The sequence below is a fragment of the Elgaria multicarinata genome, chromosome 8 (genome assembly GCF_023053635.1).
Source record: "Elgaria multicarinata webbii isolate HBS135686 ecotype San Diego chromosome 8, rElgMul1.1.pri, whole genome shotgun sequence".
NCBI lineage: Eukaryota > Metazoa > Chordata > Lepidosauria > Squamata > Anguidae > Elgaria > Elgaria multicarinata.
In genome coordinates this window covers 69,447,875-69,519,963 of record NC_086178.1, presented here as the reverse complement: position 1 = coordinate 69,519,963, position 72,089 = coordinate 69,447,875, and the positions used below count along the sequence as shown (strand labels likewise).

The window sequence follows — 72,089 nt, the reverse complement described above, 5'->3', positions numbered from 1 at the left end:
TATAAGAAAGCATAACTGCATACAGCTTGAGAAATTTAATATAATATGTCATTTATGCTGTGTATTTACATTCCTCTTGGAAAATGAAACTAGATTAGGCTATTTCATTTCCCTGTCTCTCAGGATCTTGAGCAATACTGTTTTGCTCAGCTAGGCAGGGGAAAATGTTACAATGGAGATCAACAACAACAACAACACATTCTCATTGAATTGTTATTATTATTACTGTAAAGTTCAAAAGAACAAAGCAAAGCAAAACAATAAAAAAAGAAAAAAATGTTGACCAGATTGAATTTCAGTTTCAGTTAATACAGGTGAAATATATTTGCATACACATGAAAATACAGCTTTCTAAAAAAAAAGCGGAAAAAAGCTAAATACATAAACTTCAACAAAGGCAGACCAAATATCCATATATGTATCCATTTGCGAGTGATGCCAATATAACACCTGTTCAAATGTTGAAAATGTTATTAAGTCCTTCATCCATAGTGTTTTAGGAAGTGAGGATTTATCCTTCCAACGTTGTAATATCAATTTTGAAATATTTTGAATTGCTGCATATAACAAAACAAACAAACAAACAAACAAAATTCTCTGTTGCTGTTTGAAATATCTCCCCCCCTTAAAAACAAACAAACTTATATCCCACCTTTGTTCCACTGAAGAACTCAAAGTAGCTACCTGTTGTTCCAGAACACCTCCAAACACTGACCAAACCCAGACCTCCTTAGCTTCAGCAAGGTGGCTACATCATGTGCCTTCAGGACATACCCTGGGACTAAATGCTATGTGAAGAAGTATTTCCTTTTATCTCTCCTGAATCTCCCACCAATCAGCTTTATAGGATGACCTCAAGTTCTAGTATTATGAGACAGTGAGAAAAAGGTCTCCCCATCCACTTCCTTCACAGGATACATAAGTTTATACAATTCTATGATATCTCCCCTTACTCGCTTTTTTTCCTAGCTAAACAATCCCAGCTGTTTTAACCTTCCCTCACAGGGGAATTGCTCCAGCTCCTTGATAATTTTTGTTGTCCCTTTCTGCACTTTTTCCAGCTCTACGATAACTTTTCTTAGGTGTGGTGACCAGAACTGCACAAAGTTTTTGGGCCCAGAGGTATTCTGGGATGGTGCTGGAGGCCAGCACTTAATTTTGCAACATGACATCCTCCCAGTTAAAACAACAACAACAACAACAATAACAACAACATTTATTTTTCATTAAATTAAAAATAATAATCAAGAGGGGCACAGAGTCTGGTGCGTGCCAAGAGAGATCTCCATGGGCAACAGGTTGGAGAGTCCAGATCTCAAGGCTGTTGTCTTTTTCAGGAGAAATGACCATTGCATCAAAACCACTAGTTTTGATTCAGCTTGCAACCCCCCCAAGGCCCCACCCCCCAAAGGAAAAAAAGCATAGGTATCGAGTGCAGTCCTGGTTTCTATGTCAGTACACAACTGACCTGCTGGTCTAGTGAAGAATATTTGTCTAATATAATGCCATAACTAAAAGCCATTTGGGATTTTTGAATTAGCATCTTTAGTAGAAACATATTACCATAGTGAACCTGCCATGCTCTCATGAACTTGTGATGCAAAGGGCTGAAATGACATAAAGATGTAGGTAAGCCTCAATGAAAACAAATGGGTGCCAGTCCATTCCTCCGGAACACAGGTGGTGTGCATTATGCAGGGAAAGTGAGCCAACTCATTTTGTTCAGGCAGGAGTGTGTCTAAGCCAAGCTTCTGACAGGCAGATAGCTAGCCTGGTAGAGTGGAAATCTAAATGAGAAACTTCCAGCAGGCTCGGGTTTAGACCTGCCGGTTCCAGTGGAGCATCAATGCAAATAGCATAATACAACAGCTTTAATGTTTGAGAGATAAAGGCCTAGTGCAAGAAAGAAAGAAAAAAGAAAAGAAAAAGAAAAAAGGGTGTGTTGGGGAAGGCACCATAGAATATATACCATGGTTTTTCTTTCTGTCTTGAAATCAATCAATGGATCTGTGTTTGGAATTTTCAGCACATTCAGATATACTGAAACAGACACTTCACAATATCCATCTGAAAAAGGCCCATTGTGTGGTGTGTACTTACATTGTGTACTTACAAGGCAAGGAAAGGGGGCATTAGCAGAAGCTGGGTCTCTTTCAAAAGAGTTTGTTTTACAGCTTTGATCGCTTTTTGGTGGAGGTGGGGAACTCCTCCAGGACTCTCAGGCCTTAGCTAGACATAAGGTTTATCCTGGGATCATCCTGGGGTCATTCCTGTTCATGTAAATGACACACAGGATATCCCAGGAGCAGGCAGGGACGACCCCGGGACAACCCCAAGATAAACCTTAGGTCTAGCTAAGGCCTCAGTCTGGTCTTCGAGACTGTTTCCAGGCCATGCCCCTCACTGGCCTCACTCTGGGTTATTGATATTATTTACTCCATCTTGCTTAGTAGCCCCAGTGCATATATGCTGCAGGGAACCTTCCACAAGTTGGGAAAGGAAAATGCCCTGGATGCAAATATCTCTTTATCCCTGCCCATTGCATATTAAACAAAGGCAAGAGCCACAACCAGAATTCCATGTATTTTTGGCCCAGGCTATGTCCGTTGCTGGTATATGGAGCCTGATAGTTTTCAACTGAGCTAATGCTGACAGGAAAAAGATTCCCCATCTCTGCTTTATGGCTACACAGTTTTGTGAACCATCCAGACAGCTTTGGCTATTGGCCAGTATAGAAATGTAATAAAAATAAAACACAGTGTCCCTTGTAGTATCCTCTTGTGGGTACCCTTTATATCAGGGATGCGAAACCTCCGGCCCACAGGCCTAATCTGGCCCATGGAGATTCCACATCTGGCCTGTAGAGCCTCCTTGGTTTCCTCCAGGGGGCGGGGCTTGGTCTCCACTGTTATCTCTGCTCTCTGATTTGGCTCATGGAGGGCTTACTAGATGACAGTTTAAACTAATTCTACACACACACCCTTTATGAGTTATAGTAGCAACGTGAGGGCTGCTTTTCTGGGGGTTCTTCTCTTGATGCTAATGTCATATTTTATGGCCCTCAGACACATGTGCAGGGCTGATTGCTAAGTTCCTTCTCCACCAGGGTCAGGAGTGAAGGTTTTGAGGTAAAGACTTGTGCAGTTGTCCCTAGCTATGTACCTGCAGGCCTTTAAATATTACAGCTGCACCACCGGGATGAACCCATGGAAAGGCAGCTTCCATGCCACTGCTATAATGTGTAAAGGGTACTTTTCTTTAATATTGATGGGTATGCAGTTATGATAGTCCTATTTTTTTAAAAAGCATAAATTGCGCATGCCTACAGAGAGTTGTTAGACACTCCATTCTACTGCTTTTCATTGGCTCAGAGATTAAGAAACATTGACAGTTACTAATTTGTCACTGCTAGTAGAGTTTATAGCCTGTGGCTTTTAGATTTTCTTGACAAAATGGCAGAAGATCAACAGATAGAGTAAGGCATGTGGTGAGTGAAGAAACAAAGTGGCAAACAATGGGGCAGAACCAAAGATGAAGCAATAAGTGGAATCAAACAGCTGCTAGGAATCAAACAGATACGTGCATGGAGAACTCCTACACTTAATGAGAGACCCTGATGATAACTATATTGACATTTACTTATATCAAATATCAATGTTATATTTTCAGGGCATGACACTCTGACACAGTTAAATCAACCTTTAAGAGCAAGACACTTCTATGTGAATCCTTTAGAAACAGGCTCATGGCAGTCTCTTTTTTAAAGTGAAATTGAAATTTTATATCTAAATAAGTCATCTGTGAGGCTTGTGTGTGACTGATTATCCATTAAATTGAATCGTATCACAACCACCTTGTTTTTATGCTATGAAATCATTGCAAGATGGCCTCTTGTACAGTTAATCCTCATTTGGGCGTTCCCTAGTTGTTTCCAAGGTGGCAAGAGCTGTCCAGGGTCCTGATGACTTTAGTAATGGTAACCAAACTCCCCTACAATCTGCCAAGATGTAATTGTTTTTCCGTGTTACAATGTACATCATAATAATTCAAGAGGCACTATAGGTTGGAATGAAAGGCCCTTAATTGATCAGTGGCAGCAAACCACACTACTTCTGATCAAGCCCTTAATTCTCCTGTCACCTTTCTGCTCTCTATCTAAATTGCATTATGAGCTATTTTGAGCATGACTTCTCTGTTCAGTACATCATGCAACTCAGTAATACTCCTATATAATTAGTAATGACAGCAATATATAACGAGTAATAGTAGAAACAGTAATTATTCAGCTTAAAAATGTTCAGCATCTAAAATATTTTTCTTAATTACAGCTCCAGCTAGCAGTAATGTAATATGCTCAGGGTTTCATGAAAATGGGAACAGTTCTAATAGGTTGTGGATACCTATATGGTATGTTGGATTGTGTGTAGTGGTGTAGTGGAGCCACGGTTCACACTGATGCAGCACAGGCACTTTTTGATTAGCAGGGATGCTGACATCACCTGCCACCCCCTCTGTTCGAATCCCTTGTTCCTTTGAGCTTAGCTGAACTCCCCACAGCAGTTGGTAGAAGGGGGATGAATTTTCCCAGCAACAATATATTGTTACTTGTTTGATGGAAGTATTTTGGGGTGTCTTGGTCTTAAATGGGCAATTAAGACCCATTAGCTTTACAAAAGGCCTGTTTCTAGCAGATGCAAACTCTTAGAACTCGTTCGTTAATATGGAACAATACAGCTGCCTGCATTTTTTGGACTTTCCTTGGGGGTGGGGCTATGGGGGCTGTTACAAAGAACATTTGCATTTCAATATTTACCACTAAATCACTGACTTTTTTTGTACAGGTTCATAATGTTCCACCAGCGAGACAAAGTAGCAACCACATTTAAGTTCCATTATGAACATCCAAATCAAGTATTAAATGACTACTGCCTCTTCATGCCATCTTTCATCCTTGTTACAGCTTCTGGAGAGACACTTTTGCTGATAGCAATTCTTGAGGCAGCATCAACACTCCAGGGCTGTTCTGCTAATTCTTATTTGTTACATTTCTTTCCCTGACTATTCCTTATCTCCTTCTCTCTCTGCTGAATAGAAAGCTGACATTCTGATCAGGGAAAGAAGCACTGAGCGGAAACGCACATGAAAAAGAATATCAAATTGAAAGTACTCCCCCGAGTGGATGCATGTATAAATTGTAAGGGAAAATAATCTCTAAATGCAGCCCCTGGGACTTGAATTATTTACACTCTTTTAATCCTCTTAACTTCAAATCAAGATCACTCATATTGCTTTACAGCCAGACTTTCAATTGTATTATGTGTTCAGAAACAATTTCCTTGTCAATCATTGTATTTAACAAATTCATAAACTGCTTGCATTTTCTACACGTATTTTGTGGTCTTAGACTATCTCATCGTCATCCCTGCTTGCTTTTTATCAAAATGATATTTTCAGGTTCTCCACACAGTAGGCAAAATAACAGGAATACTACTGTCAGCAGAGAAGAGAAAATAGAATACATTTCCCCATTTATAAGACTCTTTGGATGTGAAGAAGCCCACAAGGTTATGAAGCAACCTTGAGAGAGTCTGTGCATTTAAACTTGTTACTTTGTCTTTAATCAGGTAAAAAAAGAAAAGAAAAGAAGAAGCTGTTGACAAATGGTTAGAAAAATGCCCTGAACAATTCCTACTATCTGAAAAAATGCCAGAAATTATCCAGCACCGCTTTCCAGGTGCCTCCATGGGTGCTGAATTACATCTTACATTATCCCCAGCCAAGATGGCCAATGGTGTGAGATGTGTCCAAGACATCTGGGCAGCACCATATTGAGGAAGGAGGATCTAAATATTTTCTATATTTAGGGTGCAATCCTATGCATGTTTAGACAGAAAAGAAGTCCTAAACTCCCAGCATGCCCCAGTCACTCATGGCTGGGGCATACTGAGAGTCGAAGGCCTTTTCTTTCTCTCCAATCATGCATAGGATTGTGGCCTTAAACAATTATAAATTCTTCTTATTTGGAGGGGTGCAACTGTTATTCCCTCACATCAAAATACAAAACAACTTTTGAGCAACGTTTACTGCAGAGATTAGCTAGACTGAGTACATATATGAAAAACATATAGTGGGTTCAACAATTATTTTGATGCCGATGATGATGATGATGATGAGTATTCTGACTGGCTTAATTACATGAGTTTTCCACTAGACATCAAGTCATTTCCTAATCACATATAGGGATGGAAGCCTTGCAGGCATTAAGAACATAAGAGCCCTGCTGGATCAGACCAAGGGTGCATCTAGTCTAGCATTCTTTTCATACAGCAGCCAACCAGATACCTGTAGGAAAGCCCACACAACTAGGATGTGAGCATAGCATTATCCTGCTCAGCATCTCATACACAGAGGCATACCGTCCTTGAACTTTCCATGTAGCATTGTGACAATGGTTTTAGTCCCCCATGTCCAACCTTTGAGGTGAACACCAACCAGTCACACATATGGGAGAAAGTAAATGTATGCATTCAGAGCCACCATTAGTTGAGACCAATCTTTCCCCTCCTCTGGAGAATGCAGGATTGAAAATAAAGCCAGGGCCTGAGAGCACAGTCCTACCACTACACCTGTGTAGCCTTGTTCTAACCCTCAATTAACCTGAACATTGGTAAAGAGCTTAGGTGCTGCTGCTTGCTCTTCTTCACAGGTACCGACTGCGTATCCAGGTTCGGGATCTATGTCAGAGGTGGGGAACTACAGGCCTCTGGTTCAAGCTGGCCCTCCTGGAGTTCCAATCTGTCCTTCCCCAGATGGTCAGGCCACCTTCCTTGGGCACCAACCTCTTTCCCCAAACCATGGATCATTGGGTGGCTTCCCAGTTTTTGCAGCCCCCCACCCATTGTAAAAGGTTGAAATGCCTCTCCTAAGGCTTAGTTACTGGGCTTAAGAGCTTTGAGCTAAAACATGCTGATATTTTGGGGTGTTTGGGCCCTGCTCTGTTTGCCCTTGGACTTGCCCACCATCAGAATGTAGTCTCCAGAGCTTCTTCAACATTTAATGTGGCCCTCAGCCTGAAAAAGGTTCCTCACCCTGATATATGTGCTCCAGCTGAATTAGTGCAATGTTTCGTTTCTGGGAGGAAAAAATGGCAATAGTTGTGGCTTCGGGTGCTCCTGATGGGTTCAGGTAAGGAGCAGAACAGAGATCTCTTGCAGCTTTGACCAGCTGGTCTGGGGCAGGGGGGATTCAGATGTCTGAATCTCACTTTGGATCCAGAGTCCGAAGTGGTTAGGACTCATTCTGAATCAGGCCGAGGCAGGTTGGGACTGATTCAGAAGCTCTGAATTGGCCTCCAAAGCGGGTCGGAGTTCCCGTGCACAAACCTAGCTTTTAGGTACTATTTTTACACCACTTTTCTTGCTTCGTGTGCTGCTGATGTGCCAAAGCTGATTTCATGAAAATCTGGGTTATACAACAATGTGACTCTCATTCTGTTCTCATCATCTTCTATGCACAAGCATAGATAAGCTTCTGGAATACAAAAATTAACCAAAAACCACTCTGATTCCAATGCTTAGACTGGGAGACTGGATGGACTGGTCTGCCTGATTTCCTCCAGTTTCACTGTGATTGATTCAGGACACAACTCTTCATTATGAATTGGGGCAGCTCTGAAGGATTCCCTCAGCCAATCTCATTTTTGCATTATTTTAACCTGCTATCCTGGGGTGTGTGAGAGTGATTGTGGGAGTGTTCAGGGGAGAGCAGCCCCTACTCCTTTCTCATTTGTTTCCTTCCCCCTCCCTTTTTCATTATTTGTAATTTTTTTCATTCCCCTCCCATCTTTTAAAACCTGTTGTACTGGGGATGCAGAAGCAATTGTGGTGATGACTTGGGGAAAGGGCCTTTTCTGTGGCAGTGCTCCATCTCCAGAACACCATTCCCAGAGCTGTGCACTTGGAACCTACTTTTTATCCCTTAGGTGCCAGGTAAAGGCTAATGGATCTTCCCAGACCTTGGTCTGAAGGACATTGTCGTCTGTTGCTAATTTCACTCTTAATCTGGTTTTGATGCTGATCCATGAATGTATTTGATTTTTATTATTTTAATCGCCCTTTTTAAATGTTTCGGTTGTATGCTGCCATGAGGTTTGGCGAAAATGAAAGTTCTTTTAAAAAAGAAGAAAGTGTGTGTGTGTGTGTGTGTGTGTGTGTGTGTGAGAGAGAGAGAGAGAGAGAGAGAGAGAGAGAAAGAGAGACCTGGTGTGTGTGTGTGTGTGTGAATAAAGCCCATTGAGCTGTCTGCAGCTTCCCTGAGATACTGGGGTGTCCGATTTTCAAAAATCCCCCCAAAATCAGGGGAGGCTTGGATTTGCTTGAGGCTTGGAATGCATGTGTATACATGGATCAGGTGTCATGGTGTCTAATTTGACGTTTCTAACGTGAAAATTGATGTAGTTCTAGCATGGGACTTGATTTGGGGTGAGTTAAAAGGTTAAAGCCCCACCAAAAATCAGGGGATGATGGGATTTGCTTGAAACTTGCCATGAATGTGCATCTAGATGGTCCATCTAGATCCACATTCTAGATGGATCTAGAATGACCCCCACCCACGACTCTCTAAGCACACAAAGTTTCAAATAGTTAGCTTGAAAAACAAAAAAGTTATCCACTAATCTTTTTCGCAATGCAATCCTATGGGTGAAAAAATCCAAAATGGCGAGCGGATCGCTCCGCGAAAGAGGAGCGCTCCGCTTATGGTCGCCTCTCTTCGCCATGCTTCTCCAGCCCCCCCCCCGACTCGCTTCTCCTCCGCCTCAGGCCAAGGCGGATCTGCCCAATTCGCTGTTGCTTCTCCGATCCTAAGTGAAGCGGATCACACCCCTAGTGTCTATACTCTCTATTAACCTCTCAAAGGCTGCACAGTGGCACTGCATATTTTAAATGACACAGCTGCCTACTCGCAGCCACATCGAGATTCCCTCCCCGAAACTGTGTATTTCCAAGTGCCAATTTACAGTGATTTTAACCTTTGCTCCAGGTTAACCAGTGGGCATTGTGAAAAAGCTACTGGAGATGGCAGAGAGGCTGAGTCTTTTGTTGTTGTTGATGAGAAAGTGTGAGAACGCAGGACAGGGTGATCTTATTTGTTTACTGAAAAATATTTCTATACTGCCTGTCATGTCCAGGCAGTTTACAACAATAAAGCCATACAAATATGCAATATAAATATACAAATATAATGAAAACATTCTAAAATATAGCCAATGGAAATAAGCTAAAAATTAAAAAGATAGGCATCACCAATCATCAAATGCCGAGGTGAATAGGATTCTTCAATATGCACCTAAATGCATCAGGGTTGGCACATTTTACTTTTTGGGGGTGGTGGTGGCAGGTTTTCAAAAACATGGGCACCACCAAAGAAAAGGCCCTTTCCCTCATTGTCACATCAAGGATAAAATCCTCATCTGGAATTGTAGGTAAAAGCCTTGTCTGGAAGTGCCCATAAAGGGACAACAGGGCTGTTTACATGTAATGGTGGCCTAATCTACAATTAATAGTTAACTATGGGTTGTTTAACCCATGATTAACCTATAGTGTCTGGGTTTGAATGTCATATAGCAACTCCCGATTGTGGTTGAATATTCAAAACAGCCACAGAATGTGCCCAGCATGTGCCACAGCAAATCAGGGGTTAATTAATTAACCCCTGATTTGCTGCTGTTACGTGCGAACTAGGTCAATGTATTATGCTTTTTAAATGTCTATGTCATTATTTTAAGAAACTCAGCAGCGCAGGGCTGAGTGATTGATTGATTTGAGGACTGCAAATGAAACGATTTCCTAAAAAGCTGGATGCAGAAGAGGAAGAAGAATCTTCCTGGTGTTCCTTATGTCTGCCTATTTTAAACACCTGACAATAGTGAGGCACGGAGATTGACAGTAAGGTTGGCAGTCTGGTGGTTTGATTGCTTTCCCTGCAGGTGAATAACATAAAATGCTTTTCAATAGCTGTCAAGAATGATGTGCGGATTCACATGTGAGCTTTGCAGTGACTAGAAATTGTGTTAGAAATGGCTTCTCAGTTGAGGTTCCAGAGTTTTATATCTATCCTAATGGGCTCCAGTGATGCTAAAAACAGCAAACCACCTGGTGTACCAAGAGAGCAGTGATGTGAAGCTAATACTAGACAAAGGCAATAAATTAACCCTCTGTTTCTTTTTCCTCTGCTCAAGTCAAGGGTAGCAGGACGTCAATAAAGGCTAGCCACAGGAGAGGTGGCCAATTAATGTGCCATGCTGATGAAATATTTTGTGGATTTATCCTTATGAAAAGAAGCAGCAGAATGTGATGTGATGGCTTTTATGAATAGGCATGCACAGCGTACTTTGTAAGAGCTTCTGATCACATGGATGCACTAATCACCCCACCCCCCTCTGGAATGTGTACTAGTATTTGTGGCTCCACAGAAATCAGTGGTATTGTGGCAATATGATTATGCAGCAGCCAGAGGGAATTCAGGCTTATGTGCCCTTTTATTTCTTGGCTTGCAGCTGGGAGAGAGGGCAAATGATATCACACTGAGGGACCACAGTGAAACTATATAATAGCTTGCATATAATTACGGTAATTTGCCTATCACTCTCATGAATAGGGCAGATGCCAAACTACAATTGTTAGATATCAATTGCACTTATTCTAATTTTATTCCCTTGCTCTGAAAGTCCTGTGAAAACAGCTGTTTGAGAAATGTTGTGAGAATTTATGAGAGCTGAAGAATGGTGGTTTAATGATTTGTAAACCTTGTTTCATTGTTTCTAACCCTTGCGAGAGGAATGGAACCAACGCATTCATAAACATTTCATTGCCATAATGAGAGCTAGAAACCTGTTACATGAAATCTAGCATTGTCACAGCCAAACGTGTTTCTGGTGATGTAAATGGCACCTGCTTGTGGGAAGGGGGACTTAATCCCTCCCATATGTTTTTAACAAAAAACCCTCTCTTAAACCTGCTATTTGCAATATTAAATACGTGTGTTATTGCATTCATGCAATAAACGTCACATCCAGTTTAGAAGTCAGACTTAAAAAAGAACTTATGGGCTACCCAAGCATTTCTTAGAAAGGGATTTGGGGTTGCATATAGTCTCTAGTAGTTGTCAGAATTCCATGTGCATTGCTGACTAGAACCCAGGTATGATACTATTTTTAACTTGTTCATTAATAATAACGGTAGCACTTGTACAGTCCAGTCTTGTGCTCAATAGAAACAAGTGGCCTTCAGTCTTGCAACTCCCAACTCCTCTTGCATCTTGCAATTGTTTGCACACCGTTTTCTACAAAGTAACAGTAGTAAAGGGGAATTTGCCACAAAGAAAATGTTGAAATGTTTCTAAAAAACCCAATGTCTTTGTAGGTTAGTAAGTGGTTTAGAACTCTTCTAGGTTGCTTAAAACGAATTATGTTGATGTAGTAGATGGAGACAATTTGGTATTTTATTTGAGTCATTGAAATTTTACACCACTAGATGGAGATGTTTCAAAAAATGGCTTTGATAAATGAATCTCAGCCAAGTTTTTGTGTGTGTGTGTGTGTGTTTGCTTTCAAATGGCCCGAAACCTAATCTCTCAAGTAGAAACATGAGTTAGGCTCTCTCTGCCCTTACGAGTGTAAGGCAAGTTTAATCATTTTGTGTTATTGTTAAAAGCATTTTCCACCACACAGATCCACACAGCCTGACTAGCAAAACAAAATAACAGTAAGTTAAAATATTTTTTGTCAATCATTCCGGGTGCTTCCAGAGTGGACCTAGTGCTAACTATCAGAAGGCATTGTGCACCAATTCCATCTTTTTTTTTTTCTTAATGGATTTTCTGCCATAAAGGGGAGAAAAGGGAAGTGGTAAGAAAACACGGGAGGATTACAAGTAGTGACAACATCGAGAGTCATCACACGGGTGAAAATCATGTGAAAACCTTTTGAAAGAGGAATTAAACAATGCATACGTGTTTTTTGTGGCGCAAAGAAGGCTAGAAGGGGTGCGGGAGCCAGATGATGTCATGAGAGGGACCCGCAAAAATCCGTGAGTGCCCAGCAATGAACGTACAATAAAATGCTCATCTGATGGAGCTCATCAACATCCCTCATGAATGAGGGAGGGTGATGCACATTAAAATCCTCATCTGGAAGCACCCTTCAGGAATTCAAGCGCTGAAGCAAAATAGGCCACCCAAATATATATATATTGTAAATTAAAAGCAAAATACATTAAAAACAAACCCACAGTGGCCTAATAGGGCTGAGCTTCCAGATTACAGAATGCTTGTAGCAGCTGAGCTTATAGATAAAGGGTGTGGTGGAAGAGGACACTAAGTGGAGCAGGGGATGTTCTGAGCAGTTTAGGGCCATGAGGCCACCCGACCTGGTCCATGGCAACCTCCCTGAGACAACCTTTCCATGTTGGGGAAAGAGACTTCCTTTTTCACTCTCCAGAACTTGATGCCCCTCATAGGTACAACATGCTCAGGTTTGGGGCTGTACTCCAGCACTATAGAGTGCATACAGGGTGACGATCTGTCTTCTTTTACAGAGGGCTGTCCTCTATTTGAAGGGCTGTCCTATCCAATTCCAGTTTAAAGATCAAGAACCATCAGAAGGAAGAGTCCGGACAGCAGACTGGGCAAGCAGGCACAGAGGTCATCTGGCCACAGTAGTGAGATGTATTCTATTTCTAATTAAATTATCATAATCATTTCTAAATTTGCATCCATACATATAATGCTGCATATCTTTTATCCTCTTTTTGGGGTGATGCATTTCTTCTCTTTTGGTGGTTTATAAATGGCCGCCCTACAGCTTCTGCGGACCCTTTGAACAGGAACGCTATGGCGGGGATATGCAGCAACATTGCGAAAAGTGAATATTAAAATTCATATCAAAGTTATTATATTCTTGTATCTCAAGTGTCCTGAAAGACACAAGAGGGCGATGCGATGCTTAGACTGAAAACACATGAAGCATCAGTAGAATTTTAGAACAGAACCCACAATGCGGCTGAACGACGGGGCCTTTGCCTGCAGTGTCATGGCGACTGTACTCCTACTTCCTCCAGCTGACGGGAAGAGGGTATAAAACTACAGCCTCCACAAACCCCTGCTACAACAACAAGCTCCGCCCCGCCGATGTCGTAAACGGCGGAGCGAAGAGAAAGACTTTTTTTAAAAGGCCGTGCGCTGTGGTGTTTGCTTTACGGCTGCTGGCGGGGATCCGCTTCCGGTCGCAGCCCTCTCCGAAGCTTTCGGCTGCCGTCGTTCTGTGTAGCCCGGAGACGTGACGCCTCCCGCTTGGCGATGGGAGGAAGCCGATTGTGACATTCCCCTCGCTCCCTGCCCGCCCCCTCCTCCCGTGCCCGGGCACAGCGGGCCCCTCCAAGCCTGTCGTCGGGATGGAGGAGGAGAGCATGGAGGAGGAGGGGGGCGGCGGCGGCGGTAGCGGTGGGGGCGGCGGCGGCAGCCTCAGTAGTAGCAGCAGCAGCTACGAGGCCTTAATGGACGACCAGAACCACAACAACTGGGAGGCGGCGGCGGCGGCAGCAGCAGCAGGAGGGGGGAGTTACGGGCAGCCGCCGCGGCCTGCCTCTTCTCCTTGTCCCGGGGAGCTCCGGAGTGCGTGTCCGCTGCCGGCCCAGGAGGAGCTCGAGATCCACATGATGTCCGAGGCCGCCAACGGGCGTGGGAAGGGCTGCGGCGCGCCGGGCAAAGGAGGGGCCGCTGCCAGCATCAACCTCAACATCAACGCCTCGGCCTCCAAGTTCTGTGAGTGAGACCTCCGGCAGTAACGATCCACGCGTTTGTCCGGCCTGCCGGCCTCCCTCCTTCCTTCCCTTCCTCCCTCCCCGGTCAGGGCGACTGAGCTGAGGCCCGTTGCACTTACCGTCACCTCCACCCCACCTTACTCTCCTGGTCAGTCGTTGAGGCGGAGGGTTGGTAAGCCAAGCTTGCCCCCCTACCCTGGCTAGTTTCTTACATTTCACCCTCCTTGGGTTGTATCTAATATTAGTCTTGCTCAGAGGAGACCCTTGGAAATGAATGGGACTTAATTACTCACAGTGGTTCCAAATGTTACATATTTATGATAATGATGTTTATTTCCTGCTTTTTTCTTCTCTTAAGGAATCCAAGGTGGCTTATCTGGTCCTCTTCTCCCATTTTATTCTCCCAATAACCCTCTGAGGTTGGTTAGGCTGAGAGCCAGTGACTGGCCCAGAGTCACCCAGTGAGCTTCGAATGTGGACTGGAACCTGGATGTCTCATAGCATTGGATTGTGACACATCACATTGATTCCCTTGAATTTTTTGGCAGCTGTCATGGAATAGTAGAGTTGGAAGGGGCTATAAGGCCATCGAGTCCAACCCCCTGCTCAATGCAGGAATCCACTTTAAAGCATACCTAACAGATGGTTCCCTTCTCAGGCTTCTCTTGCTTGGCAAAGGAACGTCGGTGGGGAGACTTAAACTGCTGCTATTCCTCATCGGTGTGGTGGACTTCACCCTGTGGTCTGCAATTGCATCCGACCTAAAAGATGTATGTGTGTTGGTGCTACTTTGGTTTTTAATTATGGGTTTGGTTTTACTGTGTAAGTTGCTCCTCAGTTCTTATTGTGGAGGGCGAGGGCTCCTGTGTCTGGCTGCAAAACTTGCACATGGAATTGCTGAGATAACCAAGTCTAGGGGTCTGCCTGAACTCTTGTGAAAGAAGTATGTGCACATATGCACTCAGGAGACCTTTTTACATAAAGGATGCAATTCAGCAATAAAGTATTTAGCTGAGGGAGGCACTTCTTGCTACTTTAAGTACTGACCACAGCCTTTGTGATAATGGTTTTACCTCTCCCTCCTAATCTATTGGGGCAAAGCATAAAGTAAGTGGGAAAATCGAAGTTTGCCTCAGATTTACTTTGGAAATGGGCGTGTTGAGCCTATATAGGAGTGACAGGAACCTGTGTAGGTTGTTTGAGGGACTTTTGTCTATGGAAGAGGTGGAAGCTAGATAGAAATTTTAAATTGGCTTGGGGATATGCTAAAAGTAACTTTTAAAACCACTCTTGGCCTCAGCACCCAATCTAGCTTATTTTGTGGTGTGGTTGGAAGGATTGTGTTAATAATGTGTGTGAGAGCGCCAGTATAGTGTAGTGGTTAATGTTGGACTGGTACTCGGGAAAACGCCCTCGGCTGTGAAGCTCACTGGGTGACTTTGGAGAAGTCATTCCTTTTTAGGCTAACCTCCCACACTGAGTTGCTGCGAAAATAAAACGAAGCCGAGAAGCTGTCTTGGGATCCTTGCAAGGGGGAAAAGGTGGGTAATAATAATAATATGTATACTCTGCTCTTGAATCAGCAAAGTTCCAGAGTGGCTTATGGTAAAATGTAAAATCAATATGCAATGGCAGGTCAACAAAATAATTTAGGGTGCAATCCTATGCATGTTTATATAGGGAAAAAGCCCCTTGAGCCCCTGCCAAAGGAAGTGAGGCAGGTGGCTACTAGGAGGAGGGCTTTCTCTGCTGTGGCACCCCAGTTGTGGAACGAGCTCCCCAGAGAGGTTCGCTTGGCGCCTACATTGTTTTCCTTTCATCGCCAGCTGAAGATCTTTTTATTTTCTCAGTATTTTAACGCCTAATTCAACTTAAATTTAAACTTTGCTGTTTTAATCTCATATTTTAATCTCATATTTTTGCTGTGTGGTTTTATCCTGGTTGAGCTTTTTATGTTGTATTTTGTATTTGTGTTTTTAAATTGTTGGGTTTTTTTATGCTCTTCATGGTTTTAATTTTTGTGAACCGCCCAGAGAGCTTTGGCTATTGGGCAGTATAAAAATGTAATAAATAAAATAAAATAAATAAATAAATAAAAAAGCCCTGCAACTCCCAGCATGCCCCAGCCAGCCATGCTGGTTGGGGGATGCTGAGCATTCTAGACCTTTTTTTTTTTTGGTTTAACCTTGCATAGGAATGCCTTTTGAAGGCAGAGCAGTAAATGTGACTGTACCTTTGCATGTGTGCGCATATGTGAATTAGTTATATATTCTCTTTTACCTTTTTTTTTAATGTAGATAAGTCCTTGTGTTGGGGAAATGGCTCTGCAAGCATCTGGCTCACTTCATTACATGTGCATTCTGTGAGGTGTATGAAGTATTTTTTTCTTCAGTCTTTAAACCTTCAGAGTTGGAGGAATCAATACATATATATTGGCGGAAAGGAAGGCTGTACTTCTCAAAACTGATTCCTTCTATTTCAGATTAGTATTTTTTTAATCCATTTTTGGTATTAATATTTCAGTTATCCTTTAAAGATTAGGGCTTTACACTTACAAATTTGACTGTGTTCCATGAACCACAACTTTCTGCAGATCTGCAACTTCAGTAGAACTACTTTGCAGTAAGAGGCATCAAGGTGTGATCTTTGTCCTCTAGCTACTAATGTCAAGAAAAATATGTCTAAATATTTTTGTGGTTAAGCAGAAGGCATGTGCAGTGACCATTACTTAGCAAAAATATGCCTGCACAAGTGCCAGTCTGCTCTGAAATCTCTACGTAAACTTCCCATAATCTATCTTCTCCCCACAACCCTAAACGTTTCATGCAGTGTAGTCGTGAGCATGCTTATTGAGTGGGATTTGCTTCCATGTAAGCACACATAGATTTGCAGTCTAAAATGGAATGCATAAATGTTCTACTTGGATCAGGAAACAACTTGGCAATATTTTTCACATGTCTTAAGGGTATGGTAGAAGTTTGATTTATGTTTAAGAAGTTTTACAGATGTTGCTAATCATGCTGATGCTGTTCATTTATCATTCCTTTAGTTGTGTTTTAAGTGTGCTAAGATAATGTTTAATTTTTTCTTGTAGTAATGAATGTTATAACGATAGAAGATTATAAGAGCACATATTGGCCGAAGTTGGATAGTGCCATAGATCAGCTTTTAACTCAGAGTCCTGGTGACTATATCCCCATCTCATATGAACAAATATACAGGTAAGGAAATCTTATAAGCTTTTATAGCTGTGTAATAAATAATTCTTACATTTAAACCCTGCCCTGGGGCAGCTGTGTGCTTAGATGGCAGTGGCTATTTTTAATGAACCAATATTAAATTCATAAGCACCAATATTAAATCAAGCCTTAGATTCCTCAGTGCTTGGACTTTGAAGATTTAAGGTTGAAAGGCAGGCTATAAATATAATAAATAAATGAACTTCAGATTTTTAAAGACCTGGTGCCTAAGATTTTTAAAGCCCTTCATTTACAGGACAGTAAATAGATTTGAATTAACATGTCTTCATGCTTGTTGGGGAAACATATGCAAAATTAGTGCTTTAAGCAAGAACTAATTTTTCTTCTTCCTCTGTTGTAGCATACACATACAGGACTTATTTACATATGTTGAGACTGTACAATTGAAGGCAACTCTGGGGTTTCACCAACAAAACCAATAACTTTCAAGAGTTCTTGTAGTTTTATTACAGAGCAATTCTATGCATGTTTAGACAGACAAATGTTCTACAACTTCCAGTATGCTGGGAGTTGTAGGATTTTTTCCTGTCTAAACATGCATAGGATTTACCATTCTGGATTTATACCTCACCCTTTAACAGGATCCCAGGACAGCTTACAAGTAATTCAAATTGCAACAAAACAAATTAATGTTTTTATTTTAATTAATTTTTGGCTGCCTTTCAGGACAAAATCCTCTCAAGGCAGCTTAAGAACAAATCCAATTCCTTAAAATATAATAAAATCTTATATTAAAAAGAAATATTAAGCTAGCACAAAAAATATCACAAACCACAGCAGTAAGTCTGCAGCATATCCAGGAAAATCATATCAGTTGAACGCCATTTGAAATGAACTGGTCTTCAAAGTCCTTTGAATACCAAGACTGACAGGGCCCCTCTCCTATACATCTCTTTGGAGAGAGTTCTTCAAATTAGGGCCTTCCCTGAAAAGGCCCTGTGCCTAGTGCCTGCCAATCTAACTGATCTTAAAGGTAGACCGTGAAGCAGGGCCCCTGGTGACTAACTCAAGGCTCAAGCAGATTTATATGGGCACAAGTGGCTCTTCAAATAACTTGTTCTCAGCTAGTTCAGGTCTTGAAAGGTTAAAACCAATGCTTTGAATTGGCCTCGGAAATGCACCGGTAACTAGTGCAGCTTATATAGTATTGGTGGAACATGTTCTGACCATCCAGCCCCAATGAGCACCCAAGCATCTGTGTTCTTGTGATTGCCTTCATCAATTTTGGTGAAGACACATATGGGAAAAGGTGCTGCTTTCACATCGGGATGAGGGCAAAAGGAAATTGCTTTGCTTTTAGTACAGTCTTAATTCACACTTCCCAAGCTGATATGTGAACTAGAACACAGTTGTCCTTCCTTTTCTTGCACTTCCCCGAATTGTGCAATTCAGTTCTCTGATCCAATAATGCTTATGTTAGAGAAAACTGTACAAAAAATGCTTACATTAGGGAAAGTAGTGTACAAAAAGGTATATTAGGCGAAAGTTACGCAAACGTGTATTTTAGGGAAGCTTGCATTTAAAAATGCATGTGAATGTTTGTGAATTTCTTTTGCAAACTTTCTTTTACAGAAAGCAAATCAGAATAATCCTTACTAGGCTATGACAAAAAGATTCTGTCTGGATGATAGCACTGAACACAGTAAAAAACAAACAAACATATACTGGATAGCCATAGATACAATGTTTCTGGAGTTTGCAGTCATTTATCCAGATCTGATAAGAAATTTTCAATCTAAAAACAGTAATCTATGTAATGAGAACCTGTGTTGCAAAGAGTCACATAACCTAGAAATTCTGGATTCCTCTTTTTCTTTAAAACTACGTGAAGGACATAGTTTTCCAGTAGTAGCGAGCAGAAGTTACGAGGCAGTCAGGAGCACTCACTACAGCCTCTTAGTTACGAGTAAAAATTAGCTTTGCTTAACTTTCTGCTGATATGTCCATAGCTGTTGATAAATGGTTGAGTTCTGACTCCAGCCTTATGCTGCTCTGAGTTGGGAATGTTGTTGCATGCAGAAGATCTCTCATGCAGAAGTGGAAATACTGGAGGCAGGTGGCAGTTGGAGCCCCTTCATATTTGAATTTATTGCACATAACTTTTTCTGGTTAGAAGTGAAAGAGTTGGCTATGTTCATTATCATCTGACATGTAAATGGTCAGTTTTTAAATTACTCAATGAGCCAGTTTGCATGACATGAAAGCTCATTGTGGTTTAATTTATACATGAGGAATTGTGTTGTGTGCTGCTGGCATTATGTATATGCCATCCCTCGCCAGTGGTTGCTGTGGCTTGTCATGTTGTGCTAACTCGGCTGGTTGGGGTTAATTGGAGGTTAAACAACCCTCACATAACCCCCAAACAGACAGTGGGTTATACAAGAGTTGTTTAACCCTCAAATAACTCCTGTTGCCTGGGTTCATCTGGCAAGCTACGGCAACTCCTGGCTGGGGCCTGTATATTCATAATAGTAGATGGCATGTTCTGTGGCACCCCAAAGGTTAATTAATCCATCGTGGGCTGTCATGTTTGAACTGGGTCAATGGCTTATAATGGATTTGTGAATTCTGTTTTAACAAAGTGTGGTTGTGATACGGTCAACTGGAGTTATCAACATTGTTGAATTTGCAAAAAGCTACTGTCTTGCTCCGAATGTATAGTTAAAATAAATCATATGCTAGGTACATCTAATGCAGTTTGTGTATGCTGCTCAGAAGTACTATACTGGAAAAGAGGAATTGTACAGAATACTCAGTATACATTTTAGGTAACTTATCAGTGATGGTTGTCTGGCTATGTCATCTTGGTAATGGGTCTTGCCTGGTGATCTTAGAAGCTTTAAGGAATGCAGTAAGAATATTTATAACATGCTTGGTCTTTGAGCTAAGGAAATGTCTTAAAGATTGTTGCTGGATCTTCCATCATGTTTGAAGTTTGGAGGAACATCTAAGCACCACTTTAATAAAGAATAATGACTGATCAAGGGATGAAGTGAGAAGGCAGGGTTCCATCAAAGGCAGGGATTGGACTACCTGGCCCCTTCAATTTTGATTCTGATAGCACATATATTTTTCATTCCAACACTTGATGTGGCATAAGGGGCAGGAGGGGATGCACGCTTTAGAATCCTCCATTTTAACAATTTGAATCTTCAACAAAATGGATGAGAACCACTGTATGATACTATTATGCTGGAGGACCTCATGAAGAGAAGAACTTACAGTTCTTACAGAATCTGTAAGAATACTATTGGTGTTATGATTTCTGTTCATTGTTTTCTGCTTTCCTCATCAAGTAGAAGGACAGAGCTCTGCTGCGGTTAGCAGATTGCACATCTCCAGACTGTTTTTTATCTGGACGAGTATGCTAGTGTATATCAATCATATAAATCCTCCAAAAATGTGATGCACCTGCTTTCAGTTCCTCTGTTGCGCTGGAAATCCTAGCATGGGCTGCTGTGGTGGAGATGCACCGTCTCTACTACCCAGCAAATGTTAGTTGTGGCTTAGTGTCATGGAAATGAATGAGACTATTTCATTCCATCACTTAGAGATGAATGATTGTGAACATGGTGTCTAAGTATTTAGTGATGATAATAATACCCAAAGGTGCATACTGAGCAGTAAAAACAGAAAGATGGTTTTGACAAAGCCCTTGTATTTGGGACTTAGGATAATTGTATTTCTGTAACGGATATTTAAAAATAAAAGTGGTCCCTTTTATACATCCACCTGTATAAATAATAGTGGATGGTATTTGGTAAAGGTAAGTTTGTTTTCTTTTAACCATTGCTTCTCTTGAGCTATGAGACTTCCATGTATTATAATTTGGTCAGATATGATTGTTGGGTACTGTTTTGTAGATATGTTTTAGTTATGGAAAGTTCTTAAAACGTTGAAATATTTGGCAATGAAGACTTTAGATATTATGGTTTATTTTACACTTAATGTAAAAGTACAGATTTCTCTTTTGAGCATGATCAAAGGTACTTTCTAGTTCAGGATAGAGGACCAGATTTATATTTGTTATATTGTGTGATTTTGAAGGAATTTAAGCCAGTTCTTAATTCAGAGAGGTCAATGCTGAAGATGGATTTTTTTTCTACTGTTACTGGTTATCTTAGGGAATGGAGGTAGGGGAACCATCAACTGCTATTCAGAGATGGGGTTTCCAGATCCTTGTGCTGACAGATATTTCTGTGATACTTTTACTTTGTTTCTCGTTCGCAGGCTACCATTCTTGGGAAAGCTGACAACTGGAAGTTGGTTTTCCTTTAGTTATTATAGAAAACATAGGATTAGACATAGTTAAGCTAACCAAGCATATATCAATGGGATTTAAGTTATTCATGAGTAATGTCCTGTTGATTTCAGTTTGACTAACACATTTATTTCCTGCCAAGGAGTCTAAGGTGGTCTACAGGATACTTCTTCTCTCTATTTTGTCCTCACAATAGCTCTCTGAGGTAGCTTAGATGGAGAGTCAGTGACAGGCCCAAAGTCAGTGAGTTTCCATGGCTGAGTAGGGACTGGAACCCAGCTTCTCCTGAGACCTAGTCCTAGTCCAACACTCTAACCACTGCTCCACACTGTCTCTTAACTTTGTAAACTGCCCAGAGGACTTTGGCTATGGGGGCGGTATATAAATGTAATAAATAAATATGTAGAATTTCTCTCAAGATAGCATTACAGCTGGAAGAGTTGCATAATTGGATGAAGTGCATATTACTTTATAAACTGGCCTATGTTAATAGGGAATGTTCATAGGGATGAAATAACCCATCTATACCCTTAGCAATTGTAGAGCCAACCTATAATAGTTGCAATCATTATTTGTGAGGTAGCCTTAATATTTCAAAGTCTCTAGAATTTACTGTGGGAAACAAAGACATGCTACCACAGTGGAGTCTTTCTTTAGGATACGTGCCACTGAAGTTTCATTTTAATATTTTTAAGCTAAATTTTTACTGGCTTAATATTTCTTGTTTCCCCCTCTGCTGCAAACTGTTGTCAATTCATCACTGTTCCTGTATTTATTTCTGCAGTTGTGTGTATAAATGTGTGTGCCAGCAGCATTCGGAACAGATGTATAGTGACCTAATAAAAAAGATAACTAACCACTTAGAGAGAGTCTCAAAGGAGCTGCAGGTAAGCTGCACAATTTTGTTTTCCTGAGATTTGGCATTTTACTGGGTGTAACACACCAAATATCATTTGAAATAATTGTAATCACAGTTTTTACCTGTGTAGAACTACGTAAAACCTGATGTATAATAAAGGAGTGTAGAACATTAGTCCTTGGATGATTCTCTGAAAATCAAGTTTAACTGTATTTCTTTAGGTCATACATTTCAATGTATTGAATTGGCTGGAAGTTTTTTGACATGTTTTTTGACGTGTCCTCTTTGGCACTTAGTGACTTGTCCTTGTTTTACACAAAGTGCATTTTTGCTATGACTTTGTCAACACTGCCCCTGAAGATATCTAAATTCCTCTCTGTTTTGGGATTGACCCTGAATTCACTGTAGAATGTTGCTTTTGATCATCTGAGTTAACTTTTATGTAAGACTATCAATTCAAATTTGTTTTTACTTAGCCAGCCAGTCTGGTCAAATATGCCTGTGCTAGTAATTTGTGACCACATTGCCAACTTAAGAGGAGGATAACCCCCTTTCTCTTAATTCACGGAAGTTACTCTGTCTAGTCGTTTAAATGTAATACTTTCTTAACATAGGTGATGGAGGTAAGCATTTGCTTGCAACCTGATCTGAATACTGAGCTACAAGTATTTGTAGCTGCTGTGTCAGTTCTAAGAATGTACAGCTGTTTACATTCCTGGTTAAAGATTAGGCAACATGATACCAAGGAAATGGGAAGTACATTGAGGACAAGTGTAAAAGTGAGGGGTACATAGAAATTTTGTTAGTCAATTTCCTCTTAAGTCCTGGAAATGTCCAAGTCCTGCTCTGCTTTTGTTAGTTATAGTCAACGTTTAATGTGTGTGTGAGAAAGATCTAGCTTTACCTTCAAATCCCTGACACTATGTCAACAAATAAAATCTCAAGGAAAATTGTTAAGTGCTTGCTATGCTGGTGATTTTCTAGCAAAGGCAGCATTGTATGTAAGGCATGCTAGTTGAATATAGTAATTTTCTCTCTGATCCAAAATATTTTAATGAAACCCCAGTTTTATCTGAAGTGGGTAAGTTTCCCACAATATTGCTTAGGCTTCCCAGTAATATAAATGTAATAAATAAATAACCTACCCCTGTATATTTTTTCTGTTCCTCAAGTGGAATTCAGGGTTTGTATGGAGGAGCCCTGAAAGCAGCCTTTTCTGCCAGTGTTCTCCTGCATCTAGTACAACCGCCACCTGTCCTTTTTGCTTGTGCTAGGGAGAGATGAGAAATGTCTACATACAGCTCCCAGCATCATGTGTGGCCAGTCAGCATTGGTGTAGATATAGTCCTTTGCACTTTCCCCCTCTACTGCTTTTTTTAATTTTGAATGTCTCCCCCCTCCAAATGTTAAAAAAAGTTTTATTTTTTTTAAAAAAATATCTTTAAAATCTATGAATCTACATTTTCTGCACTGACCACCCAAGTTCAAATCTTTTTTCAGTATCACAGGTGACTGCTTGGATTCATGTTTGGGTTTAGCTGTCATCAGTACTACACTAACAGTGCAGTCCTGTACATGTGTTGTCAGAAATAAGTGCCATTGATTTCAATGGGGGTTAGTGGGTATAGGATTGTACTGTAAATTGCTTAACTTGCAGATGCAGTGCAACTTTATATTGCTTTCTTCATGTTAAGATTTTGAACTTTCCCTTTTACTATGAAGATAGCTCAGGTGGGCATGGCTATGGAAAGAAGGGGATATGGGATTGATATGCCTTAAGATTTTTTTTAAATATTATTTGATTATATTATTTGGAATAGTTTCACATAACATTTTTAGGATCTGATGTTAACATTTCTCTCTATGTAGAGACTTGTAAAAGCAGGTCACACTAGGTCATACAGCATATAAGAGCAATTGGCTTTTCACTTCCATGAGACACAACTATGTACTGGCTTCAATTATTGGAATGCTGGGTTCTGGCAAAAAAGTGGATCCTGGTAGCCTGAGGACTGCTAACCCCTGGTTTAGAGCATACATGGTTTTATTGTTGACGTTTATATTCTCATACAGCAGCTTCCTCCAGTCTGGTGCCCTCCAGATATGTTGGACTTCAACACCCTTAAGACCCAGCCAGCAGTGGTAATGGTTGGGATGCTGGGACTTGTAGTCCAAAACAACTGGAGGCCTCTTGGTTGGGAAAGACTGCCTTGCAGAATTGTATTTAGAGTTGAATGGCCTTGGCTAGCAGAGGAACAGAAAAGTATGAGGTGGGTCTCCTTAAGAAGATGCAGGCAATTGCTAGAGCAAAGGCTAGCTTCTCTCTGGCCTCTGCCAATCTAATATTTCCTCTGTCCATGTGGGAGATGGAAGGATAAACATAATCCCCTCCCAACTCCTAGGCTTCTGCAATGAATATTATAATTTATATATAATCTGTTGTGCTTTTGTAAGTGTTAATTATTTAAGACATACGTCAATTGCAAGTGTTAATTGTTTACAACTTACCGCAATCTATCACCTATATATTGTAATAATTACAACCGTACACAATTCTATAGGCAATTGTTCCACTGATTCGAAGCATTCATGTATAAACTTTACTTGCTAGAATGCTAAAAAAGACACCTTCTGTTGGATGGTATAGCATGTCTCTGAATTCTAATTTCGGGGTGCAGACAGGGGTGGGAGGCTGTATGCCCTTCTTGTAGGCTTCCTAGAAGACAATGCTTGGTCGTGGTTGGAAATGGGATGCTGGATGAAGCAGACTGTTTGGTTTGACCCAGTAGGGCTACTCTTTCCTGTGATGTAGGGAGCATGTCCCCACATTGCTGAGGCAACCTGGCATTATTCCTTGTCTTTCTGCACTGTGCGGGTAGTCTCAGTGCCTGATCATGTAGCAAGACTGGATGCATTCCTCTCATTGGGATGATGACATGTAAAGGTGGGCAATGAAATTGGAAGTGTTGCCAATGGAAATTTATTAAACCCCCCATGGAATTCCATGACAAAGACAGGTGGGAGCAAAAGTTTTTTTTTAAAAAAACACCTCCTGGAGCATGATGGTCCTGATCTGAATTGGGGCCATGCATGCTTAGAGGAGAATATAAAACGCTAGCATGCATAACTCCACTATGCATGCTTACCCGAACATTTAGTTTGACCTGAAATATCACCAGGCGTGAACAAACTGTAGAACTATTAGTAGGTAAGAAAAGAGGTCTGAAATCATTGCCAGATGTGTGAACCAGTTAAGTGTTGTTGTGGTAGATCAGTTTCCCCTGTTGGTGTTTGGATTTTGGCTCTCCCTTTTGTTTTGTTTTTTTAGATCTGTCCCCAGCACTGATGGTTGCAGGTGAATTTTGCTAGGGCCCACTTGAGGATGGAGTGGGAATTGAATGCGCCCAACAGTCAGTATCTCAAGTGGGATTGGAGTTGCTCTTTGGTGCAGTATTGTGCTGGTGAAACTCTGTAGCAAGGATTTGCTGGGAAGTGAGGGTGTGGACAAGCAGGACAGCGCTACCGATGTTTATGTCCCATAGAATGGCACAAGCTTGGATCTGTCGCAGTTGCAAAGGAGTGTCCTGTCTTACGATCACTATGTAACTTGGGATCCCTCAGTGAGTTCTTACTCCTTTCCTTTAACCTGACACCCTAAGGGTGGACTGTACATTAGCCCAAGTGTAAATTAGCACAATCCCCCCAAAAGTTTTTTTTTAAAAAAGTCTGCAGGATGTACGCAAGTAAGGGGTGACAAGATAGAGGTGTATAAAATGCAGCATGGTGCAGAATGCATGGATAAGGAGAAGTTTTTATCCCTGTCTCATAATATTGGAACCTGGGGTCATCCAGTAAAGCTAAATGCTGGGAGATCCAGGACAGATAAAAGGAAGTACTCCTTCACAGAGCATATAATTAAATTACCACAAGATGTAGTGATGGGCCCCATCTTAGACGGCTTTAAAAGTGTATTAGACAAATTCATGGCGGAGAAGGCTGTCAATGGCTACTAGCCATGATTGCTGTATATTACCTCCCATATCAGAGGTACTATGCCTCTGAATTCCAGTTGCTAGGTAACACAAGCAGAAGGATACAATTCTACTTGTGGGTTCCCCATAGGCATCTGGTTGGCCCCTGTGGGAATAGAATATTAGATTAGAGAAAACTTTGGTCTAATCCAACATGGCTCTTATATTATTAATGTTCCTAACTACTTCAATCAAAAAGTTACATAATCAAACAATGGACTCAGATAAGTAAACAAACATACTTACAAACTTGAGCAATGAATTGCGTTTTGGAATCAGGAGAACTCTAGGGTGCCACTAGAGCTTAGCCAACAAATAGCCTAAATTAATGGTGCGGTTTATATGTTTTCAATCACTTCAGAAAAAAAATCTCGTTCTCCATTTTGTAAATTGTACTGTAGGTGGCAGCAGAATGCTTTCACTGTCAGAAAGCTACATTGTCTAAAAATCAAATCATTCAAACTGTGTAATTAAGGTACAAGATAATTGATATGCAAACTTCATAGCTCTTAATTTCATATTTTAACCTATATCCATTTTTGCTGTGTGGTTTTATCCTGGTCGTGCTTTTTATATTGTATTTTGTATTTGTGTTTTTAAATTGTTGGTTGTTTTATTATTCTCTTCATGGTTTTAATTTTTGTGAACCGCCCAGAGAGCTTTGGCTATTGGGCGGTATAGAAATTAAATAAATAAATAAATAAATGAAATTATGCCTTAGGTTATAGCACATGGGTTTACCAATCCTAAGGCATATTCTCATACTTCCTTACATTGATTACATCCTTACTATCATTTTCCTCCATACACTGCAAAAAAAAATGTAGCTTATCCATACATTAAAAATTTAAATACCAAGATTATTTAACAATATTGTTAGACTACCTCTAGGTAGGAACTCTAATATTAAACTTAATTAATTATGAATAACTAAGTGTTCACCAAGTTTAGGACAGGGGGATAGATGCTGATCAGTTGTGTAAATGACACGGAAAAAGAATGCAGAAGTCCACTGAGATTACTGTATAGAAATGGGTATTAATGCAAGTTGAAGCACCACCATATGTGTTTGCATATGTGCATAAGATTTTGTGCAACCCTTCACTCTGTTAGGTGCTACACTGGAAGGTCCCCCTAATTCTCATGAATAGATTTTAGGAGGATATGGAGGGGGGCTGTTACGGGGAGGAGAATCTGACAGATCCCAGTATGAGTAAAGAAGCAGCTGCTTGTTTTTTTCATTCTCAAACTACCTTTCTAAATTTAAAGCCAGGATACATTTGTTGAATTCTGGAACAATTGCCTTTTGTAGTCATATAATTATGCTGTAGGTAGGGTTTTTCTTCTAAATCTGTTTTTGAAGCTACACTTTAACATTGTAGTTGCTAATTCTAGCTTTATGCCTTTTTGTTCTTCAGATTTTTTTTGTAACGGGTGAAATGTACTTTACTGAATTAATAGCTTTGTCAGACCATAATCCAAACTTGGCAGGTCAGATGTGTCTATTTCGTTTTTTCTTTGTTACCTCTTCAATAGGACCTGGAGAGGGAAACCTCTTCTAGTATGAGTCACTTGTAAAGACTTGGAAGTAATTGAAGCACTTACTTATGTGTTGTTGTACAGAAGCTCTTTTAACAATTAAAGTGTTGAACGCTTACAAACATCTTCATATTCACACTTACATGTTTCATAAGCTCTCAAACTGTTGCTAAACTGTGATATGAAAATGTATTTTCAAAGTATTACCTTGAACTATGTCAAACTACTATGTTTGTAGTTTAAATCCTAGGATAAATTTAGACTAGGTTCAGCTGACATGATAACCCAGGCTAAGATAAACAAGCACAGTGGTTCTTTAACCCATCTTGGGTTATCATGTCATCTGCCTGGTATTTTTTAATCCACGATGGCTTATTTGGCCAAAATAACACACACTGATAAGCCATGGTCTGCAGAATGGGTTATTTAACCCATTGTGGGTTATTGTGTTGTCTGCTTGGCAGTTTGGTTGCCTATAGAGTCACGCAGCAAGAGCAGTTCAGATTGTGGCTGCTGCTCTATTCTTTGTGGGCGTTTTCTGTGTAATGGAAACAGCTTGCATGGCTATTTCAGCAATGTCTATGGAAGGAAATACACAGTTGTGCTTTAGTATTATAGCACTTTAGAGAATGACTGGAAAAAATGGTTGCAGGGTCTTGAGCGTGCATTGAGAGCCTCGCCAGGAAAAATGTCTTCCAAGGGTTTATTTGTATCACCCTTGTTTTGGTGCAACCAGATTTTTCACTCCTTTGTGTGCAATCATGTAAGATTCTAATGGTGCATTGGGTGTTTCCCAACTTGGAGAAGGTGTGTATGAAGTTTTGTCTTGATTGTGTAAACTTCCGGCACTTTAGAACCGCCACCTCCTTGTTGGGGGTGATGCTGGAAGCACTGAAGTAAGCTCCTGTACATTACCCCACACCTCTCCCCTCTTATTGGGATATTGTGAGAGGTTAAAACATGCTGCTGTGATGTTGTCAATGGGTGAAAGAATGCCACTGCTCAGGCGGGAGAACTACAGCAGGACAGGGCTGGGGGGATGACTCAGATTATGCACGGTACCTTATTTGTCTGATTGTGTGGGGGATAACAGTAGCTTATTTTCAAACTAAGTTACTGTGTGTAGCTTATTTAGCCATTATGGCTTAAAGTGACATCCAAACCCGTCCATAGATTCACCCTAGAATTCACCATTACAACTTAATGGTAACTTTGCAGTGTTCATTTATCCAGATGGTAAGATGGCTGTTTGTATTGTGATGCCAAGCAGTGAGGAAAATCTTATTTCTATGGTTTCTTGGATGTCTGATTGTGTCATCCATTTCATTCCTATGTAGTGAGACATTAGATGACTGGCTTGCGTACTAGTTAGATATGTACAGTGTTGTAAGATATATTATACTACTTGAGAAGCGGTTGTATATGTGGACTGCTCTGTTGATTTAGGAAGGTACTGGAGTGAAACCCCTTCATTGGCAATTGATTTTCTGTTCTTCAATGGATTGGATATTTCAAATACCTTTTTCTCTCCCCCAGATCCCCACCTCCAGTTAAATAATAGGTTTATTCAACATTTCACTCAAACGTTTCACAGTAAGGGATAGTAACACTGATCTGGTTTTATTTGTTTATGTATGGGTTGTTCTTATTTTTGCTGTGTTTGTATATAGGGACTACTTTATTCATAGTTAGGAAAAAAGAAAGGAAAGAGGTTTCTTGAATTTACTTTGCATTTGATTATATGTCTGTAGCATAAACTCTGCTTGCTTTCTCTTGAAAACTTTCTCTAAGGCAAAATGAAAATATAATTTTCTTCCACTTGGTTATGCACATAAGTTGTGTCAAAATATACGCAAACGCGGAGCTCAATTTTGGTTGCCATGGTGACTGCTCGGCCAGTCTCTGCCGAGTTTCAGCCCAAGGCTTCTTCTCAACCATGGCACTGAAGGAGAGATGATCTCAGCTCCCCTCTCCAGCCCCAAATTTGGGGGGTTGATTTTTTTTTTTTTTTTTTTTGCGCTCGGCTTGCTAGGTGCAAGTTTGGAGCAAAAAATCCTACTGCCTCTGTGTCTCCTCTCTAGCTCAGAGCCAAAGCAAGCCTCCAATTCTCATCTGGAGCTGGTGAGGCTGGCGGGGTGTTATTTTTGCATTGTGTAGAATCCCTCAACACACTTTCCTAGATCTAAATTTGAAGTTGGAGAAGGGAGCTGTTACCATCCAGGACCTCAAATACCTATCCCTAGAAGATCCTGACCCCTTGTCCTCATAAGAAGAGGCTCCTGAGTTAAATGTTCAAGGAGAAGATTTCAGAAAGGCATTATGAGGCTTCTACCTCCTTTAGACCTGGTTCCCCAGGAAAATTTCAGGGACCTGCCCCCCCTCCCCCGTGTCTGTAGGAGGTCACATTGCCATCCTCATTCTCCAGCCATGAGGACATCATCATGTTACGGCATGACTGAGGCTGCTAAAACAGACCAGCCCCTTTAAAAGAGAAAGCCTTAATCAATGTGGAGGTGGGCTAACCAGCCTAAAGGAAATCAAGCTATATATAAGGCTTAGTCATGATGTTCTGCTTGTTGGAGAAACATACAGGCAAAGTAGCCTGGCTTCCAGCCACAGCACCACTTGGAGCTCTCTGTGTTATTCTCATATTCCTGTTCCTGCCTTCCTGGGAAACCTGCCTCCCATGTGGTTGGAATGCAGTTGAACCTGACTTGCTTAAGCTCTTGTGGAGAATCAGGTTTATAGAGGGAGTTCTGTAAAACAGGCCTCACCGGAGCCCAATGATGGTAAGCCTTTGCCTAGACAGAATCAGAACAGAACAGGGGCAGATGATTGTCCCTGACCTCACATTTTGTTTGAGGTGCAATGCACAGTCAATACTGCGGCCCTTGGCAGCACCAAATATTTGGTCAGCAAAGCCATCCAAAAGATTGACTCCTGCATGAACATCTTATCTGGTAAGTCACATGTCTCATATGCACTGCTTTTAAAGAAAAGTTGCTCTCCATACTGAAAAATCAGCAATATTTACATATATTTCTACCAAAAAACCTTTCCAGTGGCACTACTTTTGCATGTTTAAGCAACTAGTGGAAAGATGACCTTCTTAATTTGATTTGCCAGTAAATTGTTCTGGTATCATTGGCAAAGAATAATAATCTACCCCAAAAGTGTCCAACTTCTTTCTGCAGAGAGTTTTAAGTGCTGCTGGAATATATGCACCCCCCAAAGCAACATTTTTAAATAATCATTGGGAAAGGGGAAAAATAATTTTAAAAACCATGCTAACTTGGAGAACAGCAACCTATATTATAAATGTTAATTATACCTAAAATACTACCTAAATCATCTCATTAATATGAGGCATCTTCTGTGTTTATTTCTTGACTGAAAGGCATTTTAAATAGAAACTGTAATGCTATGTTTTTCATAATAAATGTAATAATGATGATGATGATGGAAGTAATGCCATATCTGTACTCCACCCCCCCCCAAACCCCTGTCATGAGTAATACATCTGCTGAAATTACTTAGTTGCAGTTGTTTCTTGCTTATTCTCAAACATCATGATTTTTCTGCACATATCTATGGTTCCGTCAGCTGTGAGCTCCGCATTTAATTATATGTATAAGAACTCTCTAGGCATCTTTTTAACTTAACAGTTTCTGTCAATTTTTAATTTATCAGTCTCTCAAAATCTTCTTTCATTACACAGGGGAAGGTTGAAAGAGGATACTGAGATAAAATGTTATGCTAAAATATTCTCTGGGAGTCTCGTCTACAACAGGTGATAGACCTTTTGGGGGTGAGGGAAGCAAAGGATTCTGCAGTGATGAGATTCCAAACTAAACTATCTGAATAGCAGCAGTTCTCTTTCCAGTGACACTGTGCAGCTTGTTTTGAAACTTCATTAATAGCCAGGGTTACCTTACTCATGCAGCTCATCTGTCATTAGAAGGGTGGGCAAGTTGTGGCCATCCAAATGTTATTAGACTGCAACTCCCATCAGCCTTAGCTAGCGTAGCCAGTGGTGAGGATGATGGAAGTTGAAGTTCAACAGAATCTGGATGGCACATGTTGCCCACTCCTGTCTAGGGTCTATAAATCAATGCTTTGGTAAAGGAATTTAAGGGGAGCCTGACAACAGTTAATGATGCAACAGTTAATGCTGTAACCATGTGGTATCATGTTGCATCATATTGTGGGTGAGTCTTCCTATCTCAAGTATTAGATCATGTTGGTGGAGCCACAGTTAAACCAAATTGTAGTGGCCTATCTGTTTAAGGGAATTACTGAAAGGTTTTCATGTGTATTCAATTACATGTGGAGGGGCAAAAGCTGCACTTCTTCTGAATATTTAACAGAATTATATTAATCTGATTCTGTTTTGCTTGACTGTAGTAGCCAAGTGACTGTCTTATGAAGGGATCCAACAAGACCAAATTATAATTGCTAAAAGCATTTTAGGTCATTAAGGGTGCAGTCCTATGCATGTTTAGAAAAAAAAAGTTCTACAACTTTTTTTGGCTGGCTGGGGAATGCTGGGAGTTGTACGACTTTTTTTCTGCCTAAACATGCATAGGATTGGCCCTAAATGGGTCAATGTGAATGCAGAATGAAATGTAAAGAAAACATCTCTTTAAAAACAAGATTTCTCACATATTCTGCAGAAAAGCAATAGATATTTTCACAGATTCCTTTACTAGATCTAAATGTTAATGTACTTGAGATTTTCAAACTGGTTTAATAACGTGTGTATCCTGATGTTCTGAGTAAAACCTATAGCAAAACATTGCAGTATGCAGCACTTGTCAATGTTCTAGCCAGCCACACCCTAGACACTTCATCCCCTCCTCCCCATTTTCTCCCTTCCAACAGACACTTGAAGTTCTGGGGCCACTGGGCATATTCAGTTCTTAATGGGCTTTGTTTGAGTACACTGGCCCAGATTAGATTTTTTTTCTTGAGTTTTGTATATCTGCAAACCCAGGGGTTTCTCCAAACCTGCTGATACCTTCCTCCTGTGTGTGCATGGTGCCATTTTGGTTCCATAAGGATCTAGAGTTGGAGAATGAGTCCATTATTCCTTCGTAGGATATCAGCAGATATAGTTGTGGTCTGGTACCTTTCTATTGTGTTTGTGAAGTGGCTATTGCTGCAGGTTTGCTGGGAACAAGATAGAACAAATTAGAAGTGTTATTGACAGTATGCTGGAGATCAGGGTTAGACAACACACAACCCATTGTCGCATGTACCCCCCCAGCCTTTTTTTTGTGGCCCCACCACTGAATTTGCTGCAGAAATTTGGTTGTGTCGCAGCCAACAAGGGCTGATTTTCCCTTGTGTTAAAGGAAAGCAAGCTGCTGCTTGCTGCCAAAATTTGGTGATATGACAGCAAAATGGGGGGAAATCAGCCCCTGTTTACTGCTGTACCACTGACACTGAACAGCACACAGCAAACAGCAAGTTGCTTTTCCCTTCAGTGGTGCAGTGGGAGGGGATAGAGTGCAGCCCCCAGTGAGTTCCAGGGCAGGGAAATTGGCCCCAGGAAGTTGCCCACTCCTGCTCTAGGTCTTCTAATCCTTCACTTTATTTAGTCTTGAGATTTAAGCTGAATTTCTTTTGTTTTTATCTGCAAGTCCAACCTGATTACCCCAAGTTAGGGTTCTTTTCATTTTAGTAAGGATTCTGTTTTGTTTTGTTTTTCTCTTGCAGGCCAGCCCTCCAGATCTCTACATTGAAAGGTTTAACATAGCACTTGGTCAGTATATGGGAGCATTACAGAGCATTGTGCCTCTTTTCATATATATGGTAAGTACTTAGAACAACTTTTCAAATAGTGCAGGGTCTGGAAGAAGGAACTGATTAGTTAATCAGACTCAGCCACTAGATACTCATGTAGTTTATGTTGCGAAAGGCCAAATCTGATTCCAGAAGTGTCTGCCTCCCTCTGTTCATGTTGACTCCTTTCATAGCCCCCATCTCTAGTTGCAGCCTTGGCCATAATAGGATCTTGCCCAGTGTGTTGTGGTACTACTGAACTCAGCTCTTCTGTCTTCATGCTTCTGTTCCTTCTGTTTTGCTTTTCTACCTCTGCTAAGTCAGGTCATGGGAGTAACCGCCCAAGTCTTCTGGGGACTGCTAAGCGAATTGGATACCGGTAATCCACTGGCTTGATTTTGGGCAGCTTATCACAATAGTGTGTTTTTTATGAAGAAATTCTCATTTTACAGATTGCATATATGGACTATGGTAAAAACTAGAGGATTAGAAAAGGTTTGTAACCGGCAAGGAAGGAGATAATGGCAGTGTTTTGCAAACAAATTCTGTTTGTTATAGTGTAAAACCTGTGTAATTATTGCATTATGTATTTAGCATTTTGACTTTATTTGTTTGGAGATAATGTTAAAGTGATTATAGCAGGAATACTTCATGTTTGGTGTATATTCTGAGGGATATAGCTAACTTGGAAGGGAAAAGATACTCATGACTAAGCTTCACCTTGTTTGAAGTGTTATTAGCTGAGCAATAAAAGACTGTGACTGGGTTTGGCCGGTATAATAACCCATGATGGGTTAATTAAACCATCAGAGGTTATTGTGTCATCTGGTGGGAGGATTCTAGCTTACTTGGCCAAAATAGCCCACTCTGATAACCCATGGTCTGCAGAATGAGTTGTTGTACTCATTATGCAGACCATGGGTTATCAGGATGGTGGTGGTGGGGAGTTGAGTTAAATTACACACAGTAGTTTAATAAGCTACTCAGAGGCCACGTTTGGACAACACAATAATCATACCTGTGTTAATAGTCAACTCCACGGATAATTCTTATCATGTCATCTTGGCTACCCCCTATATTGTCATCTGTGGAGTTGACTATTAACACAGGGTTGACTATTGCCCACCCTCAACTTCCTCTCTATCCTCCCCACCAAATAGTGGCACTGGTTGCCATCAGACTCCCCCTTCGTGCCGGGTCCCTTCAGTGTCAGTACCTGGCGCGGCGCTCTTCTCCTCTTGTTCAGATGGTGGGGGGACCCAGCACGAAGAGAAATTCTCATGGGAACCAGCACTGCATGGGACGTGCACATCCCATCTCTGGGTGGGGCATCGCATGCATGTCCCATCCCTGCTGCAGGAGAGTTCCATCCACCCCATCCCACCCTGCTATTCATTTGGATATGGGATTGACGGGATGGAAACATCCCCCTGACCACCTATCCAAATGGATAGTGGGGGGAATGGAGACGCTCACCTGACACTGTCCTTGACAGCATCAGGCGAGCGTCTCCCTCCACCCCGCCTGCTATCCATTTGTGGATATCAGCACAGTGTGGAGGGAGATGCTCGCTGTCTCCCTCCACGCCATGCTGATATCCAAAAATGGGCTTCAGATATCAGGGCGGAGTACTGTTTGATGTACAGGACAGATCCATAGACCTCTCCAACAGTGTGTCAACTCTGCACACTGTTGATTATTTGATCTGGTTATTTCTGGGAAATAACCCACCGTTGTATGGAAAATGCTCAACAGACTACACAGTAGTCAACTGTGGACAATTTAATCAACTGTGGACTATTGTGTTGTCTGAACCCAGTCACTGTAGCTTATTTGTCAGATCGTGTGGGCGATAACAATAGCTTATTTTCAAAATAAACTACTGTGAGTAGTGTATTAACCCATCGTGGCTTAAAGTGTTGTCTGAATGCAGCCTGTGTGAATCCTGGCAATATAGGCCTAGTTCCATTTATTTATTTATTTATTTAGCTAGCATCATCAATTACTGAGGTAGTAATTCTGTATCTCTGTTATATTGCTCCGGACTACAAGTGGTTGAACTTTTTTTATACAAAAATGTTCCCTGGATATAGAAAACTAACATGACAGGAAGAAGGCTGGGCTAGAAGAGTTCTTCTCTCTAACTTGACTGTTATTCTATGTGCAGCAAGTTTTTTGAATGCTCCACCATACAGTTGTGTGAGTTTCCACAGGTTTATCACAGCTCAGTTGCATGGCCCTCTCCATTATCCTGAGCCAGTGGGAGAGAGGGTTGATAAACTCTTTTTACTGTTGTTCTATTTTCCCCTTTAACGCCCCCCCCCTCCCGCCAGTGATGTGTTTTTTTCGGGAATCTTTCTAATGCAAATTAAGTTAATTTGCATGGGGACTTTTTCAGTTTGCATTGGAAAATGTTCTGATGCCCTGTAGCAAGGGGTGGCTGACTTGTGAATCGCTAGAAGTTTTGGCTTCAAACCCCCCTCATTCCTCCCTATTGCTTATGCTGGCTAGAGATACTGGGAACCTTAGGCCAAACTTCCGGAGGGCACATTGCCCACCCCTCTCCTAAACAGATCCAGTTTAGCATGTTTATTTTACTTGTGTTTTGTAAGCTTATTTTTTTTATCCTGTTTTAATTTTTTGTCCCAGCACACCACAAGCATTTGACCTGAAATACTTGGGGGGGGGGGGCAAAACATGCTTAATGTGATTTAAGTGTTATATTACGCAGAAATTTTATTGCAATCCTTATAAAAATGCAGTATTTTTTAAATTTAAGAGAAAAAAAGTTACTGAAAGCTCTTAAGGTTGCTATGGCACCTTCAGTTTCACCGTCACTATTTCTAGAGTCCCATTTCACTCTGAAACATGTATGTATTTCAGTGACATATATGTATTCTCTCATATGCTTGAAAAACATTAATTACAACTTTAAAATTGTCAAGCTTGTGTAACATTGTATTTGCATCTGGCATACATTAATTTTTATTAATGAACTTAAGAAATGATTTTTTCCCCACAGAAAAACACTAGAAAATTTCCTGTCCCATATCATTGCTCCTGCCATGTTGCTTTTCTTTGTGTAGGAGAAAAGATACTTGGAAAGTATAGTCCTCTTCCTCCGTCTGTGAAAATTAGGGTAGTGTTGATAAGCTTTATCAACAGTTTCAGCGGTAGCTATTCAGACGGTTCATTCAGGGTTACATTTTTCTATAATTTAGGTTAGCGTTTGGTCATGTAAAAATCTTCTGAATATCAGGCCTCATTTTGGAGAACTGAATGAAATGAAAATGTGCTTCCTCCATTTTAAAAAAAAGTTCATGGGGGAAATTTTGAATTTTATGTACTCTTTCATCTGAAATTGAATTTATATTTTGCCACTGATACAGTATCCAATTTTTAATTTGATCAGATAGGTCTAGATTACTGTCTGCCTTTCCCCATCCTTTACTGTCGATTCTGTAGGGGCTTGTGTTCACTTTAAAAACAAAATTATCATGTCAGCAAAGTCTTAAGAAAAGCAAAACAGAGACATTATCTTATAGGTAGTTAACTGCTAAGCTGCGCATTTTGAGAATGACCTTGCTTCCTAGAAACTCAGTAAGTTCAAATCATTGATTTTGTTCTTGCACAGAAAACAGGATTGAACAGTTAGCTACAAACATGGTGTGAATAACTTCTCTACAGGTTCACAACTTTATGCTGTGACTTTAAATTATCTCTGAAAATGATGAGATCCTGTGTTTCTGCCCTATGATGACCTATATGCATAATATTTAGGTCACGTCCATTTCTGGATCTCAAAAGCAACCTGAGAGAATTAGCTGGACACACAAAAACGTGCCTACTCTCTTTTCTGAGGTCTAGGAGAGCTACCCAGTGCATTCTGGGATGTTCTCTTGAAAACATTGGGCGGTAGCCAATGCTGCTGTGGCACTAGCAGAAACTAACTCTAGCGCAACGTGGAGTTAGTGCAACTGGGAACTAGCCTAAATTGGCACTTATGGAATAGGATAAGCCAGTGGAGCTCATGTAAGGGAGCTCTGCTGACTTGTCCTGTTCCAGAATTTCTAGTTGGTACTGGAGTTGTGCTTCCCTATTGTCTAGTATTAGTTTGTGACATGTTCAGCACTGGTGGACTGCCTGCATTGGGTATTGCCTGGTATGCACCAATCCTCAAAAGAAAAGCCAAATTATAATGGTTTCTTAATAGTTTTTTAAAAAAAATGCTACGAAAGGAGGGTGTCAGTTAAATATCAGAAATGTCTTGCTAGATCATTGTTAAATACTCATAGGGATATTGCTGGTAAGAAGCCTTAAGTGAATTTCCTCATTTTAATATCTCTTATTTGCTCTAAACCTAAATGTGAAAGGCCAGAACAGTAATGGAGTAATGTTTACTTCTTTCTAAACTTAAATTCGAAAGGCTAGAGTAGTAATGGAGTAGTGTTTACTTTTCCTCAAAGGAACTGCCCGTGTAAATAGTTCTGATGGTTTCCAAGTTAATACTTCTAATGTAGTGAATGCAATTATTTCCATGAGAGAAGCTCATTAGTTGCCTAATAATGGGAGTGTAATGATATCTGTTATATGTGTCTGTCATGTGGATGACGTGCACTGTGTTCAACATCTGAGGTTGTTTGTGCTCTGCTACCTTCATAGGTATGTTTAGGGATGTGGCAGCAGGGCCTTCTTGTTAGTGACATAACTCCCTCCAAAAGGTGTTCAGTTGACCCTCTCTCCTTTCCCTTGTGTTTTAGCAGCATGGCACTTAAAAAAAAAATGCCATGCTTTACTCTTTTATTCTCCACCTGAAGCAATGTATCTTTAAACTGACCCAGGTAGGATAAACATGTTCTTACATAAAAGTGAGAGTTCAAAAACCTCACATCTGCAACCAGCTACTCTTTTGAAAGATTCCTGGTACTATTTAATATCCTACTTTCCCCCAAAAAGTGATGGCAGCTAACATTAAAGTCTAGATTAAAAACTAAATCTTAATTAAAGCATGACATAAAAACAATTTTAAAACACAACTATAAGAAATAAGTAACACCCAAGAAACCCTTCAGCAACAGACCAACTTACATGTGAAAAACCTGCCTGAATAAAAACATCTTAGTTTACCAGCAGAGAGGGAGTCAACCTACCCTCCCATGGTAGGGAGTTCCAGAACTTGGGAATGGCCACGGAGAAGGCCCTTTCTTGCTTCACCATCAAACATGTCTTTGATGTTATCAGTACCGAGAGAAAGGCCTCCTCCAAATTCTTAAAACCTGGGCAGGTTTGTATGGGGGAAAAGCAGCATTTTAAGTATGGTGATACTGCAAATTGTGTGTTTTAATATATTTTGATGTTCCTTAGAAGCTGCTTTGGAAAGATTTGTATCCTAAAAGGCAGGATATAAATGATTATAATAGTGCAGAGTTTGCTTACCTACCTCCTGGTAGATGTGTCTAGGAGAAATCAGACCATTGCAATGACTTCTGATTTGTTTCTGGGTCAGTTGTAGGTGCTTGGCTTTACAATAACTTCAAGAGTGCCTTTTGCACCTCCTTGGACCTCTGAGTTCCATCCTTCACTGCAATAATATTTGCAAGGGCATGGAGCCAAGCCTATTCAATTTTGGCCCCCATCCTTTGGAATTCATTGTCTTGGTAACTTTGGTGGATCCCCTATTCAGATGTTTTTTATTTTCAAAAGCTTTTACTGCTTGCTGTTGATGCCCTGTCTTTTTAAGTTGTTGCTGACAATTGTTGTCATAGTGTGCTGTCCAGCAGTTCATAATATTACTGCTTTATTTATTTATTTATCTATTTATTACACTTATATACCACCCCCATAGCCAGAGCTCTCTGGGCGGTTTACAGAAATTCTAAAATTGACATAAAAACAAGTATACAAATTTTAAAATTTTAAAACACAGAACATACACACACAAAGCATTAAAAATGTTAAAAAAAAACTAAACATGTGGGTGATTAAGATGTGCCGCCATATGCCTGGGCAAAGAGGAAAGTCTTAACCTGGCGCCGGAAAGATAGCAGCATTGGTGCCAGGCGAGCCTTGTCAGGGAGATCGTTCCATAGTCTGGGGGCCACCACTGAAAAGGCCCTGTCCCTTGTTGCCACACTCCGAGCCTCTCTCGGAGTAGGCACCCGGAGGAGGACCTTAGATGTTGAATGTAGTGACCGGGTACATTCACGTCGGGAGAGGCGTTCCGTCAGGTATTGTGGTCCCAAGCCGTGTAAGGCATTATAGGTCAAAACCAGCACCTTGAATTGGGCTCGGAAACATACAGGCAGCCAGTGCAAGTGGACCAGAGTAGGTGTTATATGGTTGAACCTTCTGGTTCCCGAAATCAATCTGGCATCTGCATTTTGCACGAGCTGCAGCTTCCAAACTGTCTTCAAAGGCAGCCCTACGTAGAGTGTATTGCAGTAATCTAACTTGGAGGTTACCAGAGCATGGACAACTGAAGCCAGGTTATCCCTGTCCAGATAGGGGTGTAGCTGGGCCACCAACCGGAGTTTGTAAAAGGCACTCCATGCCACTGAGGTCACCTGAGCCTCAAGTGACAATGATGGATCTAAAAGAATCCCCAAGCTACGACCCTGCTCCTTCAGGATGAGTGCAATCCCATCCAGAACCGGTAGAACACCCCCCCATCCTGTCAGCGGAATCACCGCTGCATTAATGGTTCTTCTTCGTGGCCTCTGTGCATCACACTGATGGGCTCTGCGCCTGCGCGGAGCTTCTTCAAGAAACTTCCATAGCCTAGAGTTTTGGCGGGAACCCCTCCCCTTCCTGTATCTAACGCACGGGTTCCCGCCTAAGCCCCTCAGTTCTTCATTGACCGCCATTGTGGTAGCTTCAACGTGGTAACTTCTCCGTCTGTTTGAGCTTAGAGTAAAAAAATATTTTTTTTGTTAGATTAGGTTTATATTTTCAGTTTATTCTATCTTATCTACTATCCTCTTGTATTCTCTACCCTTTCGGTTTTGCGATTTCTTTATCGGACAGGTAGTTTTGGGCGATCTTTGATCGCGACGCCTTAGCACATGGCCGTTAAGGCCCTCTTTCGCAAGTGTGTCCGTTGCAGGAGTAAACTCCCTCCATCTGACGGACATTCTTTGTGTGTTCTCTGTCTGGGTGAAGGACATATAGTTGAAACCTGCCATCACTGCATGTCCTTCACCAGACAGACGAGAAAACATCAAGCAGATCGGCGAAGATCATTACTTTGGGATAAAGCCCTCCGGGCAGTGGACAATCCCAAATCTGCTAAGACAAAACCTATGGTGTCACTGGCTGGAGACGTTTTACCCCCACAACACGGTCTCAACATAATACAGCTCTCCCCGACCAGGTTGGTCTCGACTTGAAATGTTAGTCGACACTCTCTTACAGAGCATGCACAGGTTGTTGCTACCAAGCAACCTTCAAAAAGAGCAAAAAAATCCAAGCAGTTGGATCTGCAAAAGAAAAAGAAACGCAAGGAGCGGCATATCCCGTCCCCTGCAGTCACTCCATCACAGCGACCGTCACCGCCTCAATCTTTCTCGGTACCGAGGCCAACGGCAACACCGACTCAAACTTCGGCAACAGTCTCAGCGGCGATACCGACTGCCTCCATATCTGAAGGAGAGCTGGTGGATTCGACACCACCTGATACAGCAGTGCAGGCAACTATACCAGCCTCACCTAGCCGACAGCAACCTCTAATTCCAGCGATGGAAAGAGGCATGGAACGACCTCGCCAACACCCTGACAGATCGGGGTCCCCATGTATGGAATGGGACAGATTGTCAGAGCATTCTTCCTATGAACATAGGAGAGACTGGCCATGGGAGTATTACCGTCCTCCAGAATACGAGCTCGACTCACGTCGGTATCCAACCTTCCCTGTGCCTCCATACCAACGCACGGTACCGTCGCCCTCGAGGCGCGGAAACTCGCATGATGGTATGCCACCACCGATGACTGCCGCATGTTTGATACCGATGCAAACCCAACCACCGGTACTGGTTGTAAACGCCGTACCGCAGCACGATACCGAAAGAGACTCTCTAGAGTCCCCCACTGAACAAGAATCATTCAGATTCTTGTTCAGTGTCGCCCTCCTGAAGACGTAATGAGCTTTTCTGAACATGTCCTTCGGATGGCCCGAACGTTAGGCTTGGAAGTGCAGCAACATGTAGAGAGGCCAAAAGACCCGGTGTTCGATGCTGTGGTTACAGAAAATCCTACTTCGGTAGTAATACCTTACCTGCCTACGTTGCTACAGACAGCTCAGTTATGTTGGAAAAACCCATCTTCCTTAATCCCAGCGTCCAAGCGCTTAGAAAGCATGTACAAAGTTCAGGAAGCAGGAGTGGACTCCTTATTTAAACATCCAGCCCCCAATTCCATTATAGTAGAATTGGCTCAGGGCAGGTCACATAAGATTCATGTGTCCCCTGTGGACAAAGAGGGACGAAGATTAGATTTTATGGGAAGACGGATTTACACTTCATCGTCACTCCGCGTGAGAGTAGCAAATTATCAGGCCACCATGGCTAGATATCAGCTATTCTTATGGGAAAAAATAGGAGCATTATGTGACGAGCTTCCTGACGATCGTAGAGAACTAGCCAGAGTATTTCAGAGTGAAGCATCCAGACTCACTAAGCAACAGATCCATACCGCACGCCATCAGATGGACTGCGGTACGAGAGCCATGATGGCAGCAGTGGCCCCCCGCAGACATGTGTAGCTACGCTCTACTGCGCTAACTCAAGAAGCGAAGACAAGGATCAAAGACCTACCGTTTGACGGGCTGGGACTCTTTCATTCTAAAACGGATGAGACTATGGACTCAATCCAAAAAGCATGAACCACCGCTAAGAAAATGGGTCTTACCCAACCACAGCAAACCTTCAGGCAGCGAGCCTGGTACCGACATCAATACCAACCACCAAACAGGTTCGGTACCGATCACCCCGCGTGACAGCAACAACATTTTCCTCAACAAGGGAAGCGCCCTCAATATGGATCAGGAAAGTTCCAGACCTACTGTAAGCGACAGGATGTCTTGAAGAAGCAGCGCCTTTGACTCTCCCCTACAACCGCAAAGCACTGTCTTCTTCAAGGGTCACCTAGCAAATTACCGAAATGCATGGGAATGCATTACTATGGACAAATGGGTACTCAACATTGTCGAGTACGGTTACAGCATCGAATTCGACACACTCCCTCCTTTTTCGGGCATAAAAAGTAGTATACCATCGCCAACACTCACACAGGAAGTGAACACCCTCCTACAAAAAGGAGCCATTTGACCTCTCTCATCGTCACGAGATCCCAACAGGCTTCTATTCCAGATATTTCACTGTCCCAAAAAAGGATGGAGGCCTCAGACCTATATTAGACCTTCATAATGTCAACAAGTTTATCACAACGAAGAAGTTCAGGATGGTGACTCTTGCAACAATCACCCCACTTTTAGCCAAAGGGGACTGGTTCGTTACCATAGACCTGCGGGATGCCTACTTTCACATTTCAATCCGAGAAGACAGCCAACAATACCTTTGCTTTGCAATAGGGAACAAATTCTATCAGTTACTCGTGCTCCCATTCGGCTTGGCAATGGCACCCCGCGTCTTTACGAAATGTATGATGGTGGTGTGTGCCCACCTGAGAACACAGGGCATACAGCTCTTTCTGTACATTGACGACTGGCTGCTGGTGGCGAAGTCACGACATCAACTCGAAGACAATCTCCTACTTACCTTACAGACCCTGGACAACCTCGGACTATGCGTGAACACAGAAAAATCTGTCCTGCAACCTACCCATGTTATACGCTTCATAGGGATAGACATCAACGCTGCCGAGGCGAGTGTCTTCCTCCCAAGCGACAGGGTGCAGCAACTGTCTACTCTAGCCAGAAGGTCTCGAATGACAATAACGGCCCATACTGTACAAATTTTGGGGGATACATAGCAGCGACAATGGCTGCGGTTGCTCCCGCAAGGCTACACATGAGACGCTTGCAACATTGGTTTCTGCAAGTCTTCAACAACCAGTTGGACAACCAACATATGATGCTTCGAATGCCGTCAGCGGTCAAGACTTCTCTAATATGGTGGGAAGACCCAAGCAATCTCCTACGTGGGATTCCCTTTCACAAGCCCCCCTCTACCAAGACAGTAGTGACAGGTGCTTCGCTCTCCGGATGGGGCGCACACTGCGGAGCCCTCAGAATACAAGCATCTTGGTTGACTACCAAAAGAGCATGTCACATCAACTATCTAGAACTCTTGGCAGTAGAAAGGGCACTCAAATAATTTGTGACTGTTCTTCGGCACCAACATATCATGGTGGCTTCGGACAATACAACCACAGTTTTCTACATAAACAAACAAGGGGGAACCTGCTCCAGTCGACTCCTCCACCTAACATTAAAGATCTGGAATTGGTGCATAACCAACAATATTCACATTACAGCAGTGCACATAGCTGGTCAGGACAATACCATTGCCGACCTTCTGAGCTGTTTCTCATCGAGAACCCACGAGTGGAAACTTCATCACGAAGTTGTAAAATCCATATTCAGTCGATGGGGAACGGCCACGATCGACCTATTCACAACAGAGCACAGTACAACGCACCCAAGATTCTGCAGTCGGGCGGGCAACAGCCCGGGCTCCCTTGGGGATGCCTTCAGCCTGACGTGGCAAGGGACCCTTTTCTATCTGTTTCCCCCCTTCCCCATGATAATCAAAGTCCTGGTGAAGATAAAGGAAGACAATACCAACTGCATTCTCGTAGCACCATGGTGGCCACGCCAACTATGGTTCACCAAGCTACTTCTCCTTTCCAACAGAATGTTCCTCAGCCTACCTCAACGACCAGACTTACTGACAACTCACCAAGGCAAGATCAGACATCCCAATTTCAGAACACTGCGACTGACAGCATGGAGGATAATGTCCTAAATCCTCATTCACTACCGATGCAGATACAGAACATCATATTGGAATCCAGAAAGCCATCGACGCGCCGGTCTTATTTGGCAAAATGGAAAAGATTCTCTGTTTTCGCGGAAACTGCAAAATTTGACCCATCATCACGGCCGATATCCCAGGTCTTACAGTTTCTATATTCATTGCATGAGAATGGACTCGCACCTTCATCTTTAAAGGTGTACCTTGTGGCTATCGTAGTGCATCAACGACATAACCACCTGTCTTCTCTTTCCTCTCAAACTCTCGTAAAGAGTTTTCTCAAAGGATTGAAAAACACGGTGGGACCATCACGATCGATAGTCCTAGTGTGGAGTTTGTCAGTGGTTCTGCACGCTCTCACAAAGCCTCCGTTTGAACCTTTAGCAAAGACTGATTTGTGGCTTCTTTCCTTTAAAGTTGCTTTCTTGATCGCGATCACATCAGCTCGAAGGGCTGGGGAGCTCACAGCCCTAAGGATAGACCCACCATACTTAGCATTCCATAAGGCTAAGGCTGTCTTACATCCTGACGTGTTTTTCCTGCCTAAGGTGGTCTCAGATTTCCATGTGAGGCAAGATATTGTCCTACCTTCCTTCTTCCTGGGTCCCCCGGTTGTGGAATGAGCTCCCCAGAGAGGTCCGCCTGGCGCCTACACTGTACTCCTTTCGTCGCCAGCTGAAGACCTTTTTATTCTCTCAGTATTTTAGCACTTAATTTTAACTTAAATTTAAATTTTACTGTTTTAACTCTGTATTTTAATCTTATATCAATTTTGCTGCGTGGTTTTATCCTGGTTGTGCTTTTTATACTGTATTTTGTATTTGTGCTTTTAACCTGTTGGTTGTTTTATTATGGTTTTAATTTTTGTGAACCGCCCAGAGAGCTTCGGCTATTGGGCGGTATAAAAATGTAATAAATAAATAAATAAATAAATTGGAGCGCACCATGCACTCCCTTGACGTTCGCCGTGCCTTAGCCTTTTATAAGGCCAGAACAGAATCATTTAGGACGACACCAAGGCTGTTCGTCGCTTATGGTGGCAGATCAAAGGGATCGCCTATTTCATCTCAACGATTAGCAACCTGGGTCGTTCAGACTATCAAGCTTGCATATGAACTTGAGAAGTTACCAATTCCATTGCAAGTTAACGCACATTCAACAAGGGCAGTCGCAACTTCGGTGGTGTTTGGTCGAGGAGTTTCGTTACCGACGCTATGCAAAGCGGCCACATGGGCGAAACCCTCAACTTTCATACAGCACTATCAGCTTGACGTTCGTGCCAGACAGGACTGCACTTTTGGACAGGCAGTGCTCTCAGAGATCCTTCACTAATGACACCTACCCACCTCCAGGTATGTCAGCTAGCTAATCGCCCATCAGTGTGATGCACAGAGACCACGAAGAAGAAAGTGGGTAGGCCACAATGGCGGTCTCCTAGAAACTGAGGGGCTTAGGTGGGAACCCGTGCATTAGATACAGGAAGGGGAGGGGTTCCCGCCAAAACTCTAAGCTATGGAAGTTTCCCGAAGAAGCTCCGCGCAGGTGCAGAGCCCATCAGTGTGAATGCACAGATGACCACTCAAAGAACTACAGTTACAGGTAAGCAACCTGATTATATTAATAATTTCGTCTGAGTACTTATGTAAGTTAGGAATGCAATTCCAGCCATTTGTAATGGAGAAAGGCTCATGGCAATATAGCTGTAGTACTATCCTGCATGGGAGCATGTCTTGATGCATTTGTTCGGAAGCACATGTTCAATATACATGACTGTTAAAGCATATTGGGTATTGAGGTTTATTAAAAAACCAAAAGGGAAAGGTGCGTGATGCTATACAGAAACAAGAGAGAAGTAACCCAAAGCGTTTTGGAAATACAATTCCTTCTTCAAGGGTTTTGTCTTCCCATGAAGCTGCAGTAATGAGGAAGGAGGCAAAGGGTTTACAAAAGCCCTGGTTGGATGTTCAAATATCAAAAGCCACTGAGAGGTCTATCAATACCAATAGGCAGATATGCGACCTGCCTAACTATGCATCATCTACCTGCCTAGAGGATTTTATCTATTTTTTTTCTTTGCTGGGTAAACATGCAATCCTAATAACCTATCTTGTCTTTCCTGCCTAATCATTTCTCTAGTGTCTGTGTGGGCTATTGATTCAAACTGGGAGGGAAAAAATAAAACATCACAAATCATGTTTAGAGTGCTCTTGTGATATGTCATAGGATGCAATGTGAGCAATTAGAGGTGAACATTATCCTAGCTACATTTAAAAATTTGAACAGGACACAAAGTTCTCTCAAGCCCTTGAACTGATTGTAGAACGTCTTAGTCTCCCTGGCAATGATTCCTTTCATGTGCTCAATGCCATATTTAATAATCTAAGCAATGTGGCTTTATTTATATCACTTTAAGTATTTGTATCCCTCTCTTCCAGAAAACAGAAGTGCTTTCCCAGGGCAGCATATAGCAACAATTTGTACAATAAAATAAAATAAAAAACATCTTAGAGCAGTAAATTAAAAAGCACCATAAAGCCAAACATTAGGAATTAGAAGTTTTCAGAACTTTAAACTGTTGAAATAAAAGGATCTGAAACTTGTATTGAAATGAGATCAGAGTGAGCACCCAGAAAGTATTCCATAAATGGTTTACCGCTATTTTTATTTATTTATTTATTAGCCACCTTTCTCCATTAAGTCCATCCGAAGTGACACAATTACAAATATTTTAAAAAGATAATATAAATAACTTTAAAGCTGAAAAACAAAACAAAGCTAGGAATACTGATCAAGACTAGATCTTTCTCTAGATAGGGGCACACTGGAGTACCAGTTTAAGATTATAAAATACACTTCGGGCTACTGCCACCAGCTCTGCTTTCACAGACAATTCCAAGTACAAAAGAACCCCCACACTGTTCCTTCAGGGGTCGTGCAGCCCCATTCAGAACTGGTTGCACCCATCTACTGGTTTCACAATCTACAGCAGCACTGTCTTCTCTGGATTAAACTTCATCCTCAAACTTCATCCGCATACATATTTAAAGGTGCTGCAGCCTCCCTGGGATTTGTAGGTGGAAAAAGCACATGTAGAGTTGCGTGTCATCAACATATTGCTGGCAGTGCAGTCCAGACGTCCGGATAACTTCCTTAGCAGTTTCATGTAGATGTCCCCATTTTTAACGAGGTGGAATCCTGCTGCATACAATATATAACAAGCATCATGGGGTGGAGCAGAAGTGTCCGAGCGCTGCCTTTTGAGATTGACCTTCGAGGAAGGACAGAGCCATTGCAACACTGTCCCCAAGCCCAACCTAGCTAGGTACCCCAAAGTGATATATCCCTTCTCTACTAACCCACTCCCTCCCCTCTGAAGATTTATTTGTCGCCTATGGTGACCAGGTGGGTTGTTTAAATAGAAGGTTGAGTTAGGGTCTTGTTAGAAATTAAGTACTTAGTCTGTGGGCAGATTCCATGCAATGTACAGCCACCTTTATTGTAATTCAGCAGTGGCCCACACTCCAATGCTTCCAACTTCCTTATTGCTGTAAGTGTGTATACGATGAGGGAGAGTCAGGGTCATTTGAGCAGATTGACTGTGAGTGGTGCCGCTTCCTTTGGGGGACAAAAGGGAGGGGGAGGTACTCCCAACAGAAAATTGATAGTGAAGCTGGCCATCTCTCCCTCTGTTTCTGAATCTCAGAAGTTGGTATCATTGTATAGTTAAAACAGCATCATCCTGTGTATGAGAGGTGGCTATTGTCAGGCTTGAGAAAACTCCAAGATTTGCAGAACTACAACAAAGATCTTTTTGGGGCGTGTGTGTAAAAACAGACCAATGGGGACCAAGTATCTTTCGTGGAAATGTTGAGGGGGAGAAAAGAGAAAACCAGGTGGGAGTGGGAATGGAATAGAATATCCTGAAAGGAGGAATGGTGGGCTGGAACACTGGGCATTAGCACTGCATAATGCAACATTTTGCAGATCTCACTTGTCTAGCTTGAATAAAGAGAGGAAATATGCCTATTACACCTGTTCTCTTAACATTAGAAAGATTTTGGTAGCTTTTCAACAGAAGTCAGAGGGTAGTCCTTTCCAGAAAATGCATGGGGTTTTGACTGGCATCCACTTATTCCTCTCGTACTTTACAGCATGGAGAGTTCCAGGTCGAATTCATGTTTTGTAGAGTGTGTACCAGTTCGGTTTTGAACAGCTTTGTAGGCTTAAAAAACATTAGCTGTCTATGTTGTTTTCATAGCAGAGCTCTTTGTTGCCTGGAGGATTTGAAGTGTCTTGAGGGTTTTTGAAATTTATCATCAGAAGCTCTGACATCTGTTGGGTTGCAATTGATGGTGGTAGTGTGTAGAGGAGACAGGTAATCCTGATGTTTGACACTCATCAGTCATCTAGAAGGCAATACCTGTATTTGAAATGTGTGATGTCAGGAAACTGCAGTGATGTGTATCAGTAAGTGATGGCGCCTGAGAAAAAAATCTGCCACTTGCTATATTAATAGGCAGAGCTCTCCCATCCGTTAATGTCATGGATTGGAGCTGAACTATTTTATTCCTCTATGTGTAATTCCTGTCAACCAAAATGGGAGAACTTTCAAAGAAGGCTTCTTCCTAAACTGCTGCTGCAACATTGCTTCCGTCAGTGAGCAACTAAACTAATAATCCCTCAGAATTCTGCAAGTTGGAGATGTTGATTCTTTATTGGGTATTTTGTATCCAGTGCCTTAAAGTAAAAGCTGCCAGCTACAACTATAAAGCACTGCAATAACACTGAATGTAAGGGTTTTTGCAGGAGTTGACAAATTTGGTATGTCACTGACTCTGAAGACCTGCTACCCAAGATGGAGAGGAATACAATCTTGTATTTGATATTACATTGAGCTACACTGCTCAGAGCACTTCAGAAGCACAGCATGAGTGAAGGGATGGTGCCCCTTGCCACCTCTAAGCTCAGAAGTAGATTGGGGCTCATCACACTCTCCAGGGAGTGGAAGAACGCCCTCCATATTGAATTGAAAGAAATTCTAGATTTTAAAGGGCATTGGGGTAAAATGGGTTGCAATACCTATACTGGAAAAAAGTCCTGAGCCTACAGAATCTAAAGGGTGGTGGTGGAGCAATGCTGCCACAATCATATAAGATTCTGTTACCTGTATTCATGAACATCTAGTTTATCCGATAAGTTTTCCCACACTGACATGTGGCCAAGAAGTGATCTGGATTCCTGGGGGAGGGGAGGAGGCATTATTGCTTTGCTGCCCCAATTACCATTGGTAAAGCAGAGATTCAGGCTGCTTCTGGGGGCTTATCTACACCAAGCAGGACATTCCACTATGGAAGTGGTATGAAAGCAGAAAATAAAAGGCACAAGAGCCACGCTACTGCTTTATAGTGGTATTGAAGTACACTGACAACTGTTGGGGCCCATGACACATACCATGTACCGCTTTCATACCACTTTCAGAGTGTTATATCCTGCTTGGTGTAGCTGTGTCATGGGCCCCAAAAGTTGTCAGTGCCCTTTGGTACCACTATAAAGCAGTAGTGTAGATCCTGCAGTGCACTTCAATACTGCTATAAAGCAGTATTGTGGCTCTTGCCTTTTATATACCACTTCCATACCGCTTTCATAGTGGAATATCCTGCTTGGTGTAGATGAGACCTGAGTTGTGGGGGAGGAAGGAGATAGCCCCTTCCCCTTGACCTCAGTCCTGGTTCAGTGCCGCCATTATACCATGCTATGTTTCTTTGGCAGCAGTGGGTGGTTGTTGGTTTTCTGTTTTTTCAGTGCCAGGGGATCTTGAAAGGGCTGCTCAACAGGGCATGAGAGGCCAACCTGCAAGGCTGTGGGTTGTGGGTTGTGCCCCTGTTGCATGGTAAGAGAGGGCAGAGTTGGATTGCTGATTTTCATAGTAATCAGTTTTATGTATTTTATAGTATTTTTGTATTTGATGTTGTTCCCCACCTCGATCCAGAGGGAGAGGCGGGTAAGAAATACATCATCCAGTAACATGTGATGGAATAATAAAGAGCATAACAGAATGCATTTTCCTCACTGCTCAATAACTACACCCGATCCATATCTGGATTAATTGAGTCCAGCATCTCTTTAGAAATAGCCCACTGCCTCCCTCCAACTTTTTTTCCCCCTTGCTTGTATTTGCTTCATTATTCGTTTGTGCTTTTACACAGCAAACTAATGTTTTCCGATGGTGAGACGGAGTAGGGACGAGAATGCTGAATAATGATGTTTTATGGTCACAGTTCTTTCCTTGTATTGCTATAATTCCAAAATACTTAACCTATTCTCAATCTCTCTCTCTTTCAGAATAAGTTTTACATAGAAACCAAGCTTAACCGAGACTTAAGAAATGACCTTATAAAACTGTTTACGGAACATGTTGCGGAAAAGCACATTTACAGCCTGATGCGTAAGTAAAGTTTTGAGGCTTCCTTTTTTTTTAAGTACAAGAGTAATTTGATTCTCTTATGTTGTGAAGTTACAAAATGCTGAAGTGTGGATGTTAACTTGAGCATTTATTTCATTAAATACAGTAATTGACTGAGGAGGCGTATGAAGTGCATATCTTTGCCAGTATTATGTTCTGCTACAGTTTGATCACCTTTGTACCTACCTGAGTTCATGATTTGTTCTTTCCACAACATCTAGTGTTCTGTTACCTTTTACATTGCCTTTGCTTTAAATGCCAGTGGTCCTCTTCAGAGATGTCAATGCTGACATTGACAAAAGTGCAACAATCTCTGCTTGGGAACTTTCAAAAGTAATAAAATAAGAACATTTCTGTGTTGATTTTAGCCTCCATTGTAATAGTTTGTTTAGCTATTGGATTTCATAGAGGAAATCCCATCCTTCAGACATTTCCATGAAATAATGTTGCCAGCTTTCGCAGTGGCTTGTTTTTGTGAAGGTGCAGCTGCAAGCCATGTGATTGATAGCCTACAGAACAGTACAAAGCTGTTCTCGATGCTAAAAAAAAGCTTGTGAACTTAAGATGAGCCCTGCTGGATCAGAGCAAAGGCCTGTAGTCTAGCAACCTGTTTCCCACAGTGGCTTACCAGATGCTTTTGAGAAGCTCAGTCAGGCCATGAAAGCAATAGCTTTCTCCTGTTGCTTGCCAGCAACTCATCCAGCGGCATACTGCCTGTGAACTTGAAAAATCCCTAGAGCTATCATAACCAGTAACCATTAATAGATTTATCTTCCATGAATCTAATCCCCATTTAAAGCCATCTGAGCAAGTGGCCTTCAACACGTCTTATGGCACTGAATTGCACCCTGTATTGGGTGAAGAAGGTTGTGGTACACTTCTCTGTATCTCTTCAGAGTCTATATTTGAGTGCTTTCCTATGTAGTAAGTTAGTTCTTGGGAAGGAAGAGCTGGGATCTTGCCTGAAATGCAGGCTTTTTACATATAAGGAATGCATGTAAAACTACATTTTTGCATGTGTATTAAACATGTTAAATTAAGCATTAAACATGTTGTTTCTTTCACCTGCTTTCAGGAAGGCTGTCTCATGTACTTTTTCTGAATTTGTTGATTGGTTTCCATTATAACAAATGCATTTCTGCTACAATATCAGCACATCCTAAATCTAGTTTGGTCCAATAAGCAATATTTGTATCAAAATCATTTCTGCTATTTAAATAGCATAACAGCATGCACTTATATCAAGGTAACTGGATTAAATGTTTTTATTGTCAATAAAAGGGAGGCAAACGTTCTAAAATGACCTCCCCCTTCAAACTCCTAACTGAATTAACACCAACAGCATTACCTTTTCAGCAGTATTTTACATTTTTGTTAAATGCTTCAGCACAGTGTGTTTATTTGCAACCAATATAACAAAAATATTACTTTTTTGCACACCATATAATTTTAGTTAGGCTGATTCATGCTTCTGACATATGAATAGACAGTAGTTTGAAGGTATCATTTAAGTTCAAAGATCATTGTTAAAAATCAAGCTGTAATCATATTTGTTGCTTTTCAGTGTAATTGAAATCTATTTATTTATTTATTTATTTATTACATTTCTATACCGCCCAATAGCCGGAGCTCTCTGGGCGGTTCACAAAAAATCTATAAAAGGGAAGCTCGGAGGATGGCAACAAGGGAGAGGGCCTTTTCAGTGGTGCCCCCCCCCCAATTATCGAATTATCTCCCCAATGAGGCTCGCCTGGTGCCAACATTGTTATCTTTTCGGCGCCAGGTCTAGACCTTTCTCTTCTCCCAGGCATTTAACAGCATTTAACAACATATGCTAAGTTTGTTTGTTTTTTAATGGACCCCAGAACTGTTGTTGTAGAAAATGGATACTGTATACTGTTGTTTTTATATTTTTTGATGGTTTTAAATTTTGTATACTTTTTAATGTCAACTTTTTTTTAACTTTTGTAAACCGCCCAGAGAGCTTCAGCTATGGGTTGGTATATAAATTTAATAAATAAATAAATATAAAATGGCAATACTAGAAACATTACGGAAACTACAAGGGACTTTCTGGGATGATGGAGTTGGAGCACCTTCCCTGTGAAAAAAGGCTGAAGTTTTAAGACCTTATAGTTTAGAAAATTTAGACAAGAATTAAATTTATGCACGGTCTGGGGAAAGACAGATAACGTTTTCCTCTCTCATAATACAAGAACTCTGGATCATTGAATTAAATTGTTTGGCAGTAGATTCAGAAGACAGTATTTCTTCACAGAGCTGATTCTTACGAAAGTTACTGTCATGAGATGTCATAGCAGCCATTGGTTAGGTAGCATTAGCTGCATATTTGTCAAATTCATGGAGTTAGGTGTATCAACAGCTATTAGAATATTACTTATTTATTTAGAGCATTTGTGAACCGCCCAGAGAGCTTCGGCTATTGGGTGGTATAAAAATGTAATAAATAAAATAAAATAAAAAATAAATTGTATCCCACTTTTCATCCAAAAAAGGCTCCCAGAGTGGCTTACAAAGATTACTATAAACTTTTTGTGCATATAATATGGGATTATCATCATAAAAGGCTGGGATGCTACGGACATATTCTGTCTTATTGAAAAGGAGCATTAAAAGAATAAATGCAAGGGGTTAAACTGTTGGACTGGCAGCAAAAGGGCAATGTGCAGTGTTCCACACCTGCACAATGCTTTTCTGGACTCGCCACTGCTACCCTTTGTGGTTTCTGGATATTGCAGAGCCTTTCACAAAAGCCTTTGATACGCTGTGAGGCGCTACATTCAGAAAAGAGAGTTGATATCCTCCCCACCCCACCCTTCCACACATCTGTATACAAGCATTGGCTGTTTCTGCTTGTCCATGGGACTCTTGGAATCCTAGACTTAGTTTTGTAATAGCATGCATATATCATGTGTGTCTATAAGGGGATGAAAGTAATGGCTGCATAAGTTGTGTGAATAGGCCTTTCATCCCAGCAACTTGCATTCCAATACAGATATTATAGTGATGCTTTTTCAGTTTTCAAACCCGCTTAGCTCAGACTTGCCTAATGAATGGTAAGACACCCTGTACTCTTCCAATCTTGGTTCAGCAGCAAGCTATTACCTTTAGGAATTACCAGTTTTGAGTATGCTTTACAATAGGGGTGGGCAGGCGATAGATCTCCAGATGTTTTGGACTTCAGATCCCAGAAACCCTTGCAGGATGGCCAGTGGTCAGGAATGCTGAGAGTTGCAGTCTGAAACATCTGGAGATCTACTTTCTGCCCACCCCTGCTTTATTAAACAGGATGCAAAGACAAGTGCATACCTGTATTTTTCATAACAGGCCCTCATGTGTACATAAAGTGGAGCCATATAAATGTATACAACCACTTTAACTCATAGGTGGAGAGTGGATGCCACCAAGAAAGCAGGAAACACTATGGCTTACTGCATGTATCCTGGCACAAACGAAATAGCATCCTTGGTGTTGGGCATTATCATAGACTCATAGAATAGTAGAGTTGGAAGGGGCCTATAAGGCCATTGAGTCCAACCCCCTGCTCAATGCAGGAATCCACCCTAAATGGACTTGATTTATAGTCAAGTCCATTTTGGCAACGCTAGGGAAGCTCTCAAACTTCAGTAATTAGACTGTCTCATTCACTCCCATCAACGTGCCTGTCAGTTCACTCTTTTCTCATATCTCTTGTATCCCAAAGTCATAGACAGTTTTATTGTAATGTAGTTATTAGCCATAATGCACCATACATTAATACTACCAAGGAATGTACATTAGCACTGCAGGAAGAAAAATATCCTAATGTTGTTTCACATCTCTTCTTTAGCTCTTGTGCTAAACTGGAGGGCTAACACAAGGAATTTTGCTGTTCTAAACATTACATATTTATTGGCATCAAACAGTTAAAACACGTTTGTGCAAGGGAAGATGTCCCATTCACAGAATCCAACAAGGGAAAATACACCTCAAGATCATGATAAATATTTTTATTTATTTATTTATTTATTACATTTCTATACCGCCCAATAGCCAAAGCTCTCTGGGCGGTTCACAAAAGTTAAAACCATAATAAAACAACCAACATGTTAAAATACTGCAGTCAAGGACAAAATGAGTAACACTTTCAGAGCAAAAAGAATTGTAAAAGCAAACAACACTGTCCTTAGGGATACCCTTGTGAAGTCCTTCCCAGTCTGATGAGGAAAGGACATTTAATTGTGTCCAAGAAAAAGCTATTGTCAACCAAGTGCTTTAGAAATAAATGGTGCGAAGGAGTTAAATAGGCCTACACATTTTTAGATGTGCAACATTCAATCTTGGCTATTTGAGACTGCCTCTCAATAATCCTCCGCTATTGTAACAATACAAACTTGGCTCTGTCATGGTTTAGGAATATTAAGAAAAGCCCATTTTCAAAATGATCAGGAGGATCTTTTGCTTCCATGAAGTTGAGCCCGTCTCATCTGTAGCTAGTGTAAATTCAGATGCCTGGTTGAAAATAAGATTTAACCAAAGTAGCAAGGCTAACTTGAGAGCATCTGCCTTTATCATTACACTTAATTTAGCATGTATTGTCTCCAGTTTAGTTGAAGCTGGAACTGAAAGGAGTCTCAATATATTCCAAAGGTTTTGACTTCTACACTGTGCCCTTCTGTTCTCTACACACTTGCCTAGTGGTTGTGCACAAACTCTCTGAACCCGTATCCCAGTCAGCAGAAGTCATATTTGTCACTTGGCATAAAGTTCAAATTGCTAAAGATGAGCATTTGTGATTTCATTCACTTGGAAGAGGGGACAGGTCAGTAGCGGAGCACATACCTTGCAAGCAGAAGGTTCCAAGTTCATTCCACAGCATCTGCAGTTAAACAGTCTTGGCTATCAGGTGATGAGAAAGATCATGGAGAGCTGTTACCAGACAAAGTAGGCGTTACTGAGCAAGATGGATCAGTGAACTGACTCTGTAATATAAGGCAGCTTCATGTATTCTACTATTCTGACAGATTTCTTAAGTCGATAGAATTCTTCCTGTGTTTGTCGCCCATAGTGGCATGTTGATAAGGAATTTCCAGATAACTTAATGGTCTTGTGAAACTTGTTATGATAGTGAAATAAGTATACAAAAGGCAAACCCTGGACCTGTTCTCTTAGGCCATGGCTAGACGAGGTCTTATCCCTGGGATCGTCCCTGTGCTTTCACATGACACACAGGGGATCCTGGGAGCAGGGAGGGATGATCCCTCCCTTTCCCCGGGATATGGCCCTACCCTTCTAGCCCCCTTTTTCTGTGGTCTCGGGATGATCCTGAGATCGTGGAACGTGTGGGTGGGTGTTGCAGGTTGTCCCGGCTCCTTGCGAGCTCCCTCATGGGTTGTCCTGGCTCTTCCTCTGTGCCCATCGGGGGTACAAAAATACGGTTTTTTGCATGAGCGCTCGTTCACTCCTTCACCCAAAAAATAAAAATGGTAGCCACGAAGTCATGCGCCGTGAGTAGACCAGGGCGACAATCTCGTGCTCATAAAATCGTGAGATTGTCGCTGTACAACCCCCTTGTCTAGCCATGGCCTTAATTTCATGAATTAAGTCTCAGAAGTTGATAAATGATGATTTGAAATGAATTGTTAATGGTTAACTATCACTGGGCTGGTTGCTGGCAGAGTTGGCATTCTCTGCTCATGGTAACTTTACCTAAAACCACAGGGAGCTGAAATCAATTAAAGGGAAATAAATAGGAAGTGCTGCAATAGTAATACTTTGGCACTGAAAACATGTGCAGTGATTTTAACGTTTCCTGCTGTTGTGACATGGAATGAACCCCATGGTGGGGGTGGGGGTAACACAGCACAAGGCCAGTTGGAGCATGTTAATAGAGAAAATGTATTTGTAGTTTGGACATAAATTATGTATATAGCAAAAAGTTTGTTATAAAAGATTGCAATTAGCTAGGTGTTTGCATGAAACCAATCAGTTTAAAATTGACCTCATCAATGTCAGGCACAACTTGGAGATTGCTTTTTCCACCTGTGATGTTATGGTTTCAACATAACACCAGAGTCTAGTATTAACTTGCTTAGATGCCTGATACCCTCCTGTAGTTTTTGAACTCTCCAGGGTACAAGGAGTGTTACAATTCTTGCTACTCATATTCTCCTCTGGAAAAGTACATTTGGACAGGCTATTAATACTGTTGAGAGGCTCCTTTTGTGTTCTACATTAATTTAAACTATTTCGATTTAAGTTCCTTTTTTGGGGGGGGGTCCTCTTATTGTGAGCATGAGAGTTGTTTATTCAGAAGTTTCCCTCATTAACACATATAAACAAACCTAGTAGTTCAGTCCTTCAGGTTCCAGTGGTCCCCTTCCAGCACAGTACTGGGGTATGCGGGGCCTGTTCTTGTAATAGTACCCTCAACAAATTAGACAGGCTTGATCAGGATGTCCACTGCACACAGCAGGATGGTCAGTGCACCTGTAAATGTAAGTTTGTCCCTTCCCCAAGATACTTTGTTAAGGGAATTCACTTGGATATCCTTTGTAGGCTATGATGCTTTTTAGATTACTATAGTGTGCTCCTCACACTCCGGTTCATGGCTGATTCTTTGAAGCAATGTAATGCAATTCAGTCTTGTGGAAGCTACATGCCTGTAGTTGCTGCATTAAGGCCATCACTTTGCTTCCAAAAAGCTTGGAAAGTCAATAACAGCTACCTCCATCTTCTCTCTCACCTGTGGGAAACAGCTTGCCTTATCCATCTTCTCCCTTCCCCCACTTTAGATGATTGCAAGTAATTAAAAGCAGTTTGCCAAGAAATTTGTTGAATTCTTAGGAACATAACCCTGCATGCCTTTTTTCAAAGCAGAAATATGACTTTTTTTTCTAGCTGTCACTACAAACCATGAAACCAGGGAGCAATTCAATGGTGCAGCAGTGGCAGTATGGGTACTCAGGGACAGAAAAAAATGATGGGGGGTGTTGCTCACCTCTGATTTTTGGGAGATAAAAGTCCCAAATAACAGGGTTGTTAATTGTATTAATGAATTGGTGCTACAGAGGAGGGGAGCACTTGATGTTGTGATACACAACTGCTATTCTGATTGAAATTATATTGCTTAGGATTTATCTTTTTGATTGGGGAGCAATGTGCAAGTGATCAATAGTGCATGATAGTTATTTGGAAATTGTTAAAATTGCAAATATGTGGAAAATTGCATATCTGCTTTGGGAAAACAATATCCCCAAAATATAGCACTAGTATTTAGAAAGACAAATATCTGCAGAAATAAATTGAAAGTTTTTTTGCAAATCTTGAAGAATAAGATTATGCTGAGTTGATTAGAGTAGAACCACTTGGTAGACTAGAACAACAAAATTTTGTTTGTATTAGTCCATGCTACAAAACCTTAAATATTAGACAAATCAATATTTGGCATAAGATGAATTTGTAAATGAATTTCTCGTCTCATGTCAGCTTTACTTTTAGAAGCCCAGTCTACGCCTTTTTGGATAAACCCTTCCACGATGGCAAATGTTGTCAAAGGATTGTATATGCTGAGGCCAGGTAAATTATCCTTTTCTATATGGTCTATAATTTATATTGTTGTACCAAATGTTCTGCAGACCTGTTACTTTGTGTGTCAGAACTTGAGTGCATTACATGTTGAAACATCATATAATTCCTTAAAGATATTAGATATATGTTGCAAGTCCATGTATTATGTTCTGCTGCACCAAATCTTAAAATCAGAGTCCAGTACATGTACTTCAGTTAAGTTCTGGAGTTGGTCAGTAGTTATGCTTGCTTAATGATGCAAAATACAATGCAAGTGGAGCATTAGTAATTTTATTTTATTTTACTCATTTAAAAATATTTTTAGGTCACCCATGAGAGTAAAACAAATAATTACATATTGGGCTTAAACGTGCAACCTTGTCTGTTGAGATTGGTATTAGGGTTTTAATCTGCTTTAGGAGGATGTGATTTATTCTTGTTATATAGTATGCCCAATAAATGCATCTGAACTCTTATTTCCCCTCTCAAATCTCTCCTGTGAAATGTGCCATCTTATTCTCTGTTTTACCAGACTGGGACTATGGTTGAGGCTTGCCTCAAATCCACGTGGTAAATCTCCCAGGTTCAACAAGATCGATTTTATACACACACGCACACCCTACCATTGTAAATTTAAAAAGTGATCATATTTCTGCAGTTTGTCAGATATTTTCCTCTGGTGAAATAGTAGTGACAGAAAAGATTTCTGCTGTAACATAAGATAACTTATCCCATAGTAAAGTGATCTTTTGATGTTTTATACTAAAGGATTTGTAGTTAAAATTCATACATTCTTCTTATTGTTTCCTTTCAATGTATGTAGCCACGGTGCAAAAATAAAAAAGAAAGAGAAAGATTAAAGTACATTCATAAGGCATTCATTCAACAGACAGGGTGGTACCAGTTTGTACATTTTGATATTTACAAAGTATTGCTGTGCTCTTGCTCTCTCCCTACACTGAGTAGACTTTGAGCAAAAAGATCTTAAATGAGGTCATGTGAAATTCTGATACATTTGTAATCCATTGGAAATAAAATAGCTTGAGCAGCTGTTTGACTTTGTATCTGGGGCAATCTTATTTAGGTTGATTGAATCACTTAAACACAGAGTGCAGCGGTAGTTGTTATGTAATATGTTGGACAAGAAAGTCCAGGGAAAATCTGGCGGTAGGATTTGTTCTTTTGTTTGATGGCTGGGCACTGTGTGGCCAGAATACTGAACTAGATAGGCCCTTGATCTTGTCCAGCATAGCTTTTCTTAAGTTCTTATATCTGATCTCTTCCCTGTTGACACCTTGATCCAAGGTTTATGTAGGCCACACTCCATAACAAAATCATCTACACCATATATTTTGGGCCAGACACTGGAGTTCCATGCAGAGCCCTAGATCAAAGTCATTCATTTCATGATGCAAATATTAAACTCTATGGCACTTGTGGTAATATTTGCTATCCAGACAGTTCCCCATCAAGTTGCCAATTGCAGATTTTTTTGGATTTACCAAATATAGTTTTTGTCTTTTCGTAATTAATGGAGAGAAGTTCGTTCTTGCAATAATTACTAAATCGATTCAGCAATCTGTGAAGGCCAATTTGGGTATAGGAGATCAACACAGCATCATCTGCCTATAGAAGGATAGAAAACTTCTGACTACTAATTTTAACTGGGAAATATTGAACGCCTCTTAAAAACTCAACATCATTTACATAGAGGTTAAAGAGGAGGGTTGCAATACTTCCCACTAGGAAAGTATTGCCAACCACCATCTTGCTCCTTGCATATTTAATATCCAATATTTCATTAAGTCAAGTGACCTGGAGCCTATGATTCAAGGTGATCTGCTTTAGCATTCTCATTTAGTAAGCATTTAATATATTACATTTGACTCTTAAGTGTAAATATATTTTTCATGCCAAAGCGTGTTACTGGGATTTCATAGAACTGCCATATAACCTGCTGGCTTTGTGTGTGAATGTGCATGTACAAATGTGAGAGACCGACAACCTTAAACCTTTTGTGAACCACCCAGAGAGCTTCGGCTATTGGGCGGTATAAAAATGTAATAAATCTATATAAATAAAAATGAAAAAGACCGTTCGTTACTGTCGTTATATCTCCGAAAGTTCTTCACCGATTGCTTTGAAATTTTGACACAGCGTTGCGTTTGAATACGTGAGCGTTGTTATGTAACTATGTTTTCTATGGGGTCAAAGGTTTGTCTTAAAATCGAAGAAATAGGCCTCCTCAAAACCAGTCCTGCTGATCATTGTGACATCACCAACCAGTAGGCCAATCCACTGCCTCTGCCTCCTCTCCTATTTGCATATTCTCTCGCAATTGGCTGAGTGAATATAGATGTCACACCTGTGACAGTTACACGTTCTGAAGAAAGGTAACTGCCAGGAGTTTCCAGTAACCTCCTCACCGTAAAAACATGCTTTTATATCTCCGAAAGTTCTTCACCGATTGCTTTGAAATTTTGACACAGCGTTGCGTTCGAATACGCGAGCGTTGTTATGTAACTATGTTCTCTATGGGGTCAAAAGTTTGTCTTAAAATCGAAGAAATAGGCCTCCTCAAAACCAGTCCTGCTGATCATTGTGACATCGCCAACCAGTAGGCCAATCCACTGCCTCTGCCTCCTCCCCTATTTGCATATTTTCTCGCAATTGGCTGAGTGAATATAGATGTCACACCTGTGACAGTTACACGTTCAGAAGAAAGGTAACTGCCATGAGTTTCCAGTAACCTCACTGTAAAAACATGCTTTTATATCTCCGAAAGTTCTTCACCGATTGCTTTGAAATTTTGACACAGCGTTGCGTTCGAATACATGAGCGTTGTTATGTAACTATGTTCTCTATGGGGTCAGAGGTTTGTCTTAAAATCGAAGAAATAGGCCTCCTCAAAACCAGTCCTGCTGATCATTGTGACATCACCAACCAGTAGGCCAATCCACTGCCTCTGCCTCCTCTCCTATTTGCATGTTCTCTCCTATTTGCTCTTATAGGTCATTGTGACATCGCCAACCAGTAGACCAATCCACTGCCTCTGCCTTCTCTCCTGTTTGCATGTTCTTTCCTATTTGCTCTTATAAGTCATTGTGACATCGCCAACCAGTAGGCCAATCCACTGCCTCTGCCTTCTCTCCTATTTGCATGTTCTCTCCTATTTGCTCTTATAAGTCATTGTGATATTGCCAACCAGTAGGCCAATCCACTGCCTCTGCCTCCTCTCCTATTTGCATATTCTCTCACAATTGGCTGAGTGAATATAGATGTCACACCTGTGACAGTTACACGTTCTGAAGAAAGGTAACTGCCAGGAGTTTCCACTAACCTCCTCACCGTAAAAACATCCTTTTTAAAAAACCAAACAAAATGCTTTACTTCATCCAAATAATGCCACAGCAACGCGTGGCAGGGTACAGCTAGTAAATAAAATAAATAAACACCTGTTAAATTGCTTAAATTGAGTATTTATTGCTATTTCCATTTCCACACAGAATGGGTTCAGATGGCACCAGCCTTGTTTTCTAAATTTATTCCAAACATCCTCCCTCCTGCTGTAGAAGCTGAACTTGAGGAATATGCTGCTCAAGACCAGAAACTTCAACAAGAACTTATTCAGGAGGGATTTTCAAGGTAATAGCCCTAACATTTTAAAATTTGATCTGAGATTTTTCAGCATGTGTCTCATATTAAGGTTTGGGGATCGGGTCTGTAGATTATGCACTAGATAGATGTCACAAACATTTTCAGGGCTCAACAGGGGAAAATTCTTATCTCCATTCGGCTGCTGTTTAGAGTATAAGAGTATTCTCCTTGCTGGGAGATGGGCCAGGGCCAGGGAAAGAAGCTGGTGGGCTGGATAGGGAATCCATCCTGCTGTGTGCAAAGTAGAAAAATTAATGATTGTATTTCTGACGCTTGTTAGGGTTATCATTAGGAGGCCTGAGCAGTAAAAAGTTCATCTACAAATATGTCAGTGATTTAATGATATTATTTATATGGTGCCTGAAAACCACAAACTAAGCATATTGCAAAATATTGAAAATGCATAACACAATTCTGCCCAGAGCTGTAATGTTCAAACAATTGACTGCTGCTACTGCAGCTATTACACTACACTTCAACTTTCCATTTAAACTACTTCAAGGAAGTTTCCGTTTGCCTCATAATCAAAGAATTATGCAGCTGAATTCTATGCTACAGTGGCTTTTTCATGTCACAACACATTAAAAAAATACCATTTCCCCCCATACTTATTGGCCCAGCACCAGTTGCTGTCCAAAATTCCTTATTTTATATATATTTAAAAATCATTTTAGTCAGTTTACTAACACAAGACTTTTATTTCATGTTTAATACTAGCTGATCTCTAAGATGCCACAGCACTGTCCCTTTGTATTAATAAGGAAACATACTTACTTACTTGATGGTCCAAATATGACCAATAGTTTCTGTATAAAGTAAATGAGCAATAGGTGGGTTGTTTTGAAAGTTGTGATAGAGGGGTAGGTGGCAATTGTAACTTGTTTGTGTTCTCAAATGGTCCCTTATTTCCAGTTTCTCTCTCTAAATACATTCCTTTAAAGATTTTATTTGAACTCTTGCCAGCCTTGCCAGATGACTGTAGGTTTCTTGCTTGCCAATAAAAATATTTGAAATTACACCTTATCACTTAAATCTTGAAATCTGATTAAGTGCCTTGTTTGATTTTAATTTAGATTTCTACATTGCTTTTCCCCAGTGACTCTTGGTAGATTAAGCTTTGGGCTTGGTTTTTAGTGCTGGCAACATTCCAGGGGCATAATTTGTCTGCAGTGCTATAGGTCACTTACAATAGAAAACAGTTTTAACTATGATTCATAAGCTTCTTAAAAGAATATTTTAGTTCCTCCATCCACTGATGATACACAGAATGGAAAAGGGCAGTTGTTTTGGTCATCAAAACTATTAGACTAGTTGGCACCTGAGCAGGGTGGATTTAATTTAAATCATGATTTAAATCACTACTCAGAAAGACTTGATTTAATCATGTGACACACACCCCTCCCAAAAGTGCACTCTTCCTCGCTATATTTTGCACAACTCAGAGTTTCCAAAGACTCATTCTTGCTGTTATAATCTTAATATTTACAACCAGATGAAGGTTTCATTTTTAGAATAGCAACTTTTCAGATTAGTTTTACAGTTGTATCAAAAAATACTGATTTGGTTATACTATTAGAAACACATCATAGATAGATAATTATGAAATTATTGTGAGGTGAACTGTCTCCAGTTTAATAGGTTAATCATTCATATTTGGACAACTTTTCTGCTGTACTTTATTGGAAGGAGAAAAATAATTTTACAGAAACCTCTGGAAGAGCATGACATTGTGAATGGATTAATGGAATTCATTTACCAAAAAATTCACACAGACTCATGCTACATAATTAAAAACTAATCCTTATTTCATGATGAACTTTGGACTATAATGTATCTTAAATAGAAATCTATCTTTAGATAGATTTTTTTCCTCAAAAAGCATTTTATTAAAAAATCCAATTTAAATAAAAAAAATCCAATTTAAATTAAAAAATCCAATTTTTAATTATTATTTTTAAAAAAGTCATTGATTTTTATCCACCCTGCACCTGAGACAGAAGTGGCTAATGGAATTCTCATGATAGTAAGAATATAGTTAATAAACTAGTTAGTTAGGCTACCCTTTAACAGTATCTCTAACTTCGCTTCTGAAGACGGCTGCCTCACTGTGACTAATGGCAGGATTTTGGACCATGTTCTATACCCTTTTCCTCCTTGCTGTGATCTCCATGAAAATATTCCCTCCTTGAAGATGCTATCTGCCTCCGGAATGAAGCTGCCATAGACACCAACCTTACATTATGGTTTTGGTGGGATTGTTGCTACTTCATCATCAAATCCCACATTGCACTGGTCTCATTTGAAATGAGGACATCATTGAGATGGATTATGTCACATCTTCCCCTGCCAGTGTTACCAGCTGCAAGGGGATGTGGTGCTAACATGAGGAGTAACAGCATCATTTGCCCATCCTATATGGTTCCTCGCTTCAAACATTACTGGTGTATGGCAAAATCTGACTGTACAGAAATGGCATTCTGCCTCACAGATTATGCAGGAATGGCCCTAAATACTAGGGCCAGGGCTTGTCCTTTTGTAGGATGCATTCATTTATGATGCACTTTTTTCTTGGATGACCTGTATTGCTGCACTTGAAGGCCTATATGGGGATGTTAAAAAATATTTGAAGCTATGTGGTTTTTGAAGTCTAGGCTGACATCAAGCTTCAATGCTAACTTTTGTTCATTCCTTCCCCCCTTTTTTTAGAGGTGACCAGTCACGTAAAAGAGCTGGAGAAGAATTAACCTACAGTAAGTAGCTTAAACTGTCAAAGTAAATTATTTTAACAATGGTACCCTCTTTTGTACAGTAAGACATGCAGCTGTTTCTTGCCAGCTGCTGCAGAGAAAAGCTGTAGTGCATTGAGAATAGCAGCTTGGAACCTGGATTGCAGAGAAGTTGCAGAGGGAGGTTAGGTTCACGATAGAACTTAGTATGGAAAACTAGTTTTACAACTTACCACTTCCCTCAACATCACTAGTAGATTTAACCCATAACACAGACTTCCCCTACCTGGGGCCCTCCAGATGTTTGGGACTTCAACATGGGCAGTGGTCAGGAATATTGGGGTTTGTTTTATTTATTATTGGAGCCACAGTCGCAGCTCCAGTTGATAGGGTGATTAGTAAAATAAGGATTCCATAAGGTTAAATGGAAATCAGGGGGTGGGTTGTTATAACCTTAATAAAAACAAAAGGGTTCCACTAATCTTCCTGAAAATTGCACATGCCAGAAAAAATGCCTATTTTACATAACCTGACAATTTCAGGAAGATTGGTTAAAGATTAAGGGAGAAAGGGCAGTTAACATTGTTATCTTTTCGGCGCCAGGTCAAGACTTTTCTCTTCTCCCAGGCATTTTTAACAGCATTTTAACAGCATTTAACAACGTTAAGTTTGTTTTTAATGGACCCCACAATTGTTGTTTTTAAATGGATACTGTTGTTTTTATACTGTTTTTATGTGTGTGTGTGTTTTTAAATTGTATACTTTTAATGTTTACTATTTTTAAATGTTGTAAACCGCCCAGAGAGCTTCGGCTGTGGGGCGGTATATAAATGTAATTAAATAAATAAATAAATAAATTAACAGAAAAAAAGTGAAAAAGTGTGGGTACATGGAGGGTAAGTTACAAATAAGCACAATGCATGACATTGTGCAAATTCATGACTGATCATGGGTCACGTCAAATACAGCATCAGCATTATTCCAATTTCCCGGCATGGTGTTTGGACCAAGGTGAGAAATCCTTATCTTCTGGTCTTTTAAATGATTGAATATACATATACACTGCTTAATATAATCTCTAAGTTTACATATAAAATATTATATTCCAAAATATCTGGAAGGCTGCCACAACACTTGGACATGGGGGTATGACTCCACTTGGTGAGATCTCCAAGCATGGCCAAGACATTATTCAAAGAGTTCTAAGCTTAACTTCGTACGGGATGGTTGAAATGATCCATTTTGTGTGTGTCAGATTTATTTTCAGTGGGCTACCAGTGAACCCAAGATACCAAAGTGGCCAAATGAGCTTCGATGTCCATTGTACAGAACAGCTGGATGGGCAGTCCTTGCTGTCTCTGGCCTATGAAACTATTGCAGTATGTTGTGCAATATGGCTTTTGGGGATGTATGGTGCAGCTGTAATCTAGGTACCCTTTTTTGGCCCATGGGCAGATGTGTCTTTAGTTTCTTAGTCCATGTTTACACGGAGTAGGGTGGATGGGATATTGTGTTTTTAGAAATATTGGGCAAGGTCGGGTGTGGTGGGGGGCAAGAAGAGAGGATGATTAAAATAGTTTTCTGTTGACTTTTTCAGATGGTTCAACATCATGTGCAAGCTCAAGAGGATGCAGATAGTGACTGTACTAGAAGTATTTTATTCCCAATAGGAGCGGACACTGGAGCGGTGTTGGAAAGGAGGGTATCCTGAGGCTCGATTCAGCTCTACTGATACTCAGGTTCTTTGATGCAAGCTATACCTAGAAGAGGAGTTTGGACTTATTTCTTGCCATGTAATAAAATGTCTGTTCGCTGCTATTTTGGGGCTAACTTGGAACAATGTGACCAGTCTTGACAAGTTCTTCTTTGGCAATCCTGTGAGGAATATACCTTTTTGTTTTTTAAAAAAGACCATTGCTTACTAAAACTTGGTAGCCAAAAAGAGCAGCTTCCTCTGAAAGAAACTTTTGCACTTTTTTTTAAATGTGTGGACATTGCGGAGTTAAAAGTCTGTGCCCATTAGGTTTTGTCCAAAACTTTTACTCAATAAACATTGATCACATGGCAGTATTTCTTTCTGCAAAACAGTTTGCCTCCAAGAGTCGGTGTCATGCAATGGACTCTTCACATTCCAGATATAGTTCAGCTCCCTCTGCTTTATATTACACATGCTGCAAAGTTACAAGATCTTCCTACTCACCTTGATTACATTTAGGAAAATAAGCTTCAGAAAACTAATTTTTCCTTGCTCCATCTCACACAAGAAGTATTAACACAAATTTAAACATTGATTCTGTTTTGTTGGCTCTGTTAATGATTGCAGAGAATTAAAACAGAATGCCATTCCAGCATGTGGTTTGGCGAGAGATTTTTGGCCAGGTTGTCCGTTCATGTCTGCTGTATTGGCTTGTGGCAGTACAGAGAGATATTTGCTCTGATTTTAAATCACCAGTTCATGGAATACCTTGGTATTGGGCTGCTATGATAGATTTAAGAGTTTGGGGTGAAACTTTGCTTGTACTTGTAGCTTACCTCTGGGCAGCAAGGTACTTGAAGTCAATTTTTTACAATCATTGCTTGTACCATTTCAGAAGGCAAGTGGAATTGCATATTTAATTCACACATTTTTTTAAAAAAAAATCTCAACTCTGTTAAAGCTTGAACGTAAGTTTTTAATAATCTGCAGTAGTTTGCACTGCCTTATGGGTATCAGTTTATCTGCAGCAATATTTCTTCATAAGGGATGAATCTGGATCCCGGCTTTCTATTTCTGGTCTTGAATCAGAAGCTAATCACAAGGTGCTATTTTTTCATGTGTTCTTTGTGAAGAAGCACCATGCATGTGGAGGTACCTAGGGGATCCTCTCCTCTGTGGATGAATTTGCCACTGAGTCAATAAAGCCAAACTGGATGCAGCTGTGCCGAGAAGTTAGTGCTCAGGAGAAGCCCAGCTTGAATGAGTATTTAATGTAAGTCTTGTGCCCAAGGAATGCTGTGGAGGGGAAACTTTTGCATGCCCCCGCTTAGCTTACATGGCCAACAGAGAATCCTACACCGCTTTAAAATGTCATTGAGTTGGACTCAGAGATGTGTCTATGGTGTGAATGTAAAAACATATTAAATAATAAAAAATAATACTTGAAAAGCCAGTTGGTTTAGCAAGAGGAACAAAAAATACCATGTCAAAACCCTTTTGACACAAATGGAAACATCTGGATTCTTAGTTTGGACAAAAATTGATGCACCACTTCAACAAAAATGTACCTGTAGGTGTGGCACAAAACATCTGTTCTATTTTTTACATAAGTTGTCCTCCCCTCGCCCTTTTGCTTTGTAAATGAAGCCATCTCTGATTTAATACATTAATTGAGTATTCCTTGCAGAAGTGGAAAAGACCACTCTAATGAATCGTAATCCCCAGGAGTCGCCAGTATTAACTTTAAAAAAATCCTTGGTTGTTCTGGGCTTATGTTTTGAACAAGATATGATGAAAATATGAGAAGAGGGTATAGCTTTTGAGCAGACTCTGCTAGGGAGAGTCCTTATTGCTTCAGAAATAGTGGATTTCCAAAGGCCAGTTGTAGTGGTTTCATCCCCAAGAAGATGCTTAATGTAAGCAGTGGGTAGTTGTCATCCCATTCTATGTCGATAAGTATATATTTGCACACTGAGTTCTCAATCACTGATTGTGATGTATGAATATAGAGTCATACTGCTAGAATTATAGTTCACTTATGCTCCAAGAGAGTATTCCCATTCACCTAATCTCAGTTGCCCTTGAGGACAGAGTTCACATGGAGCCATCCTGATGTTGAAATGACTATGTTGAGTATCCATGGTAGGGAGGTCACACAAATGCATTCTTGGGTTAATGTATGGATGTATTTGTATGATTTCCACTCTCACCAATTCATGGATATACTTTTGAATATGGAAAAGGGGTAGGGAAAAGAAGAAATAATGTGTGCATCTTTTAGTAGGGACCATATAAGAAATAAAGAAATAAGAGAAAATAAAGCCAACATCCCTGATTAGATTTTGGTATAAATGTTAGTTAACTATTGTGAAATCTTGGGTTTGTTTTTTTAATAGATTAAGGATAGTAGTTAGTAACATGTAGGTGACGCCTAATGATGTAGCAGCAATGTCTCCAGGTTCTGCCCTTGCAAGCTTTACCTATACGGCACAGGATGGCAGAGTTACAACTGCTGCGCCTTATTTGAATCTGCTTGGGAAAGCGTGAAGAGCAGTGTTAGGTACATGCAACACCATGCTTTCAGTTGCTCCATGGGCCACTAGAGCACCTGGGTGGGGAGCAGGGGAGAATACCTGGAAATAGGAAATCTACTGCTATGCTTTTCCCAGTTTATGTAAGCCCAACACTGATTAGAAACTCTTATTCTAACCCCAACCCTTCTCGATGGTAAAAGACCAGAACTCTCCCCCTGGTTACTTTCATATGTATGTGTAGAGCAAGAGTTCTGAAAACTGCTTTGGGACTTCAGAGTAACAGGTTGATAATGATGTCCAGGGACCCGCTTGCTCCCAGGAGGTCTTATGCTTTTTGGTGTCCTTTTGTCTTGCGGTTTAGAGATAGGCTAATAGCAAAGACATGTGGAGGTTCGCCAAATAAAGCCCCTGAGAAGGTTTTGCGGTAGTTGAAAGGTTACAGTTTACGGGGCTTGTATAAGATTGTGCCTGGATAATGCAATAGTTGTCTGACCAGACAGGCCATATAGTTAACCTTTGTACCCTCTTGCGTTTATCCATATGGTATGCCCAAACAACAAGGACTCATAGAAGTATTCATGATGTTTGGCTCATAACCATTAAGCTTCCATCCCTTGGAGCCTTGCTATGAGCCTGACTATCTTTGGAAAGAGTTTGTATTTCGGCTGGCTTCTGACTAGGTTAGAATCAAATTCCAATTTGTTATTTCATTATAATTATTACTAACAGAATTATTGCTACCAGACAGAACGGCAATTCAAAATTAAACCCCTTTGATTTTCAGTTGTGTGCAACTTTTAGTATGTGCTTCTTTTGTTGGTTTTTTTCTTTTTCTTTTCTCACTTTTTACTGGTTTGGAGTTTGTAAATAATCTGTAGAACACAGTGTCTATTTCCAGTTATAATTTTATTGGTGTCATTGAATGTTGAGCCATAGGACATAACCTTTGAAAACTGTCATTCTCTGCAGTTAGGACAAAGCATTCCTCTAATGTGGTCAATGTTCTACACATCCTTTTAAAATGTTTTAGCCCTATGTAGCATCTTGCCTGAATAGGAAGCCTGAAAACTTTTTGTAAACAATAAACTTTAAAAAATGTTGTATTATGTTGTAAATTAGTATTAAGATTTCTGTATGTTTTGGCATCTAATGCTGAAATCATTTGTTTTCCTATCTTCAAAGGGTTTTATCTTTGTGAGCTGAGCATGAAAGAACACAACAAAACATATGAAACAATGGTTACTCTGTAAACATTTTTCTTCAGAACTTGGTGAATTGGTGTGGCGGGCCCCTACAGCCATGACTTCAACCAAAGCAGCATGGTCTTGGCTGTGGTGCTTCTGTGAATCGGATGATTTGCCACTTGTGTGTGTGTGTGTTTTTTCCACATGAGACCTAAATGGCAAAGTTTTATGCATTGGGTGTCATCTTATGTATCAAATTTGTTTCCTGGGAAACTTGCTCTATTAAAGTATTTTTAGACAAAAGTTTTGGTTCTGAGTTTGCCATTTTTTAAAATTTGAATTTACTGACGATGCTGGATCAGGCAGTAGAGAGCGAGCGAGAGCAAAATCATAGTGGCATTGGCGTGGACATCTGGTCATTTCCAGCGCTGGCAATCCTTACACTGAGTGCAGAAGGTTCTAAGGAAAATGGCACCTGCCCTTCTGGAGGACCCTTCTGCAATAATCAACTTGGAGAGGAGCTCACTGGGTTAACCTGAGTCTGCAGGATCGCATCTGTTACACTCATGCTTGCAAATAAATGTGATGAGATTTCTTTGTGGATATGGGAGTTCTAGCTTTTTCAAATTGAGCGATGCATGGACGTGAGCAAATTCTCAGAATCAGTCTCCATTATTAAAAAATAGTACAGTCACCTATCTCTCTGGTTTTTGAGGATGAACAAGAGCTAAGAAAAGTGCTTTGTATGTAGAATCTTTTGATCTGCATTTCTGGAGATGTTCACCATCCCTGCCCCCTCTTTTTGGGTCTGCCTGATAGAATAATGATACTGTATTTCTTTGATTCTAAGACACACTTTTTCCCCATATAAACATCTCTAAAAACAGGGTGCATCTTAGAATCGCAGGTGTGTTTATTATTTCTTAGAATCAAAGCTTTTTTTCTGTTGGTGGTACTGAAATTAGTGTGCGTCTTACAATCGATGGCGTCTTAGAATCAAAGAAATATGGTAGTTTACATTAGCTCTGGTAACAGAGTAGCAGTGAATATTTAGAACATCACAAAAGGGGGTTGTGTTCTAGTCATTTCACTGCATAGTAGTTTGCGCATGTATTTTCCTTCCTCTGTAGGAGTCCTCACAATGGCTAATGCTTGTATGGGGTTGTTTTGTGTTTTAGTGGTGTGTTATCTAGAAATGTGTAGCAAGAAACCTTATTTTCAAATTGCTTGTTTAAAAATTGTCATCTGGATAGATCAGGATGGCTTTTCTTCTCCTTTGACAGCCCTCCTCCATTCCCCCAATGCACAATAATGATGTCACTCCTTCCTTCAATGAAAGGATGGGATAACCATGTGACTGTGAAGGGATCCCTCATATAGAGGCAATGCAGCTTTATTTCAGCAAGCAGCAAAAACATCAAACTATGGGCTGTTTCAAAAGAGTAATTCCATAGAAATTCCAATATGCTATTTGCTGTACCCAAGGTACGTGGACTTATCAGCTTTGGGTATCCTTTTGTAATAAGAAGGGAACCTACTGACTTACCCATCTGTGTAGGAGAAAATATTAGGGGAGAGTGGCTATGTGGTTTCATTTGCTTGACAGAATAGTAGGGCCTCTAAGCTCCACAGATTCGGTCCTTGTTACATATGTGATGTTCATACCAAACAATTTCAACACTTGCTTTTTTTTTTGTGTCCCTCAAATCCATGTACTGGGT

The 72,089-nt window shown here is 40.8% G+C and overlaps 1 protein-coding gene across 2 annotated transcripts; it reads left to right on the top strand.

The window, feature by feature from the left end:
• The first annotated feature begins 13,276 nt into the window (after positions 1-13,276).
• On the top strand, positions 13,277-70,671 carry CACUL1 (CDK2 associated cullin domain 1). Of its 2 annotated transcripts, XM_063132735.1 has the most exons (9): positions 13,277-13,818; positions 16,912-17,038; positions 22,123-22,225; positions 33,486-33,581; positions 50,882-50,984; positions 58,491-58,580; positions 62,078-62,216; positions 64,935-64,978; positions 66,552-70,671. In XM_063132735.1, exons 1-9 carry the CDS (start codon positions 13,449-13,451, stop codon positions 66,590-66,592), a joined length of 1,113 nt encoding a protein of 370 aa, XP_062988805.1. In that variant the 5' UTR covers positions 13,277-13,448; the 3' UTR covers positions 66,593-70,671. The 2 variants fall into 2 exon arrangements, with proteins under 2 accessions (XP_062988805.1, XP_062988806.1); XM_063132736.1 differs by lacking the exon at positions 33,486-33,581.
• The last annotated feature ends 1,418 nt before the right edge of the window (positions 70,672-72,089 follow it).

What these genes read in the sequence shown, in the direction of transcription:
- CACUL1 (XM_063132735.1), top strand. Translation starts at nt 13,449, where the DNA reads ATGGAGGAGGAGAGCATGGAGGAGGAGGGGGGCGGCGGCGGCGGTAGC. An exon ending in ATTGTATATGCTGAGGCCAG is followed by an intron (nt 58,581 to 62,077) that starts GTAAATTATCCT and finishes ATTTCCACACAG; the next exon opens with AATGGGTTCAGATGGCACCA. An exon ending in ATTCAGGAGGGATTTTCAAG is followed by an intron (nt 62,217 to 64,934) that starts GTAATAGCCCTA and finishes CCCTTTTTTTAG; the next exon opens with AGGTGACCAGTCACGTAAAA.